At 39.1% G+C, this 70,379-nt stretch overlaps 2 protein-coding genes across 4 annotated transcripts; one reads left to right on the top strand and one right to left on the bottom strand.

Moving 5' to 3' along the window:
• Positions 1-30,138: 30,138 nt before the first annotated feature.
• On the bottom strand, positions 30,139-45,656 carry dnajc12 (DnaJ (Hsp40) homolog, subfamily C, member 12). Of its 3 annotated transcripts, none has more exons than XM_062058736.1 (5): positions 45,356-45,656; positions 38,377-38,455; positions 38,009-38,148; positions 37,867-37,920; positions 30,143-30,839 (listed from the first exon to the last, which is right to left on the bottom strand). In XM_062058736.1, exons 1-5 carry the CDS (start codon positions 45,431-45,433, stop codon positions 30,738-30,740), a joined length of 453 nt encoding a protein of 150 aa, XP_061914720.1. In that variant the 5' UTR covers positions 45,434-45,656; the 3' UTR covers positions 30,143-30,737. The 3 variants fall into 3 exon arrangements, with proteins under 3 accessions (XP_061914721.1, XP_061914720.1, XP_061914719.1); XM_062058735.1 differs by having other exon boundaries at positions 30,153-30,839; positions 37,785-37,920; XM_062058737.1 differs by lacking the exon at positions 38,009-38,148 and having other exon boundaries at positions 30,139-30,839.
• Positions 45,478-69,898, top strand: sirt1 (sirtuin 1). Its single transcript, XM_062057871.1, has 10 exons — positions 45,478-45,548; positions 45,873-46,330; positions 46,682-46,804; positions 54,896-55,131; positions 58,502-58,654; positions 58,755-58,902; positions 58,992-59,071; positions 67,718-67,901; positions 67,987-68,505; positions 68,659-69,898. Exons 1-10 carry the CDS (start codon positions 45,478-45,480, stop codon positions 68,946-68,948), a joined length of 2,262 nt encoding a protein of 753 aa, XP_061913855.1. The 3' UTR covers positions 68,949-69,898.
• The last annotated feature ends 481 nt before the right edge of the window (positions 69,899-70,379 follow it).

Raw genomic sequence — 70,379 nt, 5'->3', positions numbered from 1 at the left:
CAAATCATTGTATTCCGTTTATATTTACATCTAACACAATTTCCCAACTCATATGGAAACGGGGTTTGTATATACATATTTTATTATAGTTTATTTCATCAGAAAAAGTAATGTCAAAACGACAGCAATTGCATCCATCCATGCACAGCCACACATGTCGTTGGTAGCCGTCATGGCACCTGTTGTTTAGTTGGCCATACTCTCTTTATACACGACTCTGGACAAAAGCAGTGTTTAGTGATATACAATAGATGTATGAATGTGTTAGTGTGATGTAAATATGTAGTATAAAAGATTGTGTCACGCTGTATTACTCAGGCTGCACTACAGCGTCTATTCACAGGCGCGATCCCACTACTACTACTACATCTGCGGTCTCTTTCAAGGTTTCTCTTTGTTCCCATTGAGTTGAGTTTTTTCTTGCCCTGATGTGGGATCTGAGCCGATGTCGTTGTGGCTTGTGCAGCCCTTTGAGACATTTGTGATTAAAGACTATATAAGCAAACTTTGATTGATTGATTGATCATAACATTTGAGAAATGTAAAAAATACATCTTGTTTTAACATAAAAGAGCAATCTGCACCTTATTGCTCTTTTATCCTGCACTTACTACAACGAGCTAATGCAACAAAATGTCGTTCTTATCTGTACTGTAAATTCAGATTTGAATGACAATAAAAAGGAAGTCTAAGTCTAAGTTTAAGTCTAATAAAAAATACTATGAATATTTTATTTTGCACAGGACAGTCGGAATCATTTTGTTGTCACCATAACATAAAGAACTACAGAAAGAAGTTTGGTGGGGAAAAAATTACTGTGAGCTGCTATCTTTCTCAGTATGCAAAACTTTGGCTCAGTGTACTAAGATATTCTTTTTGTTTTATCATGTATCTATCTATGGTGAAATTGTTAGTGCGCAATATGTATTATTATTTATTGATACTTCATTGTTTTTCATTAGATTTTACTTGTATTACTGTACGTAAAAATCTGCACTACAACCACATCATTTCCCCATCGTGAGATTAATAAAAGTCTATCCTATCCTCAGTGTTGGGTTAGTTACTGAAAACCAGTAACTAGTTATAGTTACTAGTTACTTCATTTCAAAAGTAACTCAGTTACTAACTCAGTTACTTACACCAAAAAGTAATGCGTTACTTTGAAAAGTAACTATTTAGTTACTTCTTTTTTTCTTCTTCTTTTTTAAAGCTCCCATTAATGCCCTTTAGCCTTAATGTCAGTACTGTTATTGCACTGGAGAATAATACAATGTGTTGATCAACTTGACATGCATTTGCATCACTGAACTCTGCTAAGCAATGTGGTCTACATACAACACACAAAGACAAAGATATGTTACAAAGGCCAATTTGTTTCTGGCCAGAACAAATTGACAAAACTATTTTAAATAGCTGCAACATAACATACATAAGTAACAAACAGCATAATAACAACATAGCTGTAAAGCAAGGAAGGCACACACTACATACACAAAGCCTAACCAGGCGTATTTTCCTCAAAGAATTCTGACACAAAATCATGTCTGAAGCTCAGAACACTCTACACATTTCCCCAGTTTTAGTTTAGAGATAAGGAAAGATTGGCCTGGCCCACTAGCATCCTTCTTTATGTTTGTGAACTTTATAGTCTATACATTTAGAGTGATGTGATAGTCAAACACTCTAGAAGTCTAGGATGAAAGAGTATATAAGAGAATTGACAGCAACGTTCCCTCTAAGGTGCGCCGCGCCTGTGCAATTGCACACTGCTCAAGCATCCTCTGCGCACGGCAAATCTATGCCACGCACAAAATCAAATAAAAAAAATAAGCGCATAACAATTTTCGACACACGGACACGACAGAGAAAACAGTTTTCGTCATCATTGTTCAAATATTGTAACGTCTGTCGAGACGCTTTGAGGACATGAATTCCATCCATCACTTTACTGAGCAAAACTTTTTATTGTCGGCCATAAACACATCACCAAAACATTATTTTAAAAAATTATATCTAGCAAAAGTGGTCATTTTCTGCAGTACAAACCAGACCAAAAGCAACTTTGTTATATCAACAGCAGCCGCTCGCTCTTTCTCACTTGCGCCAACACATGCACATATGGCACTTAGCCAGTGATGCGTTTACAGCCACACAAAAAGTCGGACAACTCCAACACCACACATAAAGTGTCATTCCAGGTCGTTACACTATGATTTACCAATCAAATGTGTGCTTATTCTAGTGTCATTTATTAGAAATCTTAATTTATAAATATTAACCATGAAATGCTGTTAGTATATTAAATAAATACTCATAAAAAGACATGTTTTACAAACAGGAAGTTGCAGGAATGTACACATGATCCCCTGCTTACATCTCATTGTGCAACATGTGAATGTTTTAATGGGAACTAAATGCAATGTCTGAAAAGGGTACAAATTATTTCCAAAGCAGGACCTCCACCCAGACAAACAATACAAGTACACAGTTCATAAAAAACAATATTTGTTGTTATTGTCATTGTAATTGGGCCTAAACACTTATATTAGAAAAGGAAATGACTGCTGTCATTTGATTATAATAAGAGAATGTTGTCTGTCTATCTGTGTTGGCCCTAGCTGCGATGGGTGGGGACTTGTCCAGGGTGTACCCCGCCTTCCGCCCGAATGCAGCTGAGATAGGCTCCAGCACCCCGAAAGGGACAAGCGGTAAAAAATGGATCTATGGATGGAGATGTAAGTTGTTATTTAGTCAGGTTTGGGACAGGTGTGCTGCTGGTGTAGCCACAGTGTGCACGTCTGATGTTGCTCACATGGCCTCCACTGAATGCTCAGGGACTTTTTGCGTTTGCTCACACATGAACAATTAGAGCGAACATTGATTGACAGAGTGTGTACCTTCAGTGCTGAATGATGAGCAGAGGCAGAGTTAATCCTTAAGTGGTGGAGGTGAAGTAGCATTGGAGTTGTCTCTGTCTCTCTTTACTAGCTACGTCGAAGCATGTTGCTTATGTAGCTTGTTAAAGCAGATTTAAATTGCTGTTTTGGGCAGTAGATGGGATCTTTGATCCAAAGCACAATTTACATTTTACTAAAAGGTTATTTTCTTTGTGCTCGACAAAAGAAAAGTAGTGAAAATATCTCTAACAAACTCGACTGCAGCTCCGCCATGATCAGACACGCCCCCCTCCTCTCTCTCTTTACTCCCCACACTCACTCACACACGCACAGAGCGCACGTCTCTCTTCTCCGGTTTGTGACACAAGAAGAATCAGCGCTCCGATAAAACACACTTTATACTACATTAAAAGTAACGTCAAATAACGCAGTAACGCATCATGTAGTAACGGTAACTGAGTTACTGAATATAAAAAATAACGCGTTAGATTACTAGTTACCGCCGAAACTAACGGCGTTACAGTAACTCGTTACTTTGTAACGCGTTAGTCTCAACACTGGTCAAGAGTACCATAGTGGGAAATGTAATAATAGAAGATGATTAAAGCCTCCACTTAAGAACTTTCAGTTTTGGTTAATTTTGTCGGCGCCAGTGGACCAAAGCAGTAGTGTTTTGCCAGAAGATGACCACATTTCCCATGAGCACTTGCACATATAGCGTCATACTTACATGATGTCCGCTGTAATATTGGCACAAATATTACGTCTCTAATGGCGGCACGCAGGCGTTCGCATCGACTTCTGTCTTTGTAACAAATGGGGAAAGGGTGAGTGACATATGCCGTAAAGCAAGTCATCACATTTGTAGTTTTTTGTGTGGCAGGGTTCCTGCCACCCTCCTCATTGCTGCTAAGGGCCAGTAAAAGTGATACAGACTCCCTCAGGCCATGACAGAGGTGTCATTCATTGAGTTGTAAGTGGATGTATCTTCCCAAAAGTTATGAAAATATTTTATGAAGGTTGAAAAGTTACTTAGTGCTGCTTTAAGGGATTAACTATCATATTCTTTGTTATGTTTTTTATTTGGCCTGGTCACACTTGTTAACTGTTATGTGTTTTGTTGTGTGTTAGGTCAGCTGACTACTTGAATAGATTTAACCAGCATGTTTTTTCTCAATTATTTTTCTTTTCTTTTCTGATATATGTATTCCAAAATGACATCGCTACATTTCATGTTAGTTCGTTAGTGAAAGATAATTTTTTTCCGACATGGATTGGCCAATGAAACACCAATAAGTCCAAAACTTTATCAGTTTTTAAATTTTTGGAATGTGCTTAAGACTTTACTCATTGTTTAATTTTGTGTTGGAATGAATACTGATACAAATATTGTAAGATTAAACACTATCATTTATCATACAAACAATCTATCCATCCATTCTCCTATGCTTATCAATAACTTGTGGATTTCTCGACACTTTGTGTGTTAGAGTGCCTGCTGGTCACGAAACACTGCAAGAATGTAGCAGCATAGTATGTCAAATACAGCCACAAAATTATACTTCACGGAATAAAAGCATGTTTTATCATAAGTTTATGAGCTGGAGTATGTTTATATATATATATATATATACAAACCCCGTTTCCATATGAGTTGGGAAATTGTGTTAGATGTAAATATAAACGGAATACAATGATTTGCAAATCCTTTTCAACCCATATTCAATTGAATGCACTACAAAGACAAGATATTTGATGTTCAAACTCGTAACCTTTATTTTTTTTTTGCAAATAATAATTAACTTAGAATTTCATGGCTGCAACACGTGCCAAAGTAGTTGGGAAAGGGCATGTTCACCACTGTGTTACATGGCCTTTCCTTTCAACAACACTCAGTAAACGTTTGGGAACTGAGGAGACACATTTTTTAAGATTCTCAGGTGGAATTCTTTCCCATTCTTGCTTGATGTACAGCTTAAGTTGTTCAACAGTCCGGGGGTCTCCGTTGTGGTATTTTAGGCTTCATAATGCACCACACATTTTCAATGGGAGACAGGTCTGGACTACAGGCAGGCCAGTCTAGTACCCACACTCTTTTACTATGAAGCCACGTTGATGTAACACGTGGCTTGGAATTGTCTTGCTGAAATAAGCAGGGGTGTCCATGGTAACGTTGCTTGGATGGCAACATATGTTGCTCCAAAACCTGTATGTATCTTTCAGCATTAATGGCGCCTTCACAGATGTGTAAATTACCCATGTCTCGGGCACTAATACACCCCCATATAGCCGAGATAGCTGGTCAAGAAAGGTTTTTCTTAAACTGTTCAACAATTTGCTCACGCATTTGTTGACAAAGTGGTGACCCTCGCCCTATCCTTGTTTGTGAATGACTGAGCATTTCATGGAATCTACTTTTATACCCAATCATGGCACCCACCTGTTCCCAATTTGCCTGTTCACCTGTGGGATGTTCCAAATAAGTGTTTGATGAGCATAGCTCAACTTTATCAGTATTTATTGCCACCTTTCCCAACTTCTTTGTCACGTGTTACTGGCATCAAATTCTAAAGTTAATGATTATTTGCAAAAAAAAAAAAAGTTTATCAGTTTGAACATCAAATATGTTGCCTTTGTAGCATATTCAACTGAATATGGGTTGAAAATGATTTGCAAATCATTGTATTCCGTTTATATTTACATCTAACACAATTTCCCAACTCATATGGAAAGGGGGTTTGTATATACATATTTTATTATAGTTTATTTCATCAGAAAAAGTAATGTGAAAACGACAGCAATTGCATCCATCCATGCACAGCCACACATGTCGTTGGTAGCAGTCATGGCACCTGTTGTTTAGTTGGCCATACTCTCTTTATACACGACTCTGGACAAAAGCAGTGTTTAGTGATATACAATAGATGTATGAATGTGTTAGTGTGATGTAAATATGTAGTATAAAAGATTGTGTCACGCTGTATTACTCAGGCTGCACTACAGCGTCTATTCACAGGCGCGATCCCACTACTACTACATCTGCGGTCTCTTTCAAGGTTTCTCTTTGTTCCCATTGAGTTGAGTTTTTTCTTGCCCTGATGTGGGATCTGAGCCGATGTCGTTGTGGCTTGTGCAGCCCTTTGAGACATTTGTGATTAAAGACTATATAAGCAAACTTTGATTGATTGATTGATCATAACATTTGAGAAATGTAAAAAATACATCTTGTTTTAACATAAAAGAGCAATCTGCACCTTATTGCTCTTTTATCCTGCACTTACTACAACGAGCTAATGCAACAAAATGTCGTTCTTATCTGTACTGTAAATTCAGATTTGAATGACAATAAAAAGGAAGTCTAAGTCTAAGTTTAAGTCTAATAAAAAATATTATGAATATTTTATTTTGCACAGGACGGTCGGAATCATTTTGTTGTCACCATAACATAAAGAACTACAGAAAGAAGTTTGGTGGGGAAAAAATTACTGTTATCTGCTATCTTTCTCAGTATGCAAAACTTTGGCTCAGTGTACTAAGATATTCTTTTTGTTTTATCATTTATCTATCTATGGTGAAATTGTTAGTGCGCAATATGTATTATTTATTAACACTTCATTGTTTTTCATTAGATTTTACTTGTATTACTGTACGTAAAAATCCGCACTGAAACAACATAATTTCCCCATTGTGAGATAAACAAAAGTCTATCCTATCCTACAAGTCGCCACATACCTCCCGATGACGTCACTAAAGTGCAAGTAAAAAAGCACCATTAGTGAGGGGCGTCCTCGCCGGGTGCGGTGGCGCACGCCTGTAATCCAAGCTACTGGGAGGCTGAGGTTGGAGGATCGTTTGAGCCCAGGTCGGAAACGGAGCAGGTCAAAGCCCCCGTACCGCTCAGTAGTGGGATCGCGCCTGTGAATAGACACTGTAGTGCAGCCTGAGTAATACAGCGTGACACAATCTTTTATACATATTTACATCCCACAACACTTATATTGACAATCTATAATGTATTTACATCACACTGATACATTCATACATTTGCTTTCATTCACGAAACATAAACACTGCTTTGTGTCTGTCCTGCACTGCCTCCTGCTGGAAGAAGTCGGCAACTTCATCATTGGACACAAAATACTTACAAAATATGTTTAATTTAAGATATTGAACACAACAAATATACAGGTGAAGGCAACATAGGAGAGATGAATATGAAGGTTTAAATGTGTAATGGGGCATTAAGTTCATTCTATGTGGCAAAGTTCAAAGGTCATGTGAGTGAACATCATGTCTAGGGTATACTATACAGGCCTTGTTATGTTTGGAACTTGGTGCACGTGGTCCAACTTCTTTAATGAGCTGATGACTACCTGAATAAATTCAACCAGCATAAAGGCCAAATATGATAATTCAAGACTTAATCATCTTCTTTTACTGTATTTACAACTATGGTACTCTTATCACATGACTTTAGAACTTTGCAACAAAGAATATGTATACTGTATGTATACAATATTTCACTATTAAACATGTTTATGTGATACTGTGTTTTGTGACCAGTGATGAAGTTTCTACCTTTCTCCGGGAAGAGAGTGTATAGTATGATGTAGATACATAATAGATTGTCAAAATAAGTGTTGTATGATGTATTTTTTATTTTTTTTATTCAGCCTTTATTTAACCAGGTAAAATCCCATTGAGATCAAAGATCTCTTTTCCAAGGGAGACCTGGCCAAGAGGGCAGCAGCAAGGTTACATTAAAAACAGTAAACAGTAAACAACACATAAAACATCAAATGTACAACATTAAAACTTGCTCACATAACACATGTGCATACAGACAAGGTAGACTGCAATCCTTTCACAGAAGCTTTAAACTCATTTAATGTAACAAGGGTTGGAAGTTGAAGATTTGATTGTAGGTTATTCCAAGCTTTCGGTGCTAAAAACCTAAATGCTTTCTTGCCCAGTTCAGTTCTTACTTTGGAGACGACAAATTGCAGAACATTCATTGAACAAAGATTATGACTTCCTTGTTTCTTTGTTAAAATACAAGACCATACCATACCATACCAACTTTATTTATAAAGCCCTTTAAAAACAACCACAGTTGAAAAACAAAGGGCTGTACACCACAAAGAAATAAAGGCAAAGGACAGACTAAAAAATAAAATTTAAAACAGAAGTAAAATACACATTAAAAAAGCAAATACAAAATTACCCTAAGAACAATTTTGTTAGATAAAAAGCAGTTAAAAAAGTTAAAAGTTAAAAACAGTTTAAAGTCTCATGCTGGGTTAAAAGCCAGTGAATAAAAATGGGTTTTAAGAAGGGTCTTAAAAATAGCCAAAGAAGGGGCCTGTCTCACATGAAGTGGAAGATCATTCCAGCGTTTGGGGCCCGCAACAGAGAAGGCTCTGTCCCCCCTGAGCTTACGCTTGGATTTGGGTACCTCCAGGATCAGCTGATCAGCTGACCTGAGGGACCGGGTGGGGGCATAGAGGTGGAGCAGCTCAGAGAGGTAAGGTGGGGCAAGACCATGTAAGGATTTAAAAACAAGTAAGATAATTTTAAAATGGACTCTAAAAGACACAGGCAGCCAGTGGAGGGAGGCTAAAACAGGAGTAATGTGCTCTCTTTTTCTTGTGTTTGTTAAAAGTCGGGCAGCTGCATTTTGGACCAGCTGCAGACGTGAGAGGGAGGACTGACTAATTCCAAAATATAAAGCGTTACAGTAATCCAGCCGAGATGTAATAAAGGCATGGATTACTGTCTCAAACTGTTGCCTAGAAAGAAGGTTTTTAACCTTAGCCAGCTGACGTAAATAAAAAAAGCTGGCTTTCACCACTGTGCCAATCTGACGGTCCAATTTAAAATCACTGTCAATACGAAAACCCAGGTTGGTGATCAGGGGCTTAACACACAAAGCCAAGGGGCCAAAGTCAACAGGGGGAAGCTCACAGATACCACTAGGTCCAAACACTATTACTTCTGTCTTCTTTTCATTGAAGTTTAAGAAGTTTAGGGCCATCCAGGCCTTGATGTCATCAAGACAAGCAAGTAATGGCTGTATTGAAGAGGCATGATTTTTCTTTAACGGAAAATAAATTTGTGTGTCATCAGCGTAGCAATGAAAACAAATACCATGCTTTCTTAGGATTGAGCCCAGGGGAAGTAAATAAATAGAAAAGAGCAGTGGTCCTAAAACTGAGCCCTGTGGGACCCCACATGTTAAGGGAGCAACAGAAGATTCAGAACCAGCAACATTTACAGAGAAGGTCCTGTTAGTCAAATATGACTTCAGCCAACTCAGGGCAGTACCACAGATGCCCACTTGATGTTGTAGGCGGCTAATTAAAATATTATGGTCCACCGTATCAAATGCTGCTGTTAGATCGAGTAAAACTAAAATCACATGATCACCTAAGTCTGTTGCTCGAAAGATGTCATTAAAAACCCTTACTAATGCTGACTCGGTACTATGGAGGGGTTTAAACCCAGACTGAAAGACTTCTAAAATATCAGAGTCCTCTAAAAAAGTGTTTAACTGGGTAAAAACAATCTTCTCCAAGATTTTTGAGAGAAAAGGCAGCTTAGAAATGGGTCTAAAATGGGCTAAAACTGAACTGTCCAGACCAGGTTTCTTTAAAAGTGGTTGAACCACAGCGTGTTTAAAACTGGTAGGAACCACACCAGAAAACAAACTGCTATTTAAAATGTTAAGAACAGGCTGCCCTATACAAGAAAACACTTCTTTAAAAAATGTAGGAGGGACAGCATCATGGGGGGAACCTGAGGGCTTCATATGATTAGTTAACTCTTGTAACTGCCGCAGAGTCACTTGCTCAAACTGATTAAAAACAGCAGAGTAGTTAAACGGGACAGAAGGGTCAGAGGTCGGAACAGAGATGAGAGCCCTTGTTGTGGCAATCTTATCAATAAAATACTTTAAAAAGGCATTGCACAATTCAGAGGAGGGTTCCAAACATGTAGGCTGAGGGGCATTAAGAACAGAGTCAATGGTTTTGAATAAAACACGAGGGTCAAGACTATTTGAGGCAATAATGTTTGCCAAATGTTCTCTTTTTGCCTCTTTTACTGTGCTCTGATATCGATGCCAACAGTCCTTTAAAATCTGGAGTGACACCTGAAGCTTGTCCTTCTTCCACCTGCGTTCAGCTTTGCGGCACTCACGTCTGATCGCACGGCTTCTCTCATTAAACCAGGGTTCTGATTTAGTTTTGGCCTTTTTGATTTTTAAAGGAGCCACTGAGTTCAAGACTGTGTCACAGGTGGAGTCAAACAATACATTGAGTTTCTCAGTGTCAGAAAAAACAGACTCTGTGCTAGAAAAAACAGAGTCAGAGGGTAAAAAAACCTGGTTAAAAGCAGTAATAAACTGACCAGCAGTGGAAGGGTTAAAAACTCGACAGAGACGCGCAGGAGCGCGCGCTCCAGCTGTCAAGCGGTTAAAACTGGCCTCAAATATGACAGGCATATGGTCTGAAAGCACATTGTCACAAATGTCCAAGTTAGACACAGGTAGACCATATGAAAGTACAAGATCAAGCGTGTGACCACGTCCGTGTGTGGGGCCAGACACAAACTGTGTCAAATTAAAAGAGTCAATAAGGTTTAAAAAATCCTTCACCAGTGGTTTGTCGGGACAGCATACATGGATATTAAAATCTCCAACAATGAGGACACGATCATAGCGGGGCATAATTCCTGCTAAAAAGTCCGAAAAGTCATCGATGAAGTCCTTATTGTATTTGGGCGGGCGGTAAATGACAGCGCACATCACCGCGTCAGCGCGACACACCTCAAATAAAGTCAATTCAAAGCTGGCAAAAAATGACGAAGGAAAGCATTGCTTACATTTATAGTCATTTTTATAAAGTGTCGCCGTTCCTCCTCCACGGCCTGATGCACGAGGAGAGTTAAAATAGCAACAGTCTGCCGGCAGAAGTTCGGAGAAAACGCTGGACTCGCCGGTACCGAGCCACGTCTCCGTTATGCACATGAAGTCCAGACAGCGTGACTCGAAGAAATCCCTGAGTGGAAACGTTTTGTTCGCCACTGATCTGGCGTTTACCAGACCAATTCTGGCAGGAGATGAGACCGGCGTCGCAGCATACCGTGAATCCCGGCACAACAACTTTAAATTGGAGGGATTCACCCCACGTTGGCGGCACCGGGCTGAGCAGGTGCGGGTGCGGCGCGTCCCGGGTCTCTCAACGGGGCCGATTTTCGGTACAGGGTAACCCGTTGGATCCACGGAGGTCCAGCAAGCAACAAGGGAACCGCTTAATCCATTTCCCGTCCGGGCAGCGCTGGAAGAGCACGCCAACAGCACTCTCTGCTTTACCCGGCGGCCACTACGGGTGCCGCGGCGACGCTTCCGCGGAAAGCTCAGGGGCTGGAACCCGGAAGAGGTGAGCTGGTATTCCTGACAGCAACGGGGGCAAAACATTTGGACCACCAAGATCAAAAGAACAATTATTTTTGATAGGTGGTCGAAAAAACAACAATTCTTGGCGATCATATACCAGCAGAGACTCGAACTGTTTAGTGCAGTAGGATAAAATCAACAAAAACTGAAACCAGACTGAGAGCGGTAGACGGCCAGCCACACACGACGGCGCCATCTTGAAAAAAAAAAAAAAAAAAAAAAAAAAAAAAAAAAGACAGATAAGATGGGGTTATACCCAGAATAGTTTTGTAGATGAACACATACCAATGATTGAGGCGTCGAGCACATAAAGACGTCCAGTTAATCGTTGAATATAACACACAAAGGTGAGTAAGGGGAGCGCAGTTGGTGATGAATCTCAGTGTCCTGTGGTACACACTATCCAGCTTGTGGAGACAACCAGCAGTAGTATTCATGTACAACACATCTCCATAGTCAATAACAGGTAAGAAGGTTGTTTCCACCAATTTCTGTTTCACAGTAAAAGAAAAGCAAGACTTGTTTCTGTAATACAATCCCAGTAAAAGTTTCAGGGTTTTTTTTACAACATACTGAATGTGCTCCTTAAAACTCAAGTGGTCATCAATTAAAAATCCTAAATATTTAAAAGAAGATACTATGACAATTTGTTGCCCATTTCTTGTTAAAATGTTCTCACACAGTGCTGATCTTACAGTTTTTGATGTGGTCAAGAACATACACTTTGTTTTCTCTGCATTTAAAAGCAGTTGAAGATAGCAAAGTTGTTCTTGTACTCTGTCAAATGCATGTTGTGAATATTTAAAGGCCTAAGCAGGAGTGGGTGCTGTGCAGAATATGACTGCATCATCAGCATAGAAATGGAAAGTTGAGTTCGGAATATTGTGTCCAAGATTATTTATGTAAATAGTGAATAATAATGGGCCCTACACAGAACTGTGAGGAACACCCTTTTTCACTTGCAGTACGTCCAGGGAGGAACCCTCTATCTGAACAGCCTGAGTTCTACTTGTGAGGTAATTTGCAAACCATCCAACTGCTTGCTGAGAAAAACCAATAGCTGAAAGACGTTTGATTAAAATTACATGATCAACAGTATCAAATGCCTTTGAAAAGTCAATAAAGAGGGTCAGACAGCACTGCTTCTTGTCAAGAGCATCAGTTACATCATTTATAAACTTCAAAGCAGCAGTAACAGCACTGTGATTTTTGCGAAAACCTGACGGAAATGGTGACAGAATAAAGTTGGTGTCCAAAAAATATTTTATCTGTTCACTGATAAGGGATTCAAGCACTTTTGCCAGAACAGAGAGTTTGGAGATCGGTCTGTAATTATTTAGATTACTAAAGTCACCTCCTTTTAATAGGGAGATTACAAGGGCAGATTTCCAATCCAAGGGGATTTCATTTGATATTAGAGTAAGGTTAAAATGTGAGTCAGTGGTCCAGCTATAATTTCTGCTGCCAACAATAGGAAGAGCAACTCCAACTTATCTGAGCCAGCTGGCTTTCTAGGTTTAAGTTGTTTTAGAGCCCTCATGACCTCTGTTGTGGTAAAGGGCGTAAAGTTAAAAACCTGGGTATTTTCAACGGTTCTTTCCGGAGTTAGCGGAACTTCAGTAGAGTTGTCAGAATTATAGAAAAAACCAGAGGAAATAAAATTATTATTAAAATGATTACCCATTTGTCTTCTGTCATTTACTCTGACACCTTCAACAAGTATACTAGGTGGGAGATTAATTGAATTACAGCAAGCGGACAAGATTTGATGATTTTCCAAAACTTCTTTGGGTGTTTGAGGTTTTCATTTGTTGTGGAGAAATAAAATTCTGATTTGACTTTCCAAAGGAGAGAGGTAAATTGATTTCTTATTGTCTAAAATTCAGTCAATCTGCTTCTAACCCTGACTTGCGTGCCCTGGCCCAAGCAGCATTACGCTCATGCAATAAAACTGACAGGTCCGTTATTGTAAACCACTGATTGTCACGTCCTTTAACCGTAAATTTTCGAAAAGGGGCATGTATTATTTTTGGGTCTCCCTATGTCTAGCATTAAAAGATTACAGTTGGTACAAAATGCGGCTGCTAGACTTTTGAGAAAAACAAGAAAGTTTGATCGTATTACGCCTATACTGACTCACCTGCACAGGCTTCCTGTGCACTTAAGATGCAACTTTAAGGTTTTACTACTTACGTATAAAATACAACACGGTCTAGCTCCATCTTGCCGATTGTATTGTACCATAAGTCCCGGCAAGAAATCTGCGTTCAAAGAACTCCGGCTTATTAGTGATTCCCAGAGCCCAAAAAAAGTCTGTGGGCTATAGAGCGTTTTCTATTCGGACTCCAGTACTCTGGAATGCCCTCCCGGTAACAGTTAGAGATGCTACCTCAGTAGAAGCATTTAAGTCCCATCGTAAAACTCATTTGTATACTCTAGCTTTTAAATAGACCCCCTTTTTAGACCAGTTGATCTGCCGTTTCTTTTCTTTTCTGCTCTTCCCCCCGCTCCCTTGTGGAAGTGGGGGGCACAGGTCCGTTGGCCATGGATGAAATGCTGGCTGTCCAGAGTCGGGACCCAGGGTGGACCACTCGCCTGTGCATCAGTTGGGGACATGTCTGCGCTGCTGACCCGTCCCCGCTCAGGAAGGTCTCCTGCTGGCCCCACTATGGACTGGACTCTCACTATTGTGTTAGATCCACTATGGACTGGACTTTCACAATATTATACTAGACCCACTCGACGTCCATTGCACTGGTCTCCCTTAGAAGGGGGGGGTGGGGGTGGGGGTGGCGGGGGGGGGGGGGGTCACCCACATCTGCGGTCCTCTCCAAGGTTTCTCATAGTCATTCTCATTGACATCCCACTTGGTTGTGAGTTTTTTCTTGCCCTTATGTGGGATCTGAACCGAGGATTTTCGTTGTGGCTTGTGCAGCCCTTTGAGACACTTGTGATTTAGGGCTATATAAATAAACATTGATTGATTGATTGATGTTTGTTCACTATACTCAAGAAGTTTTCGTGAAAATATTTCCAAGGCAGTTCAACATTATCAAAAAGAGCAATTCTATCCCAATTAAAAAGATGCAAGTCATGTAAAAATGCTTGCGTCTCAAATAATTTCATATTACGTTTTTCAACAAGACGAGGCTTGCTTTTAGGACTCCTCGTTTTCTCGCACTACTGCAATCACACAATGATCACTCACATCATTGGGGAAAACACCAGATGCAACAAATTTAAAGGGCATATTTGTTACAATTAAGTCAATGAGTGTAGATTTTTGAGGGCATTTAGGATTAGGTCTTGCAGGTGAGTTAATTAATTGTGTTAAATTTAGAGATTCACACTGTGCTTTCAAATAGTGATATGACCCAGTCCCAGTTCAAATCACCGACCATCACTATTTCATTGTATTTCAGTTGAGACAGAAGCTTCACAAGAGTAGATAGGGAATTACTAGGGGCAGATGGAGGCCTATAACACCCCATAAATATGTATGAAAAGATTGTGTCACGCTTTTATTACTCAGGCTGCACTACGGTGTCTATTCACAGGCGCAATCCCACTACTGAGCGGTACAGGGGCTTCGACCTGCTCCGTTTCCGACCTGGGCCGGTGCACCCCTCCTTAGACGACCTGGTAGTTCCAGAACTCCTGAGCTCAAACGACCTCAGCCTCCAAGTAGCTTGGATTACAGACGCGCGCCACCACACCCAGTGAAGATCAATAGTGCTTTTTACTTATATCATAGTTGGTGAAAGATTTAAACGTCTCTGCGCTACTGACCTGTCTCCGCTCGGGATGGTCTCCTGCTGGCCCCACTATGGACTGGACTCTCACTGTTATGTGGATCCACTAGGGACTGTACTTAGAGGGGGGGTTACCCACATATGCGGTCCTCTCCAAGGTTTCTCATAGTCATTCACATCGACGTCCCTTGTGTGGGCTCTGTGCTGAGGACGTCGTTGTGGCTTGTGCAGCCCTTTGAGACTTTTGTGATTTAGGGCTGTATAAATAAACATTGATTGATTGATTGATTGATTGATTGATTGAAACTTGGCAAACATGTGGCAACAAAGAAGACCTTTGACCTTAACTATGTTCTTATACCTGGGAGTTGACTAGGACCACATACTTTATGTAGTTGTATCACTTTACAGATAGTAGAAATGTAAGAATCTTAAACTATTTCTTGAAACTTCCCTGTCATGTGGTCATGTTGACTACTTATATGTGTTTTAATTTGTCTGTTTTTAACATGATATTGTCCGTCCGTTTTCCTTTTTCTCTGTTTTGGGACAACAGATGTAATTTAGCTAATATGCTATAATCTGCCTCATTTGCAATTTGTAAATCACATTGTTCATCGATGTGCATTGTCCTGGAGAAGTAAATACGTTTTAAAATTTGAGATCAGTAAAATACATCTTGTTTTAATTTAAAAAAAATAAACAATGAATATTTTATTCTGCACGAGCAATCAGAATAATTTTCTTGTCATCACAACATAAAGAACTTCAGAAAAAAGTTTGGTGGGAAATATTTACTGTGATCTGGTTTTTTTTCTCGCTGTGCAAAAACTTTCGCTCAACCACATAATTTCCCCATCGTGAAATTAATAAAAGTCTATCCTATCCTACAAGTCACCACATACCTCCCAGTGACGTCACCATTGCGCAAGTAAAATTCACCACGAGTGAGGATGTTCCTCGCCGGGTGCGGTGGCGCGCGCCTGTAATCCAAGCTACTGGGAGGCTGAGGTTGGAGGATCGTTTGAGCTCAGGAGTTCTGAGCTGCAGTGGACTATGTCGATCGGGTGTCCGCACTAAGTTCGGTACCGATATGGTGCTCCTGGGGGAGCTCGGGACTACCAGGTCGTCTAAGGAGGGGTGCACCGGCCCAGGTCGGAAACGGAGCAGGTCAAAGCCCCCGTACCGCTCAGTAGTGGGATCGCGCCTGTGAATAGACACTGTAGTGCAGCCTGAGTAATACAGCGGGACACAATCTTTTATACATATTTACATCATACAACACTTATATTGACAATCTATAATGTATTTACATCACACTGATACATTCATACATTTACTTTCATTCACGAAACATAAACACTGATTGTTGTATGTCCTGCACTGCCTCCTGCTGGAAGAAGTCGGCAACTTCATCACTGGACACAAAATAGAAAAAAAAATATGTTTAATTTCAAATATTGAACACAACAAATATACAGGTGAAGGCAACATAGGAGAGATGAATAATAAATACAACATCTTCTGATGAAGCCAAAATGTCCGAAGGTTTAAATGTGTTATGGGGCATAAAGTTCATTCTATGTGGCAAAGTTCAAAGGTCATGTGAATGAACATCATGTCTAGTGTATACTATACAGGCCTTGTTATGTTTGGAACTTGGTGCATGTGGTCCCACTTCTTTAATGAGCTGATGACTACCTGAATAAATTCAACCAGCATGTTTTTTTCTAAATGATCTTTTAATTCCTGATGAGCATATTCTAAAATGACAGTTCTATATTTCATATCATTTAGTTAGTGCAAGTCAACTCTGTTTTTTTCAAACTTTGTCTTACAATCAGTCCGAAAGTCGATTTGTTTGGAATGTTCGTATCAAAACTTTATGACACATGTTTTCAACTTTTTCAACTGTAAAATATTAAATGTGTAGATCAAATAAGGATATCAAATAAGGATATCAGTATGTTCTCATGCTTTTGATATAATATTGTAAACATAATATTTAAATTAACTAATTAGAAGAGGTTTTATGGCCTATTGAAACCCACTACTACCGACCACGCAGTCTGATAGTTTATATATCAATGATGAAATCTTAACATTGCAACACATGCCAATACGGCCGGGTTAACTTATAAAGTGCAATTTTAAATTTCCTGCTAAACTTCCGGTTGAAAAAGCCTTCGGAGGATGACGTATGCGTGTGACGTAGCCCGGGGAACAGAGGTATGCCTTCCCCATTGAATACAATACAAAAAAGCTCTGTTTTCATTTCATAATTCCACAGTATTCTGGACATCTGTGTTGGTGAATCTTTTGCAATTTGTTTAATGAACAATGGAGGCTGCAAAGAAGAACGTTGTAGGAGGGATCGGTGTATTAGCGGCTGGCTGTAGCAACACAACAAGGACTACTTACTTGGATAGCAGACGCCTAGCTGATGCTAGCAGACCCACCGCACGGATGATCGGGTGAAGTCCTTCGTCGCGCCGTCGATCGCTGGAATGCAGGTGAGCACGGGTGTTGATGAGCAGAGCAGATGAGGGCTGGCTGGCGTAGGTGGAGCGCTAATGTTTTTATCATAGCTCTTTGAGGTCCGGTTGCTAAGTTAGTCTTAGCGTCGTTAGCAACAGCATTGTTAAGCTTTGCCAGGCTGAGATCTAATAACCGTGTAGTTACATGTAGATGGTTAAATAGTATTGTTGATCTTCTGTCTATCCTTCCAGTCAGGGATTTATTTATTTTGTTTCTATCTGCATTTGAGACAGATGCTATCACGTTAGCTCATGCTAAAGAGCTTCGTCGATGTATTGTCGTGGAGATAAAAGTCACTGTGAATGTCCAGTTCGCGTTCTCGACTCTCATTTTCAAGAGGATATAGTATCCGAGGTGGTTTAAAATACAAATCTGTGATCCACAATAGAAAAAGGAGAGAGTGTGGAATCCAATGAGCCAGCTTGTACCTAAGTTACGGTCAGAGCGAAAAAAAATATGTATTTCACTGCATTCTAGTCCGTCACTCTAACGTTCCTCATCCACGAATCTTTCATCCTCGCTCAAATTAATGGGGTAATCGTCGCTTTCTCGGTCCGAATAGCTCTAGCTGTGTTGAAAACAATAGGAAAATATGAGGGAGTGAACAACTGACAATGTCACGCTACTTCCGGTAGGGGCAAGGTTTTTTTTTATCAGAGACCAAAAGTTGCGAACTTTATCAACGTTGTTCTATACTAAATCCTTTCAGCAAAAATATGGCAATATCGCAAAATGATCAAGTATGACACATAGAATGGATCTGCTATCCCCATCCATCCATCCATCCATTTTCTACCGCTTATTCCCTTTGGGGTCGCAGGGGGCGCTGGAGCCTATCTCAGCTACAATCGGGCGGAAGGCGGGGTACACCCTGGACAAGTCGCCACCTCATCGCAGGGCCAACACAGATAGACAGACAACATTCACACTCACATTCACACACTAGGGCCAATTTAGTGTTGCCAATCAACCTATCCCCAGGTGCATGTCTTTCTATCCCCGTTTAAATTTAAAAAATTCATTTCAGTAGGCCTTTAACAGGGTGGTTTTGAACTGAGCGGACTTTTTCTAGACAAACAGAAAACAATTAGTGAAGCTGAGAGAACTCACATCATCATTATTAGTTATAGTGTACACCTGTAAGGTGTTCCTCAGAGGTCTATACTGGGACCAAAATAGTTTAGTGTATATACATTTTAAATGACATCGGAATAGCTTCAAAAGATGTTATATTCAAAGAACTATTTTAAAAATAGTAATTTAATCAAACGTGTTCTTAAGAAATTGCACATTGATACTGTTGTGTGTGCAGAACGGCTGTGATGATTAAAAGCTGTTACATAAACTTGAAAAAGACAACTACAGTGTCCGTTTGTTTGTGTAAGTGAAAAACACAACAAAAGCCCAGGTTAATGCTATTTGCATATGACACTACTGCATTTTGCTCAGGAGCTAATGGATTTTTTCAATATTATTTTGCTATTGTCAAAAAAGATATGGAAACAACAATGCAAATTGAGGTTGTATCAACACACATTTATAGCTGCTATAATAGATGATAAAATGAGGTGGAGATCTCAAACAAAAATATTCAACACAAAGTGTCAACAAATCCACAAATTAAGATTAAGCATTACAAAATAAATGGATAGATTGTTTATCTGATTAATCATATAAATGCATCTTACAGTATTTGTATCAGTAAACAATGTGTAAAACTTTGGAAAGCACATTTCAAAACATTTTTAAATGCAGTTTTTGACTTATTGGGGTTTCATTGGCCTATCCAAGTTGGGGAAAAAAAAAAACTTTCACTCAGTAAGTAACATGAAATGTAGCAATGTCATTTTGGAATATATACATCCATCCATTTTCTACCGCTTTTCCTTTTTCAGAAATTAAAATAAACATCATTGGGGTTGGGGTTGGGGGGTCATGTTGTTTTTTTCTATTCAGGTAGTCAGCCAACCTAATTTTTTAAACACATAACAGTAAACAAGCACGACCAGACCAAATGAAAAAAACATAAAAAAGGCAGAATATGACAATTCATCATTTAATCATATTCTCTTACTGTATTTACAACCATGGTACTCTTATCACATGACCTTAGAACTTTGCAACAAAGAATATGTATACTGCTCCATAAAAAAAATAAACCTTCATACCTCTTAGCCTTCATTAGAAAAGGTTGTATATCTTAGGTCACTCAGCAATTGTTTGTTTCTTTCTTCTGTATGTGTATGTTCAATATTTCACTATTAAACATAGTTATGTGATACTGTGTTTTGTGACCGGTGTATATTCACAGGCGCGATCCCACTACTGAGCGGTACGGGGGCTTTGACCTGCTCCGTTACCGACCTGGGCCGGTGCACCCTGACTTAAATGACCTTGTAGTCCCAGAACTCCTGAGCTCAAACAACCTCAGGCTCCAAGTAGCTTGGATTACAGACGCGCGCCACCACACCCGGTGAAGATCAATAGTGCTTTTTACTTATATCATAGTGATGTCACCAGGGGTTGTGGCAACACATGGTGGTGGTGTGTGAAAATAAAAGGCCTTCCTTTTTATCAACAACAAAATGGTGAAAGATTTCAACTTGGCAAACATGTGGCAACAAAGAAGATATTTGACCTTAACTATGTTCTTATACCTGGGAGTTGACTAGGACCAAATACTTTATGTTGTTATGTCACTTTGCAGGTAGTAGAAATGTAAGAATCTTAAACTATTTCTTAAAAGTTCCCTGTCATGTGGTCATGTTGACTACTTATATGTGTTTTAATTTGTCTGTTTTTAACATGATATTGTCCTTCTGTGTTCCTTTTTCTCTGTTTTGGGACCACAGATGTAATTTAGCTAATGTGCTATAATCTGCCTCATTTGCAATTTGTAAATCACATTGTTCATCAATGTGCATTGTCCTGGAAAAGTAAATACGTTTTAAAATTTGAGATACGTAAAATACATCTTGTTTTAATAAAAAACAAAACAATTAATATTTTATTCTGCACAAGAAATCAGAATAATGTTGTTGTCATCACAACATAAAGAACTTCAGAAAGAGGTTTGGTGGGAAATATTTACTGAAGTCTGTTTTTTTCTTGCTGTGCAAAAACTTTCGCTCAGTGTACTAAGATACTCTTTTTGTTTTATCATTTATTTATACATGGTGAAATTGTTAGTGCACATTATGTATTATTCATACCCTTTTGTTTTTCATTACATTTTACTTGTGTTACTGTAAGTAAAAATCTGCACTGCACCATATCCTTTCCCCATCGTGAGATAAGTAAAAGTCTATCCTATCCTACAAGTCGCCATACCTCCCAATGACGTCACTAAAGTGCAAGTTAAAAAAAGCACCATTAGTGAGGGTCTTCCTCGCCGGGTTCGGTGGCGCGCGCCTGTAATCCAAGCTACTGGGAGGCTGAGGTTGGAGGATCGTTTGAGCTCAGGAGTTCTGAGCTGCAGTGGACTATGTCGATCGGGTGTCCGCACTAAGTTCAGTACCGATATGGTGCTCCTGGGGGAGCTCGGGACTACCAGGTCGTCAAAGGAGGGGTGCACCGGCCCAGGTCGGAAACGGAGCAGGTCAAAGCCCCCGTACCGCTCAGTAGTGGGATCGCGTCTGTAAATAGACACTGTAGTGCAGCCTGAGTAATACAGCGTGACACAATCTTTTATACATATTTACATCATACAACACTTATATTGACAATCTATAATGTATTTACATCAAAGTAACACATACTTTCATTCACGAAACACATACACTGATTGTTGTCTGTCCTGCACTGCCTCCTGCTGGAAGAAGTCGGCAACTTCATCACTGGACACAAAATATTTAAAAAATATGTTTAATTTCAAATATTGAACACAACAAACATACAGGTGAAGGCAACATAGGAGAGATGAATAAGAAATTCAACAACGTTTTCAATTGTAAAATGTTAAATGTGTAGATCAAATAAGGATATCAATATGTTCTCATGCTTTTAATATTATATTATAGTGTAAACATCCATCCATCCATTTTCTACCACTTGTCCATTTTGGTGTTGTGGAGGGTGCTGTAGCCTATATCAGCTGCATTCGGGCGGATATTGTAAACATAATATTTAAATTAATTAGAAGAGGATTAACAGGGTGGTTTTGAACTGAGTGGAAATTTGCTTGACAAACAGAAAACAATTAGTGAAGCTGAGAGAACACACATCATCATTATTAGTTATAGTGTACGTCTATAAGGTGTTCCTCAGAGGTCTATACTGGGACCAAAATAGTTTACTGTATTTACATTTTAAATGACATCGGAATAGCTTCAAAAGATGTTGTATTCAAATATCTATTTTAAGAATAGTAATTTAATCAAACGTGTTCTTAAGAAATTGCACATTGGGGTGGGGGCATGTTGTTTTTTTCTATTCAGGTAGTCAGACGAAATATTTTCTAAACACATAACAGTAAACAAGCGCGACCAAACCAAATAAAAAAAAACATAACAAAGGCCAAATATGATAATTCATCACTTAATCATTTTCTCTTACGGTATTTACAACTATGGTACTCTTATCACATGACCTTAGAACTTTGCAACAAAGAATATGTGTACTGCTCCATAAAAAATTAAACCTTCATACCTCTTAGCCTTCATCAGAAAATGTTGTATATCTTATGTCACCCAGCTATTTTATGTTCCTTTCTTTTGTATGTGTATGTTCAATATTTCACTATTACCGGTAAACATATTTATGTGATACTGTGTTTTGTGACCAGTGATGAAGTTTCTACCTTTCTCCAGGAAGAGTATGTAGTGCGATGTAAATACATTATAGATTGTCAATATAAGTGTTTGGCCCTGTGAGGAGGTGGCGAATTGTCCAGGGTGTACCCCGCCTTCCGCCCGATTGTAGCTGGGATAGGCTCCAGCGCCCCCCGCGACCCCAAAGGGAATAAGCAGTAGAAAATGGATGGATGGATGGAATATAAGTGTTATATGATGTAAATATGTATAAAAGATTGTCTTGCTGTATCTCACAGACTGCACTACAGTGTCTATTCACAGGCACGATCCCACTACTAAGCGGTACGGGGGCTTTGATCTGCTCCGTTTCCGACCAGGGCCGGTGCACCCCTCCTTAGCCAATCTGGTAGTCCCAGAACTCCTGAGCTCAAACGACCTCAGCCTCCAAGTAGCTTGGATTACAGACGCGCGCCACCACACCCGGTGAAGATCAATAGTGCTTTTTACTTATATCATAGTGTTGTCACCAGGGGTTATGGCAACACATGGTGGTGGTGTGTGAAAATAAAAGGCCTTCCTTTTTATCAACAACAAAATGGTGAAAGATTTCAACTTGGCAAACATGTGGCAACAAAGAAGATCTTTGACCTTAACTATGTTCTTATACCTGGGAGTTGACTAGGACCAAATACTTTATGTAGTTATATCACTTTACAGGTAGTAGAAATGTAAGAATCTTAAACTATTTCTTAAAAGTTCTCTGTCATGTGGTCATGTTGACTACTTATATGTGTTTTAATTTGTCTGTTTTTAACATGATATTGTCCTTCTGTGTTTCTTTTTCTCTGTTTTGGGACAACAGATGTAATTTAGCTAATATGCTATAATTTGCCTCATTTGCAATTTGTAAATCACATTGTTCACATTTCTTGCTGTGCAAAAACTTTCGCTCAGTGTACTAAGATACTCTTTTTGTTTTATCATTTATTTATACATGGTAAAATTGTTAGTGCGCATTGTGTATTATTCATACCCTTTTGTTTTTCATTACATTTTACTTGTATTACTGTAAGTAAAAATCTGCACTGAAACCACAGAATTTCCCCATCGTGAGATAAGTAAAAGTCTATCCTATCCTACAAGTCGCAATTTCTCCCGGTGACGTCACTATGGTGCAAGTAAAAAAGCACCATTAGTGAGGGTCTTCCTCGCCGGGTGCGGTGGCGCGCGCCTGTAATCCAAGCTACTGGGAGGCTGAGGTTGGAGGATCGTTTGAGTTCAGGAGTTCTGAGCTGCAGTGGACTATGTCGATCGGGTGTCCGCACTAAGTTCGGTACCGATATGGTGCTCCTGGGGGAGCTTGGGACTACCAGGTCGTCTAAGGAGGGGTGCACCGGCCCAGGTCGGTAACGGAGCAGGTCAAAGCCCCCGTACCGCTCAGTAGTGGGATCGCACATCTCGACAATACATTTCGCCGATGTATTGTCGTGGAGATAAAAGGCACTGAATGTCCATTTCGCGTTCTCGACTCTCATTTTCAAGAGGATATAGTATCCGAGGTGGTTTAAAATACAAATCCGTGATCCAAAATAGAAAAAGGAGAGTGTGGAATCCAATGAGCCAGCTTGTACCTAAGTTACGGTCAGAGCGAAAAAAGATACGTCCATCACTGCCTCTCAAGTCCTTCACTGTAACGTTCCTCATCTACGAATCTTTCATCCTCGCTCAAATTAATGGGGTAATCATCACTTTCTCGGTCCGAATTTCTCTCGCTCCATTGTAAACAATGGGGAATTGTGAGGAATCCTAGCTCCTGTGACGTCACGCTACTTCCGGTACAGGCAAGGCTTTTTTTTATCAGCGAGCAAAAGTTGCGAACTTTATCGTCGATTTTCTCTACTAAATCCTTTCAGCAAAAATATGGCAATTTTGCGAAATGATCAAGTATGACACATAAAATGGATCTGCTATTCCCGTTTAAATAAAAAAAAATCATTTCAGTAGGCCCCTGGAAAGCAAGCGTAAGTTACGGTCAGAGCGAGGATGAAAGATTCGTAGATGAGGAACGTTACAGTGAAGGACTTGAGAGGCAGTGATGGACGTATCTTTTTCGCTCTGACCGTAACTTAGGTACAAGCTGGCTCATTGGATTCCACACTCTCCTTTTTCTATTGTAGATCACGGATTTGTATTTTAAACCACCTCGGATACAATATCCTCTTGAAAATGAGAGTCGAGAACGCGAAATGGACATTCAGTGCCTTTTATCTCCACGACAATACATCGGCGAAATGCTTTAGCTACGAGCTAACATGATAGCATCGTGCTTTAACTGCATATAGAAACAAAAAAATAAACCCCTGACTGGAAGGATAGATAGAAAATCAACAATACTATTAAACCGTGGACATGTAAATACACGGTTAATGCTTTCCAGGCTGGCGAAGGTTAACAATGCTGTGCTAACGACGCCATTGAAGCTAACTTAGCAACCGGACCGCACAGAGCTATGCTAAAAACATTAGCTCTCCACCTACGCCAGCCAGCCCTCATTTGCTCATCAACACCCGTGCTCACCTGCGTTCCAGCGATCGGCAGAAGGACGAAGGACTTCACCCGATGCGTTTGGCGGCCCGGAGACGTAGGAAGTCAAGGTGAGGTCGGCGGCTAGCGCGGCTAGCGCGGCTAGCGCGGCTAGCGCGGCTAGCGCGGCTAGCGCTCCAACAAAGTCCTCCTGGTTGTGTTGCTGTAGTCCGCTGCTAATACACCGATCCCACCTACAACTGTCTTCTTTGCAGCCTTTATTGTTCGTTAAACAAATTGAAAAAGATGTCCAGAATACTGTGGAATTATGAAATGAAAACAGAGCTTTTTGTATAGGATTCTACGGGGTACCATAACTTCCGTTACTCTGACTTCGTCACGCGCATACGTCATCATACCGCGACGTTTCAGCCGGATATTTCCCGGGAAATTTTAAATGTCACTTTATAAGTTAACCCGGCCGTATTGGCATGTGTTGCAATGTTAAGATTTCATCATTGATATATAAACTATCAGACTGCGTGGTCGGTAGTAGTGGGTTTCAGTAGGCCTTTAAACCTTCATACATTTTGGCTTCATCAGAAGATGTTGTATTTATTATTACCAACTTTCTCCAGGAGGAGGCAGTGTAAGATAGAAAGAAACAGTGTTTAGGGAATGAAGTAGATGTATGAATATTTTAGTGTGATATAAATACATTATAGATTGTCAATATAAGTGTTGTATGATGTAAATATGTATAAAAGATTGTGTCCCGCTGTATTACTCAGGCTGCACTACAATGTCTATTCACAGGCGCGATCCCACTACTGAGCGGTACGGAGGCTTTGACCTGCTCCGTTTCCGACCTGGGCCGGTGCACCCCTCCTAAGACGACCTGGTAGTCCCGAGCTCCCCCAGGAGCACCATATCGGTACCGAACTTAGTGCGGACACCCGATCGACATAGTCCACTGCAGCTCAGAACTCCTGAGCTCAAACGATCCTCCAACCTCAGCCTCCCAGTAGCTTGGATTACAGGCGCGCGCCACCGCACCCGGCGGGAAAAACACTCACTAATGGTGCTTTTTTCACTTGCACTTTAGTGACGTCATCGGGAGGTATGGCAACTTGTAGGATAGGATAGACTTTTATTAGTTTCACGATGCGGAAATTATCTGGTTTTAGTGCAGATTTTTACTTACAGTAACACAAGTAAAATGTAATGAAAAAAAAAAGGGTATGAATAATACATAATGTGCACTAACAATTTTACCATGTATAAATAAATTATAAAACAAAAAGAGTATCTTAGTACATGAGCGAAAGTTTTTGCACAGCAAGAAAAAAAACAGATCACAGCAAATATTTCCCACCAAACCTCTTTCTGAAGTTCTTTATGTTGTGATGACAAGAAAATGATTCTGATTTATTGTGCAGAATAAAATATTCATTGTTTTTTTTGTATTTATTAAAACGAGATGTATTTTTACGTATCTCAAATTTTAAAACTTATTTACTTCTCCAGGACAATGCACATTGATGAACAATGTGATTTACAAGTTGCAAATGAGGCAGATTATAGCATATTTGCTAAATTACATCTGTTGTCTCAAAACAGACAAAAAAGGAACACAGAAGGACAATATCATGTTAAAAACAGACAAATTAAAACACATATAAGTAGTCAACATGACCACATGACAGGGAACGTTTAAGAAATAGTTTAAGATTCTGACATATATCTACTACCTAAAGAACACGTTTGATTAAATTACTACTCTTAAAATAGATATTTGAATACAACATCTTTTGAAGCTATTCCGATGTCATTTAAAATATATATACAGTAAACTATTTTGGTCCCAGTATAGACCCCTGAGGAACACCTTACAGGCGTACACTATAACTAATAATGATGATGTGTGTTCTCTCAGCTGCACTAATTGTTTTCTGTTTGTCAAGCAAATTTCCACTCAGTTCAAAACCACCCTGTTAATCCTCTTGTAATTAATTTAAATATTATGTTTACAATATCCGCCCGAATGCAGCTGAGTGGTAGAAAATGGATGGATGGATGTTTACAATATAATATAATATCAAAAGCATGAGAACATATAGATATTCTTATTTGATCTACACATTTAACATTTTACAATTGAAAACGTTGTTGAATTTCTTATTCATCTCTCCTATGTTGCCTTCACCTGTATGTTTGTTGTGTTCAATATTTGAAATTAAACATATTTTTTAAATATTGTGTCCAGTGATGAAGTTGCCGACTTCTTCCAGCAAGAGGCAGTGCAGGACAGACAAAAGTCAGTGTTTATGTTTCGTGAATGAAAGTAAATGTATGAATGTGTTAGTGTGATGTAAATACATTATAGATTGTCAATATAAGTGTTGTATGATGTAAATATGTATAAAAGATTGTGTCCCGCTGTATTACTCAGGCTGCACTACAGTGTCTATTCACAGACGCGATCCCACTACTGAGCGGTACGGGGGCTTTGACCTGCTCCGTTTCCGACCTGGGCCGGTGCACCCCTCCTTAGACGACCTGGTAGTCCCGAGCTCCCCCAGGAGCACCATATCGGTACCGAACTTAGTGCGGACACCCGATCGACATAGTCCACTGCAGCTCAGAACTCCTGAGCTCAAACGATCCTCCAACCTCAGCCTCCCAGTAGCTTGGATTACAGGCGCGCGCCACCGCACCCGGCGGGAAAAACACTCACTAATGGTGCTTTTTTCACTTGCACTTTAGTGACGTCATCGGGAGGTATGGCAACTTGTAGGATAGGATAGACTTTTATTAGTTTCACGATGCGGAAATTATCTGGTTTTAGTGCAGATTTTTACTTACAGTAACACAAGTAAAATGTAATGAAAAAAAAAAGGGTATGAATAATACATAATGTGCACTAACAATTTTACCATGTATAAATAAATTATAAAACAAAAAGAGTATCTTAGTACATGAGCGAAAGTTTTTGCACAGCAAGAAAAAAAACAGATCACAGCAAATATTTCCCACCAAACCTCTTTCTGAAGTTCTTTATGTTGTGATGACAAGAAAATGATTCTGATTTATTGTGCAGAATAAAATATTCATTGTTTTTTTTGTATTTATTAAAACGAGATGTATTTTTACGTATCTCAAATTTTAAAACTTATTTACTTCTCCAGGACAATGCACATTGATGAACAATGTGATTTACAAGTTGCAAATGAGGCAGATTATAGCATATTTGCTAAATTACATCTGTTGTCTCAAAACAGACAAAAAAGGAACACAGAAGGACAATATCATGTTAAAAACAGACAAATTAAAACACATATAAGTAGTCAACATGACCACATGACAGGGAACGTTTAAGAAATAGTTTAAGATTCTGACATATATCTACTACCTAAAGAACACGTTTGATTAAATTACTACTCTTAAAATAGATATTTGAATACAACATCTTTTGAAGCTATTCCGATGTCATTTAAAATATATATACAGTAAACTATTTTGGTCCCAGTATAGACCCCTGAGGAACACCTTACAGGCGTACACTATAACTAATAATGATGATGTGTGTTCTCTCAGCTGCACTAATTGTTTTCTGTTTGTCAAGCAAATTTCCACTCAGTTCAAAACCACCCTGTTAATCCTCTTGTAATTAATTTAAATATTATGTTTACAATATCCGCCCGAATGCAGCTGAGTGGTAGAAAATGGATGGATGGATGTTTACAATATAATATAATATCAAAAGCATGAGAACATATAGATATTCTTATTTGATCTACACATTTAACATTTTACAATTGAAAACGTTGTTGAATTTCTTATTCATCTCTCCTATGTTGCCTTCACCTGTATGTTTGTTGTGTTCAATATTTGAAATTAAACATATTTTTTAAATATTGTGTCCAGTGATGAAGTTGCCGACTTCTTCCAGCAAGAGGCAGTGCAGGACAGACAAAAGTCAGTGTTTATGTTTCGTGAATGAAAGTAAATGTATGAATGTGTTAGTGTGATGTAAATACATTATAGATTGTCAATATAAGTGTTGTATGATGTAAATATGTATAAAAGATTGTGTCCCGCTGTATTACTCAGGCTGCACTACAGTGTCTATTCACAGACGCGATCCCACTACTGAGCGGTACGGGGGCTTTGACCTGCTCCGTTTCCGACCTGGGCCGGTGCACCCCTCCTTAGACGACCTGGTAGTCCCGAGCTCCCCCAGGAGCACCATATCGGTACCGAACTTAGTGCGGACACCCGATCGACATAGTCCACTGCAGCTCAGAACTCCTGAGCTCAAACGATCCTCCAACCTCAGCCTCCCATTAGCTTGGATTACAGGCGCGCGCCACCGCACCCGGCGAGGAAGATCCTCACTAGTGGTGAATTTTACTTGCGCAATGGTGACGTCACCGGGAGGTATGGGGACCTCTCGTGGTTACCATAATTCAGTCCTGGCGTCAGAGTAAGCCGTGGCCGCCCTGGGCTGAAAGCTGTTTATTTTATTTATGTATTTATTTTTTACATTGCAGCAGGTAAAAATAAGATGATCAGTAATCAAAACAAAGGCACGTTAAATAAGACAATACAACAAGTCACATGTTAGTTATTTATGAAAACTATAATTAGTAAAGCATTAAATGTTCCTGGTTTAAAATGAGATTTTGTGAATACATACAATTCTGAAAAGCACAGAGGTTTTCAGACAACACCTTTAGAGGTTAACATAGCAGCTGGATAAAACACAGGACACATACTGTATGCTCCTCTCAGCTACATGTAGTGTTGAGTTTGAGTTTATTTCGAACATGCAAGCATACAAAATGATACATCACAATTTCCAGTTTCTCTTTTCAACCTGTTCGAAAAGGAGTAGGAAGAAGCATGCAGAGCTTATTTAATCCTACCCCTTTTCTTTTACATAACAGTTGCTAAAACGTTTGTTCACTTCCTGTTCTCAATTTATTCACAATATACTCCATAAGTAATCACAATAAAAATAAATAAATAAATAATAATTGGTGAAGTAAGTTACATTTCATATGATGAGATAAGTAAGATTATTTTGAGAGTGAAAGGATGAAATAAATAAATTCAGAATGTTTATCATGGTTCTTCTTCTTTGTACTTTGTAAACACTTTAAGTTTGAAGAGTTTCTTGAAGTGGACCATATTAGTACATTGTTTGATTGCTTTACTTAATCCATCCCATAATTTAATTCCACATACTGATATACTGAAGGTCTTAAGTGTTGTACGTGCGTACAAATGTTTTAAATTACATTTCTCTCTAAGATTATATTTCTCCTCTTTTTTTGAGAAGAATTGTTGTATATTCTTGGGTAGCAGGTTATAGTTTGCTTTGTGTATAATTTTAGCTGTTTGCAAATTCACTATGTCGTGGAATTTCAGTATCTTTGATTCAATAAATAAAGGATTTGTATGTTCTCTATATCCAACATTATGTATTATTCTAACTGATCTATTTTGTAACACCGTTAATGAATGAAGTGTACTTTTGTAATTATTTCCCCCAATGTAACAAGGTGAAAAATAATGCACGTCAACGGTTTTATTGAACATACATCGAGTCATTTACAGCAAAAACTAAATAGGACAAGAAAAGGGTCCCCGCATTTTGATAATGATGCAGACGGAAATGAATACATTTTAAAAGACCACAAAACCACAGCAAAACAGTCAACATATATTCATAACATCTGGTAAGATTCCACACCTAACATCTCCACTTTACATGTCGAATTACATTACAGCCAGACCACTCATGTACACAATATCAAAAAGATGTGAAATATTCAAATTTCATAGTTTCTGAACTTCTGCAGCAGACTTGATGGTGAATCAGCAGCCCAGCGGAAACGGCGATGGCAGTAATCAGCTAGAGAATAATGGCAAAAGTTAGTATAAACAATTTAAATGTATGAACAGATCACTTGTGACAGGAGGCCTTGCCAAACATTGTCAATTAAAAAATAGGAACTAAATGGTCATTTTTGTACCGTGCAGCATTAGCTCAATATTTATCAGTGATCCCTTCCAAGTTATACAAAGACCAAATCAAATGTTCCCATAAGAATTTAATCCATCCATCCCAGACACCCAAAAATATTACAATAAAAATGTCACGACTCACGACTTGGCATGACTGAGCTTGCGGTGTATTCCCAGGATGTAGAGATGGGAGGCAACATATACAGAATGAGGATGTAACGATATGACATTTTTTTTATATGATGGTTGTTGTGACCAACATTAGCACGGCTATCATTAATATCGCAGTATTCTTGAATGTGCACTAAAAGTACATATGCACATACTGAAATATGTTGACCAAGTTGTTTTTGTTTTTGAAAAAACTAAAATACATGGACACGCTCTTGGAAAGGCAACTATTTGGCAATTTCTGTGTTTCTTGAGCAATCTGGTTTCATACTTTGTTCTGCTGTCCTTGAATTCAACGTAAAAAACCTCCATCCTGTATTCCTCTGAGTATTCCTCTGAGTAGAGAACGATCACTCCGTACTAAGAGGGCACCGCTTGTAAGCTCAATGTACACAATTGATTATCAGTTGCTTTAAATTGGAGTGTCATTTCTAAATGGGGAAAGACGTTGTCTCTTGTTTTGACCTGAGTTTATCAAAGTGCAGTTACCAGTCACATTTTTTCCATAGTTTTAATTTAAAACGGTATTACTAACTGTCCAGAGTTTTACGGTGGTTATCATTAATACCATTTATTGTGCTTCTTCGGGGGGGACTGCACGTACGGCGCCCAGCTGGAGAAGCGCGGGCCGCAAGGTAAAAAAGGAACACTCCAAACACAAGCACAGACGAAGCAGAAACAGACTTTGCTTTTTCAAACTGTTAATCATGCTAAAGTGATTTGGGATCCTGCAGTGAAACCCAAAGGTATTTTAGGAGGTCACTTAAACATCCGAAGCCTAGTTCCCAGTGTGATGAAATCAGATTATTACTGTCGGAGTCTAATCTTGATTTTCTATGCATTAGTGAAACGTGGCTGCATGATAGCATTTTAACCAGCATAATCAGTGTTCCGGGATATAAATGTTTTAGAAGGGACCGAACTGTGGGAAGGGGAGGGGATGTACTGATATATGTCAAGGACTCACTTGATGCAAAGGAAATTCCCCTGACTGCTGATATATCTACTGAATGTTTATGTATTAATGTCACACTATCACAAAATATGCAATTCAATGTATTGGTGGTATACAGCCCTCCATCTGCATGCATTGGAACGCTATGCGAAGACTTAGATGTACTGTTTGAGAATTTTAAGAATAACAGTGAAGTACTTGTCTTCGGAGACTTTAACTTAAAATGGCTAGACAAACACTGCAGAAAAAAACAAAAAGACCTCACATCTAAACATGACTTTAGTCAGAAGATAGAAACCCCCACACGTATCACTAAAAACACTCAGACACTAATTGATTTAATCTTCACAAACAAGCCTGACAGAATCGTAAAAACGTACAATCTAGTCACCGGCTTGTCAGACCATAATCTGACATTAGCTGCAAGAAAACTCACAAAGACATGTCTGACAAGGTTTAAAAATCAAGATCAGAAAACTTTTAAACTTGAGATCCCTCGCCAATCAACAACTGCTTTTGAAAACGAATTAAAGGGTATTAATTGGGACGAGCTCCAACAACATGACCAAGTACACGCCTGTTGTAATCAGCTAATGTCTACTATCGGACGAATTATTGATACATTTATTAGAAAGCGAAAAAAATCCCACAAAAATTTTCAATTACCATGGATTAATGATGATATCCGGAAATTAATGAAAAAGAGAGATTATGCCTTAAAAACTTTTGTCAAAACTCGTAGTGACACTGATTTGAAAATATTTAAAGGCTTGCGTAATCAAGTAGTTAAACAGCTCAGAATGTCCCAATCAAACTACTACATCCACATGCTATCAGAGGCCAAAGGAAATGGCAAAATGATCTGGAAACTACTACACAGCCTATTAAACCCAGAGGGTAACACCACCCAAACCCAAAAGAAACTTAAAGTAGGAGACAAAATCATTACTGATTGTACACAAGTCTCAAATGAGTTCAATAAATTCTTTATAGAATCTGTCAAAAACCTTTCCTCGGGTTTCTCTTGTAGGACTAATGATGATCAAACAACAGACATACCTAATGAACAAGACAGCTCATTTCAGCTCAAGGAGGTTAGTCAGACAACTGTCCTAAATGTCATACATGACCTAAACACCACATACTCAAAGGATATTTATAACCTAGACACAGCTTTTCTTAAAAAATATAGCGGCATCCTTATACAGCCTCTTACCCATCTTATTAATATTTCCATTAAAACTGGGCAATTCCCAGATGGATGGAAAACTGCACAGGTAATACCACTTTTAAAATCTGGTGATGCTGGAATGACATCTAACTATAGACCTATCAGCCTTCTTCCAGTTTTATCTAAAATCCAGGAGAAGATTGTTTCGGAACAACTAATGCACCACCTTGAGACAAATCACTATTTGACTCCCCTACAATTCGGATTCAGACGTAACCATTCTACAGAATCTGCCACTTGTTTTTTAACTGAAAGGATCAAACATTCTCTTGACAAAGGACAGGTGGTCGGTGCAGTATTTCTAGACTTAAAAAAAGCATTTGATACAGTCAATCATGACATTTTAATTTCAAAACTAACTAAATTCAATTTATCCAAACAGTCATTGTCCTGGTTTGAGTCATATCTAAAGGGCCGTGAACAATGTGTCACCATTAATAATGTGAGATCTTCCTTCCGCAAAATAGAAACAGGGATACCTCAGGGTAGTGTCTTGGGACCTATACTATTCAGTCTATACATCAATGACCTACCAGATGTATGCACAGATATAGATTTACAGATGTATGCAGATGACACAGTGGTATATACATCAGGTAAGACCTGTACTCTAGTTGCTGAGAAGTTAAATGCTCAATTAGACAAAATAGCATCTTGGCTGGAGTCATCCTGTTTAACCCTAAACACTAAAAAGACTAACTCTGTCTGCTTCTCCATAAAAAAAGCTACCTCAAACAAACCTGAATATAAAAATTAATGAGGAGGTCATTGAACAAGTACCTGAAGTCAAATATTTGGGCATAATCATAGACTATCAGCTGAATTTTAAAAGTCACATTAAGAAGATGTGTAAAACCCTGAAGGCAAACCTAGGCTGTTTTAAGATTATAAGACACTGCTTAACTCTTAGCTGTGCTTTTACTTTTATGAATGTAATGATTCTGTCACACATATCTTATGGCTTAACCACATGGTCCCAGGCACACCAGTCATCAATCAAGACCATTGAGTGTCTTTATAACCGCACCTTGAAAGTTCTAGACAAGAAGAGTATACGATATCATCATTGCCAAATTTTAACCAAATACAATATTTTAAGTTTTACCAATTTTATTTTGTTACACACAGTCAAACTGGTTTTTAAATGCTTGCATAACTCTGCTCCCCAATTGCTCTGCAAGGCAATTACAAGACTGCAAAGTGGTACCAGATCTACCACCCGAGCAGTGTCAAAAGGCAACTGTTGTGTTCCATTCCGTAGAACATCTTTTGCCCAGACTGCCTTTTCAATAAAAGGACCACAAGTATGGAACTCTTTACCGGACACTTTGAAAAGTATACCTGCACTTGTCACTTTCAAAAAACAAACAAAATTATGGCTAGTTGAGCAACAATCGTGTTCCCATGTTTAGTTTTTACTCATTTTTACTAATTGGTTTTTATCTAGTCTGCACTTTGTCTGTGTTATTATTATTATTATTGGCTTTTATCTAGTTTGCACTTTGTCTGTGTTATTACTATTATCATTATTATCAACTCATTCTATTTTTTATTTTCCTATTTTAATGATGTTGGATCTGTGTTGTTGTTGTTGTTGTTGGGGACAAGTGTTGTAAATTACCTTTGGCTACAAACACTGTGATGCATGCATCGGATAACTGTTTCAGATGTCTATGTTTTTGTATCTGTCCCTATTTCAAATAAACCTCTATAATAATAATAACATTCCTATTGCAGAATAAAACCATTTAATGAGGCAGGTTTCACCAACTTGGATGACAGGAGTGGATCACAGGAGAGAGGAAAAGCTTACAAGCATAACTATGCAAAGCATAGAGGAGCTCAAAACACCAATTAACAGCAGCAACAAAACAGAAGCCAACACTGGTTTAAGTGCACTCCTGATTGGTAAACAGGCACAGGTGTGTGTCCTGATGTCTAATCAGAAGCAGGTGGTGACTAAGCGCTCAGACCAGATGTAAAATGTAAAAAGGCTAAACGGGAAGAGTCACTAACAAAATAAGAGCATTTGGACAGGAAATATAGAAACCTAAAGGCCTACTGAAATGAATTTGTTTTATTTAAACAGGGGTAGCAGATCCATTCTATGTGTCATACTTGATCATTTCGAGATATTGCCATATTTTTGCTGAAAGGATTTAGTAGAGAACATCGACGATAAAGTTCGCAACTTTTGGTCGCTGATAAAAAAAGCCTTGCCTGTACCGGAAGTAGCGTGACGTCACAGGTTGAAGGGCTCCTCACATTTCCCCATTGTTTACAATGCAGCCAGAGCGATTCGGACCGAGAAAGTGACGATTACCCCATTAATTTGAGCGAGGATGAAAGATTTGTGGATGAGGAACGTGAGAGTGAAGGACTAGAGTGTAGTGCAGGACGTATCTTTTTTCGCTCTGACCGTAACTTAGGTACAAGGGTTCATTGGATTCTACACTTTCTCCTTTTTCTATTGTGGATCACGGATTTGTATTTTAAACCACCTCGGATACTATATCCTCTTGAAAATGAGAGTCAAGAACGCGAAATGGACATTCACAGTGACTTTTATCTCCACGACAATACATCGGTGAAGCTCTTTAGCTACGGAGCTAATGTGATAGCACATCGGGCTTAAATGCAGATAGAAACAAAATAAATAAACCCCTGACTGGAAGGATAGACAGAAAATCAACAATACTATTAAACCATGGACATGTAAATACACGGTTAATGCTTTCCAGGCTGGCGAAGCTTAACAATGCTGTTGCTAACGACGCCATTGAAGCTAACTTAGCAATGGGACCTCTACAGAGCTATGCTAAAAACATTAGCTATCCACCTACGCCAGCCAGCCCTCATCTGTTCATCAACACCCGTGCTCACCTGCGTTCCAGCGATCGACGGAGCGACGATCATAGATGCGGTCGGCGGCCCGGAGACGGAGGAAGTCAAGGTGAGGTCGACGGCTAGCGCGTCTGCTATCCATCTCAAAGTCCTCCTGGTTGTGTTGCTGTAGTCCGCCGCTAATACTCCGATCCCACCTACAACTTTCTTCTTTGCCGTCTTCATTGTTCATTAAACAAATTGCAAAAGATTCACCAACACAGATGTTCAGAATACTGTGGAATTTTGAGATGAAAACAGAGCTTTTTGTATTGGATTCAATGGTGTACCAATACTTCCGGTTCAACGATTGACGTCACACGCATACGTCATCATACATAGACGTTTTCAACCGGAAGTTTAGCGGGAAATTTAAAATTGCACTTTACAAGTTAACCCGGCCGTATTGGCATGTGTTGCAATGTTAAGATTTCATCATTGATATGCGTGGTCGGTAGTAGTGGGTTTCAGTAGGCCTTAAGGAAAACAAATACCCAAAACGTTCACACAGACCGTGACATAAAACACAATTTATCGAGAATTTTTGTATACTTTTACATGCAAAAAAACATGTGAAATACATATAAATTACGAATAAAATAGGGTAAATGAACATTTAACATCACTGTTCTTCTTTTACACAAGCATTACGCACACTGGCAGGTCTCACTCCCTGAACTGTGTGTTCCTTCAACCGTAACCCCTGCAACCTGCGATAAGGTTCGAGGTTTATTACTATTGTCATTATCCATATGTTACATACAGTGAGTGCACAAAATTAGGTTTGCGCGTTTAGGGCAAAAACAACAAGTGCAAAGTGACATGCCAACAGTGATATAACAGCACATATAATTATGAATAAATTAATACAATTAGTATAAAAAACAATTGGAATAGTTTTTATCGTCCTGTAGTCTGGAGCACTAAGAGTTAATTAAGTAGGAATCTTTACATTATGATCCTATTGTAACAGATGCTACATGTTCCTTTTGTAAGTCAATAGTATTTCTCACCTTCTAATGTATGGCATTTGCAAATTCTTAAAAAAAAAAGAAAAAGCACAGGCTGTATGAAAGCCTATTCGCTCAACCCTCAGAGTTATGCAGTAACGCAGTGCACTTGAACGCATCTTATATTACAGTAAAGGGCCAAGAAACACACTGCTGGACTTAACTTGCTCTGACACAAAGAAAGGAGACAGACAGAGTTTTTCATATTTCTGTGTGTGTTCAATGAACAAAATAAACCACGCACACACATAATGAAGATACTTAAACAAATCTTTCTATAGTGTCCCAAATCTAAAAGAACCACCATCCATTGTTCAAAGAGATTGAGTTAACATCGCATAGGATTTTTTGTTTGGGTACTTGATGCCGCGTAATGAACGTGTGCACTGCAATGTTTGGCCGTATGATAACTGTGTGAGACGACATATGAAAACCAAAACATACAAAAAGTGGGATTACGAAAATCGAGGTACCACTGTATAATTTAGCATTACATCCGTAAGGGTCAAACGGTAGAAAATGGATGTATGGATGGATCATTATCACACATAACATGCTGTAAAGAGGTGGAATGGTTATTACTTGATAGCATTGCTTCACACATCTTTGGTGCTTCCTGCTCACAATGAAGGTCATCTTCATGAGTTGTCATTTGTGTTTCTACCTTGGCAGCCTCCAACATTGGTTCTTCTTTTTTTCTCACAGCCCAGTGCATTGACTGCAAACATAAAATATAACCATTTCATATCATACAATGATGTTGAATTCTCCTCTTTTCAATGAAATTGAAGTAAAACATTACACACAGTCTTAACAGAGTCATTTAGAGCTTGCCAGTCATGGAATGGGATAGCAACTCCGCTTCTTTTCCAAAAATCATAGTTTGTTCTTTTGGCATCATTGCATAAAACCTCTTTGGCTTCCTGCAGCTTTTGAAATTCAGCCACTGGTCACAAAGACAATAAAGACATCTGGTATAACAATAAGGGCAGAGATATTGTTATGTGCATCAGCTTCACGTTGCCCAATAAAGCATTCACTTCACATACTGCATTTACACTAACGCAAGTTTCAAATCACACATCTGGAAACACAGAAGTCCAATAAAATAAATCTATAACTGGTATGTTATTAAATATTACACAAATAAGCTACTGCGGTCCAACAAAAGTACCTGCTTTGGGGTTGTCTAGGTGTTTGTCTGGGTGGCATGCCAAGGCTCTGATTTTGTATTCATTGAGAATTTGGCCAGTCTGTAAGAAAAAAGCATACATTTTTCCAACATTACCATATTGTTAATGGTATGAATGAAATTTAAGAATATTCCTCTAACTATGTGCAAACCCAAATGACAGTTCTTCGTAATTCAGTTCCTTTGAGGATTTTGCGGGCTTTTTTGTGATTGTTGCAGCCATAATGCCTGAATTTGCGGCAGCCTTTTCAGAAAATTGCAATGTTTTGAGGCTTCTTTTTGACATTGAATGGATTCGTAATTTAATGAATTTGTTATAAATGTTTAAAGTGTTATTCATATAAACATCAAAAAGCACAGGATTTCAAAAAAAATTGGAAAACAAATACTATATTGGTTTTAACTTGTTTTATGCCCCACAGACTTAAAATCACACACTAAATGGCAGTAAAAGCACATAATCATTGTCGAAAAATTACTGTACAGTTTTTAATTAAGTGTTGTTAATATTAATAATTTACTATAATTATAGAAAGAAACAACACCAAAAATGTCCTTATTTTCCACTGTCTGCTTTGTCATCACAAGTTGCGGACATTCTCTTTGTATGGGTTGAGCTTGAAAAGTTGTTGTTTGTTGGTAAATGAGAGACGATGAGAGATTATCATCACACTCCAACATCTCTAACATGTAGATAGATGCTGCCTCTTTGCTAGGTCGGCATAGCAAATTATTTTTTTTAGTAACTTCACCCTGCATAAATAAAGATTAAATATATTTAAAAATACATGTAAAGTAGGAAATGAGGATGCAGGTGTTTTGCTAAATGTTTGTATTCTACATCACCCAGGAGAGGGTTGTAGAGGGGAACTAAAGTAGGTCTGGATGACAATTATGTCATTTGAGCAATACAGAGTTAATATATGTTTACAAGTTGCTGCTCTTGCTTTGTCTACACAAAAAAGAAAATATACTTTTTGATCAGACGATTGGCGTGCGCGTTTGAGCACCGCTCAGACACCAATTAGATTGGGGAAAATTACGCTGATTGCCCAAAATGTGTGAGGAAGTTGCGAGCTTTGAACAAAGCGTATAAGTTGTTGTCACAATATCTGAATTATTGTGTGGAGATTTCGTTACACACAAAGTCTTTATTCCGAAAACCACAAATAATGAAATACACTGATCTGGTGTGTTTTCAAGCAGCTAAAATCATGCACAAATGCTACAGTGGTCCTCCTCCACAGTCCACATTGGCGCATGCAAAAAGTCGCATTGATAGAGTTAGGTGTAGCAGTGCTAGCCAATGATCCAAAAGCCATGGGATGTCAACTAATTGTCCAGCACAGTTTTTGAGGCGTTGAAAAGAGAGGTTTACCCAACATACGCAGCGGGAATTCAATACACTAGAGGTGCGCGAACACATACAGTATGTACTGCAGTGAGGTCGTGAAATGTTTAGTTGATTTTACTTTTTTTTTTAAACTTCAAACTTGCCCTGTGATTTTTCCGTGTTTGTAAATATACATCCAAAACACTTATGTACAGATAAATGGAGGCAGAAGACATCTTTCAGTCGGCAATGCACAAATTATTACTGAACTAGAGTGTGAATGATACAATACTGAAGCTGAACTGAAATACTGCTGGAATGTAGAATAAATGTAAGAATAGTTTGAATGTAGAAATGGTTTGAATATTGAAATGATTTAAATGGAGAAGTGGTTTAATTGAAGGAATGGTTTGAATGTTGACGAGCTAACGCTGAACTGATATGCTAGTGCATTGGTCCCCAAACACCGGGCCACGGCCCGGTACCGGTCCGTGGATCGATTGGTACCGGGCCGCACAATAAAATTTTTAAACATAATTAAAAATAGTTTTTTTTTGTTTTTTTTGTTAAATCAACATAAAAAACACAAGATACACTTACAATTAGTGCACCAACCCAAAAAAACTCCCTCCCCCATTTACACTTATTCACACTCATTCGCACAAAAGGGTTGTTTCTTTCTGTTATTAATATTTCTGGTTCCTACATTATATATCAATATAGATCAATACAGTCTGCAGGGATACAGTCCGTAAGCACACATGATTGTATTATTTTAAGACAAAAAAATAAAAAATAAAAATTACCATATCATAAATAATTCAATGTATATACTCTGATGATTAACTTGTGTAATGACTGTATTATGCTGATAGTATATATTTGTACCATGAATTGATTAACGGCAGCACGGTGGAACAGGGGTTAGTGCATGTGCCTCACAATACGAAGGTCCTAAGTAGTCCTGAGTTCAATCCCGGGCTTTGGATCTTTCTGTGAGGAGTTTGCATGTTCTCCCCGTGACTGCGTGGGTTCCCTCCGGGCACTCCGGCTTCCTCCCACCTCCAAAAACATGCACCTGGGGATAGGTTGATTGCCAACACTAAATTGGCCCTAGTGTGTGAATGTTGTCTGTCTGTGTTGGCCCTGCGATGAGGTGGCGACTTGTCCAGGGTATACCCCGCCTTCCGACCGAATGCAGCTGAGATAACCTCCAGCACCCCCTGCGACCACCAAAAAAAGGGACAAGCGGTAGAAAAATGGATGGATGGAATTGATTACAGAGGACCCCGACTTCAACAAGTTGAAAAACTTATTCGGGTGTTACCATTTAGTGGTCAATTGTACGGAATATGTACTGTACTGTGCAATGTACTAATAAAAGTTTCAATCAATCAATCAAACAAGCACAATAATGTTTCAATGCTAACATTACCATGCTAACAGGTGAAGGGCTACAAACCTTTAAGATGGCGCGAAATAACGGAATCCATGAATACAAGGTTAAAAAGTACGAAATAAACTGGGATACTAGCATAAAATGTTAGTATGCTAACATTAGCATGGTAACAGGGGAACAGCTGGCATACTTCTAAGGTGGAATCAAGTGACGAAATCTATGATTATTAAGTTGAAAAGTATGAAATTATTTAAAATGCTAACATAAAACATTAGCATTCTAATGTTCACATGCCAAATATACAGTGACGTGCAGTCAGGGGAGGCAGGTGAGGCGGGGCCTCACGTGCCATCATGGAAAGAAAAAAAATGTAAAAAGAAAAAAAAATTATTAAATTGTTATATGTATCCAGTGATTATACTATAAAGTTATTTTCCATTTAACTTCACCAGTTTTTGATTATTTTTTATTCAAAATCGCTGAATTTTCACATTTGCCGTTCAAATACTGAGAAGAGACTTGCGGTGAGTCACCAGCCAGTTGAGCCTCACCATGGATTGCGCAATGACTCGGTTAACTGCTGGCCTGCTGTGCAGTGAGACCGTATTGCTATATGAATTATATTATACATTTCCATAGTTTAATTAGCTGAGGTATTAATGTACAGTGTATTTTGTCAACAACTGTATGTGTGTAACATATTTCTTGTGCTGAGCAATCATAAAACGGCTGCGAAGACGCACTGGGTGAGGCTCGCAGTAATCCCACCTCCTGGTGGTAGAGGGCGCTAGTGATCCCAGGGATTATTCTTGCGACTACTCGGCTGCAGAATAAGTGACAACAAGCAGCAACAGTTAGCGATCGTTTATTTTTTCCTCTCGCCTGGACTTTTAACATGGAGGATTACATATAATAAATGATAAATGGGTTATACTTGTATAGCGCTTTTCTACCTTCAAGGTACTCAAAGCGCTTTGACAGTATTTCCACATTCACACATTCACACACTGATGGCGGGAGCTGCCATGCAAGGCGCTAACCCGCAGCCATCAGGAGCAAGGGTGAAGTGTCTTGCCCAAGGACACAACGGACGTGACTAGGATGGTAGAAGGTGGCTAAATTAAAACAGTTTTCTAAACTGGACTTTCAATCGAAGCAGGAGGTAATAATTAAAGGAAGATCTCCATCGAGACAGAGAGACTTTTAAAACTGAAGAAAGGTAAGGATGACTTCTATAAACAAGTTATCGATGCTTTTGTTCAGAAGGACTTCATTTAGCATTCTAATGTTGCATGGACTTCATTTATAAGTAAAGGTAAGACCATAATAACGTTTTCTTTATTAAATTTGCTTTTTTGTGTGCTACAGTTTGTATGTGTAAAGTTAAAGTTAAGTTTAAGTACCAATGATTGTCACACACACTAGGTGTAATGGAATTTGTCCTCTGCATTTGACCCATCCCCTTGTTCACCCCCTGGGAGGTGAGGGGAGCAGTGGGGAGCAGTGGGGAGCAGTGGGGAGCAGTGGGGAGCAGTGGGCAGCAGCGGCGCCGCGCCCGGGAATCATTTTTGGTGATTTAACCCCCAATTCCAACCCTTGATGCTGAGTGCCAAGCAGGGAAGAATGCTGGTATGAACTTTTAAACATAACCCGTTAACTGCTGCCAATCAAATGGTGAATAAGATACTCTTTAGGGTTCATATGTTTGTAAATCTGACTGTGATGAAGTCAGTGCCTCACCAGCCATGAACCTCACCGCACGTCACTGCAAAAATAATATGGTAACAAACAGCTAGCATACTTTTAAGATTGCACCAAATAACAAAATCCACAAAAATTTGGTTAAAAATATGAAATTAGGTAAAAATCGGATGCTAGCATAAAGCGTTAGTATGCTAACGTTAGCATGCTAACATTAACGTGCTAACAGGGGAACAGCTAACATACTTCTTAGATGGCACCAAGTAAGAAAAATCCATGATTATTAGGATAAAACGTATAACATAAATAATAACATTTTGAGCATTTAGGGCATTATACAATTATTCATTTGAATGGAAATTCCCTGGAATTTTGGGAATTTCGAGAAAACCGGGAGTTTCTGAAAATATTAACTCTAGCACAATTGTCCTAGTTTATATGAATGGCTTGGTGTTGGAATTTTTTGAATCGGTTGAAAAATGTTGACGTGCTAAAAGTTTGAATTGAGAATGGGTATTCCTGGAATTTCGGGAATTTTTAGGAAAAATGTAATTGCTATTTTTGTTGTCCTGATTATGTGAAATGTTTTGATGGTGGAATGGTTTGAATTGGTTGAAAAATGTGGACTGTGAAAACATTCCAGCAAGAGGTGAAAATAGGACTTTGGAAAACCAGGAATTCTGGGATTTTTTTGTAACCTAAAAATTTGCTAGTTTCAATTACCAGAATGCGTGGAATGTTTTGAAGGTGGAAGGGTTTGAATTGGTTGAAAAATGTTGAAATTGCAGAAGGTTAAAAAAATTGCCCGTTCATTTTCCATGGGAAAAATGTACCTGGAAACTGGGAATTCTGGGAAATCTGGGAATTTTTTGGAAAAATGTTGAAGAAGTCCCAACGATTGAACATCTTGAAGTTGGAATGGTGTGAATCGGATGAACAGGGATGAAGTTATGCTGAGCCAAAAAGTGTCAAATAACAAAAATAATAAAAACTAGATGAGACAATTCCTGGAGGAATTGCGTGTGAATGTTCCGATGCTAAAGTTGAACTGAAATGCTGGTAAAATGTAGAATGACTGTAAGAATAGTTTGAATGTTGAAATGGTTTGAATGTTGAAGAGTTTGAATTTCCAGGAAAAACGGAATTTGGTTTGAAACTTGGGAATGTGTTTGTTGGATGAGTTGAATGTATTGATTTTGGAGTGGTTTCAATAGGTTGAAAAATGTGCGAATTGTGGAAGTTTAAAAAATGGACAATTAATTTTGAATGGGGAAAATATCCCGGAAAACTGGGAATTCTTGGAAATCCGTGAATTTGTTTAAATTGTTGAACATTTTTTAACAAGCTGAATATTTTGAAGTTGGAACGATTTGAATCGGATGAAAAATGTGGGAGTTGTGGAACTTTGAAAAATGTCCCATTCATTGCAATGGGAATTTCATGGAAACTTGGGAATTTCGGGAAAAGTGGGAATTTTTTGAAAAATGTTAAAAGACTTACATGTTCTGAAAGAGTTGGAATAGTTGGTGTTGGAACTTTTCAAAAGAGTCGAGAAATGTTGAAATAGTAACATTTGTAATTCAGAAATGATACTATGAAATTCCTGGAATTTCTGGAAAACCTTGAATTTTTCCAGTTCAAAAAACTAATTAGTTTTTTTGTCTTGATTAAGAGGAATGTTTGGACGGTGGAACGGTTGAAGTGGGTTGAAAAATGTGGTGGGTTGAAAAATTTGGACGGAGTAGTCGTCAAAAAAAAAAAGGGTCAAAAAAGGGTTTGAAAAACAGGAATTCTGGGAGTTACTGGAATTTTTTTGAACTTGTAAAAATGATAGTTTGAATGTCCAGGATGAGTGGAATATGTTGAAAGTGGAATGGTTTGAATCGGTTGAAAAATGTGGACATGTTGGAAGTTTGAAAAATGGCCAATTCATTTTGAATGGGAAAAATGTCCCAGAAAACCTGGAATTCTGGGAAATCTGGGAATTTTTAGAATTTGTCAAGGGAAAGCCCGCGATTCCAGTTTGAATCGGGCGAAAAATGTGGTAGGTAGAGCGCGCCAAAATCTGGAGAAGAAGAATAATAAGTTGAATAAATAGATGCATTTTAGTGGAGAAAACCATATGTGTGAATGCTTTGGAACATTCACACAATAATAATAAAGAATTTATGCAATAAAAGTGTAGAATCTTATATGTGTTCACACAATTATAAACTATACAAACCTATTACACATTGTTATATACTTGTTTTAACTATAATAAAGTGGTAAACTGGCTAAACACAGGCACACAGGATAACTAACTGTTGAGACAAGGACAATTAAGGGACTGGTATGGATTAAATACATTTAGCTTCTTCTTACTCCTTTTCGGACACACTGAACTGTGCAACTGCTAACAATAACTCAGGTACATCGTAGCCTTAATATTAAACTATCGCAGGGCATTCTATATTTACTGTTGAGTTCTACACCATTTCATCTTTGCATTAGTTTCTTTTAGATAAAGACATTCTCGGGCAACTTACCGATGACAATTCATTGCATCCCAATAGACCGTAATAATCTTCCAAATCTTCAGGTTTGCAGTTCAAAAGAGCCTCCATTTAACAAATGAGATTCCTTCTACTTGAACTGTGTGCAACGATGGATGACAGTTAACCGTCTCACTTGTTGCTGCCCCCTGGCCACAAAGCTCACGACTCAGGAATATTCTAGAATGTAGAATTATTACTTTCCTTAACGGAGAGAACTCCAATCTACCTAATACTAACAGCTAAAGGGTACATTAGTTGTATTTTTACATGTGACGTGTTATGCATTCAAGTGACAGACTCCTCCCCAGCGTGACGTCACAACATTTAAAGGGACATTCGTGTAAATAACAAACTACAAAAAAAATGGAACGTCTATGTGTGCATTTGTGCTGATAAAAATGAGATAACATTTGGGACAAAACATTCAACTACCATTGCGAAAACACACATTTTCCGACAGTACTCAAATATTGCAATTATTTGTTATGGTTTCATGTCGCTGACGTAGAAAGCAAGGGGCGTTCCTGCTCCACCACTGGAGGAGAGCACGTCACGTGATTTATGCAAATGATCCAGCTGTAGGAGAGGAAGGACCCGCTCAGCGGCTCTGCGGGCTGAAGATGGCGGACGAAGAGAACAGTCTTGGAATGGCCTGCTCGGGCGCTATTCGTATGGAAGAGCCTGCCGCCAAGAAGTCGAAAATTATCCCGGCGACCAACTGTGGCGTCAAAGCTACCGAAGCTAGTCAATCCGAATGTGGACCGGGACCCACAGAGAGCTGGGAGTCGGCGCAGAATTGCGCGCAGCCTGCGGAGAGGGAACCGAAGCCGGCGATGGCGGTCGAGCAGGCCCCGGGAGAGCTATGCGAAGACAACAATGGCATGGGACTTTTCCACTCTGGCTCTTTCAAGCCCGCCGTGACACCACACGACACAGCCATGCTCGGGACATTCGAGGAAAGTGCCGGTAGGAAAGCAGGCGGACTTTTAAAAGCATTTACGCGCCTTTCGTTAGCTTGCGCACGTTTTGCCAAAATGAGGACGTAATAGTTTTTAACCAGAAGTCGGTAATAACTTTTTAGAGCCGCAACGCTCAACTGTATGTGGTAATACAGTCGCCTGTTGCAGGCAACGAGTACAGGAAAAGCGTTTTTTATGAATGGACATGTTCCCGCGGGACACAAACTCTGATAGCAACTTAGCATTTGTTAGCCGGCGTCACTTAAGTCCTCACACCACTTCTGCTAGCATTTAGGTGAAGTTTATAGTCATGTTTTAGCTTTAAAGCTGTAGTTTGTGTGCTGCTTCTTCCGCTCAGGTATTCTTGGGTGTGTCGATCTCCCCTCGAATGGTATGGCTGTCACACCTGAGCACATCACCGAGGAGGATGACAGATCTTCTCACGCCAGCTCCAGTGACTGGACACCGCAACCACAGATAGGTGCCCGGGCTTAATTTCAGCAGTAGTTTTAGAGCTGGGTGATATACTCATATCTCAATATATTTAGGCTGAATATCAATATGTGTGATTTATATCCCGGTATTTTTCGACAGTGAGTTGACAAAGTCAAAGCCAAATATGTGTGTCAAGTTGTTTTATTAAAACAAATACTGTATTTTCCGGATTATAAGATGCTACTTTTGTTCCTACTCTTTGAACCCTGCGGCTTATAAAATGGTGCGGCTAATTTAGAGATGTTTCTCCGCTATTGGCCATAATGTTTTGTATTCAACCAATGGTTTTCATAAAACACAGACCGAGACACTGACAAGGTGTGTTATTGTTTGTGCTATGGCACCAATCTTTGGATGAGTTTTCTCACTGCAGGTGCCGTGGGTTGGACATCTACTTTATTTCCTTTTGTTTAGTGACTTGAACTGGAAGTAAAAGAGCCATTCTGTCCTCTAGTTGGCCATAGTGTTCCTACTCATATGGTTTCTTCATTCATCACCCCAAGCAACATTTGTAAGTTTTACAATATAACTAAAACAGTTCATACTTACTAAACCTTCACATGTGTGATAGTAGTGTTTTCATGCATATTTGTACATGCTAAGGTGATGTAATCAAGCTAGCAACATTAGCTAATATGCTAACAAGATTACTAGTTTCTGTGTTAGTTTTAACTTACCATTCTTTTTGTATTGTTTCAGTTTCACAAATTCCTCAGTAAATTCACCAAAACATCCCCGTGGAGTTTTTCAGTCTGTTTAGCTGATTAGAGAGCTAGCTTCCGCAGCTAGTCTTGTCTATGACGATGACTTCTGTTATGTTTGATCAGCCGTTTTACTGCCGTGTTACAGGCACCGTATGGAAACAATTAAGGTATGTAAATAAACATTTACAAAATATTCTTCTGTAAACAACTAATTTCACAATGTATATTTCTGCTGCTTATTGTCCGGTGCAGCTAATATATGGAAAAACATGTTTTTCTTCTCAAATTTAGTGGGTATAGCCTATATGCCGGTGAGCTCTATGGTCCGGAAAATACGGTACTTAACAACATTAGTAGTTTAAAGTTCCATGTGTGGATGTACATAAATAATCAGTGCTGTCAAGTAATTTGAAAAAAATGAGCGATTAATTATGATCTTTCATTAATTAATGTAATTAATCTCTTTTAATTTCACCTTTTTAAGATTCTCAAAAAAGCCACCAACTTGAGATCATTTAATTTAATTTGTTTTACATTAATATTAAGATAGGTATTTAAACACAAAATAAGTTTTATAAACTTACTAAAATAAAACCTTGGTTCTACTTAAAGTGCTATGGTTGATGCTTAAAAAACAGTATGAACATTTTTCTGAGCTATAAGTATTGAATGTTGAACTTGTTGCTTTTCATCTGCTTTAGATAAACTCATAAATACCAGGGAAGATGATATGAAAATTTCATATCATGGTTATTGCAACCAAAATTACCAAGGTTGTCATTATCATGGTATTGTTGAATGCGCTCAAGAAGTACTTGCACATACACACTGAAATCTTTTTTTTTAATAACTACCGGTAAATTAAATAGACCTACTTAAAACTGCAGCTATCGAATATTTTAGTAATCGAGTATTCTATTGAATATACCAGGGGTCACCAACCTTTTTGAAACCAAGGGCTACTTCTTGGGTACTGATTAATGCGAAGGGCTACCAGTTAGATACACACTTAAATAAATTGCCAGAAGTAGCCAATTTGCTCAATTTACCTTTAACTCTGTTATTATTAATAATTAATGATATTTATCTCTGTGGAAACACTGATCATCTTAATTATTTCTCACAATAAATATATATAGAAACAGATAAATATCAATATGCAACACTTTATTTTTATATTTTCTCTAAGTGCACATTTTTCAAATTGAACATTTTCAAATGATCACTTCTAAGACAGTCTTGTGAAATCACAATATCCCATTTTAACTAGCTAGCCACTAACATTTTTTATCAAATCATGAATTACTTTGCACCATGTTTGTACAAATAATAACTCATGTAAAATACAAAAGTAAACTCTCAAATTTTTAAATCATGTCACACTTTGAACTGGACACCAAATCTGTTATCTGTTTCTTTGTCAGTTAGTGGGAAGCCTGGCATTGCATGCTGTTAACTAGTGTGTTGTACTCTGGTGTGTAACTTGACACTGCAACTCTGAGTGAGTCTTGCAGATGTGCATCAGTGAGGCGTGTTCTGTGTTTGTTCTTGATGAAGTTCATGTCAGAAAAGGCTGATTCACAAAGATAAGATTTTTCCTCATTGTTTGCGGAACCTTCTTAATCTTTTGGACATATTTTCACAGCAATCTGGCCTTAAGCTTAATTATGATAAATGTAAAATGTTAAGGATCGGAAATCTAAAGGGAACGTCCTTTCGAATGTAATGCAAAGTGCCTGTTTTGTGGACAGATGGACCAGTTAACATACTTGGTGTTGTTGTCCCAGAAAATCTGGAAGATCTAGGCTCAGTAAATTATGATAATCGACTAAGAAAGCTGGACAAAATTATGCAATTATGGAAAGGGAAATCCCTAACCTTGTATGGTAAAATGTCTATTGCCAACTCGTTAATTATTCCTCAATTTATTTATTTGTTTTTGTCATTACCAGCTCCATCACAAAACTTTTTTAAGATTTATGAGCGGAGGGTCTTCGATTTTGTCTGGAACGGCAAACCAGAAAAGATTAAAAGAAAGGTTTTGTACAAAGAGTATGAATATGGGGGCCTGAAACTTCTCAACCTTGAAGCTATGTGTCTGTCTTTAAAAGCATCAATTGTTCCAAAGATGTATTTAAACATTGAGTGGTACACAAATGTCCTGTTGGACAAAAAACATGTACTGTATCAAAAGAAATGGTATCCTTTTTTACAAGTGATCCCCTCCCAGAGAGTCTGCTGGGAAACATGGCGGGGTTCATAAAGGAAACAATCCACTCATAGTGGTGTTTTCAATTTTATGTGCCAGAAAAAAGAGACGATATTTTGCAGCAGTTAATATGGATGAACTCTAATATTGTAATAGATGGAACGCCTTTCTTTTGGAAAAATATGTTTGAAAGAGGAATCATTTTTGTCAATGATATTATCAATGAGAATGGTAAAATTATGAAGTATGATGAATTTAGAGCTATGTATGGTGATGCTTGCTCAAGCTTTTCATTTGATCAACTAACTGGAGTAATTGGGAAAAGATGGAAACAAATAATTAATTATGGAACTACTAAATTATTAGTTTGTAAACCTCTAATAAGAAATTCTAGTTGGCAAAAAGGAACTAAAATAAATAGAAAAAAATATAATTTTTATTTAATAAAGAAATCTTTGAAGGCTGCCTCATACAACACAAATGGAAAATGGGAGGACTTTTTTGACTGCCCGTTGCCATGGGATGCCATATTCAAACTAATCTATAAAACCACTATCGATGTGCAAAATCGTTATTTTCAAATTAAAATTATTTATAACTTCTTACCCACAGGGAAAATGTTAAAATTATGGAATATAACAGAGTCAGATGATTGCCGATTTTGTTGTCAGGAGCCTGAATCACCCTGCATTTGTTTTGGTATTGTCATATTGTGTCTTTGTTTTGGGTGGAAGTTGAAAAAATGTGTTTAAGGATTGGTTTGTTTATGAAGCTTAATGTGGTTTCTGTTATTTTAGGAGAGTTTATTGACAATCATGATTTAGTCAATTTAATTATAGTACTCGGTAAAATGTTTATTTTTAAGGCCAAAAACAGATATTCACTTAGTATTACTTTCTTTAAAACATTTATTCAGTATTTTCTAACTTTAGAAAGTTACATGGTTGAAAACGATAATGATGCCAAAAAACATTTAAAAAAAGATGAGAAGTCCTCAAAGGCTTATTTTGAAAGTATAATTATGTTTATAGATTATATGATATCTGTTGTTGTGTTCCCTAATTTGAGTGACCTGGACATAATCTGGACTGTACATAAATGCTTATTTTGAAAATGTAATTGTGTTTATAAATTATATGCAATCTGTTGTGTTCCCTAATTTTTTTCTGTGTACATGAATGAAGGTGTGTGTTGCTGAGTCCGACTTGGACATTATCTGGACTGGGCCTGGTTTAAAAAACCCTTTAAACAAATCTAATTTCATTGACAACCTGGTCTGTTGAAGATAAGGCCCTTTTTTAAAAAATAAAATAAGATAAATAAATAAAAAACATTTTCTTGGATAAAAATGAAAGTAAAACAATATAAAAATAATTACATAAAAAATAGTAATTAATGAAAATGTTAGTGGACCAGCAGCCTATACAATCATGTGTGCTTCAGGAACTGTCCCTTGCAGATGTGTTGTCTATGTTGTGGGAACCAGAATATTGGTAGCAGAAAGAAATAACCTCTTTTGTGTGAGTGGGTGTGGATGAGTGTGCATGGTGGAGGTTGTTTGGGTTGATGCACTGATTGAAAGTGTATATTGTGTTTTTTCTATGTAGATTTAATTTAATAAATTTTTTTTTTTTTTAAATTAAATTTAAAAAAAAAAAAATTTTTTAAATTTTTTTAGAACAGGCCCGCGGGCGACTCATCTGGTCCTTACGGGCGACCTGGCGCCCGCGGGCACCGCGTTGGTGACCCCTGGAATATACCGATCGAGTAATTGAATAAATCATATTTTTGCTTAATTAAGGTTTAATTATACATGTTAAAATGTGCCCTCAATTTTAGCGTTTGGCCTAATTGTCTTTTATTTCCTAAACGCCTGCTTTCATTATTGAAGGCTGACACGCACAGCTGAAATGCGTCCGGGGTTTGTGTGTGCTAATAAAAACAGGTGCGCTCACAGCCCTATGTGCAGACAGTTCTTGTCTCTCGTGCGTTTTTGATGACGACCCCAAAAGGGACAAGCGGTAGAGGATGGATGGATTATTATACGGTGCCGTTTAAATGTTGGTTTCTCCACGCAAATCCGCTGAGCTGTTTTCAACCTGCCAACAATACATAAACAATATAAAAAGACAAACCACTTAATGACAACAACAGTTTTAAATTTTAAGAATGCAATACAGTTCATTGCATGCAAAATAGTAATCAATGTTCATTTTGCCATCATAACATGTTTGAAATGAAAACACAAATATATAAAAGATAGTTTAAAATTAATATTCCCTGAGAAAGTTAAAATAAAAATATATTCTTAGTATCAAAAATAAAAAGAGAACAGTTTTCATTACATCAAACATAAAAAGTGGATTAGGTAGTGCCTTTTAATACTGCATTTGAAATGTGCAACTTCATATTCAGAACCAATATGGCTGACAGGAACTTGGCACATAAGTGCTACCACTGTGAACAAGGACTTGGCACTCTTACATTCTACAGAGACTATAGTGGGTACAAGTGCAAGCTATCCAAGTAGCATGTGGTGGCATGACTTGAATACCCCGAATAACTTTGCACGACTATTTTCGCGTGGTTACTAATGAAAGGCTAATTGAACACGACAGCTCGGATAGCATTGTTAGTTTTCAACACTTTTGGCGGCATTTGATGACTTCACGGGAGTGAAAGAACACATCCTGGTTATCATAATAAATAACATTTATTTTACTAACACAACTTTTGCCTTTACATTTGATAATAGATGACTTACCTCGCCTGTGGACGTCCCTCAATCGGATGCTTTCTCGACGAGTGCTACAGCATCGAACTTGTGCTATTGTGGTATGCGAGCTCCACTTTGCAATGTTTGCATACTACTGCATTTTCCTTCGATTTCAGTGTGAAGTGTTCCCCCACCTTAGACAACTTTTGTCGCTTCTTAATTCCCTCGTTTTGCTATGGCTCTTGTCCACTGCTTTCCGCGGCGTCTGCCATTGCGAGTTATGTTGGCGAAAAAGTTTTCTAAACTCAAGCGTATTTAAAATAGCGGTGTTGTGCAGTGCAGGGGGCATATAATCTGTGACGTAAACACACTGTGCAATACCTAAACAGTCCGTGCGAAACGTGAGCTTTGACTACTGTTTGCTAAACAAGGCAAAATGCCATAAAAAAAACTTAACGGCCCCTCGTGGCAGCAACATGTCTTCGAATATATTTTGTAATCGAATTACTCGAGTTACTCAAGGAATCGTTTCAGCTCTAGACCTACTATTAGCAAGCCAATTATTTTGCATGTTTTCCATTTCTTACGCTTCAGTGATAAGTGTTCTGGCAGGCGTTGTGGCGTCCTACTCTGTTCAGCAGTCCTTAAACACACTGTAAAAACACCGGAGCTAAGATAGCACAGCTTGTAGGTTGAATGTTCACAGCTTAATTGCTCAGACAGCAATGGGTTTTTATATATTTAGATTAGGGTATGTCGTTTCTTAATGGGGGAAAGTCGTGTTAATGTCCCTTGTATTCATGTTAGCATTTAAGCCAACGTCAGTTTGTCCGTAAGTTTATCAAGGTGCAGTTATCAGCCACTATTTTTTGATCATTTTGATTTAAAACGGTAATACTAGTTGTCGACTTTTACCGCTTTGGCGACCCTACATGCCTTGTTTTGGTCTCTGGAGGTCTGTGAATGTTTTTTCTGTCAATTGAATGACACACTTGACTCAGTAGTGCATTTGAAGTGGGTTTAATTTTTTTACAAAATACAGAAGACGATAAATATGGACACAATGACTGACGGAAGTGATAAACAAGATGAAATATAATAGTAAAGTAAAGCGGTAAACAAATGGTGTGGCACCCAAAATTATCCTCTCCTCTATCCTCAATCACAGGTGTGTGCTCTTCTTAAATGCCAATTATGTAGACACCCACTTGTGCACATACCCACCTATACCTATATGACCTACTACCACTCCAACCTAGAGACACACCCACACACACATTGCTCCTCAAGCCCCTTACTTGTCTCCATTACCATTAATACCGTTTGTTACATCCCTAATCACAATGCTAGCATATGTTGCCAATAGTGGTTTAAGAGAACACCAAAAAAAAAAATGTTTATATTTGTTACAATTCCATGTTAAACTTTTGATAACAGATCAGAGAATGTTTGGCTTTGGTTGGCTTGCTCTACTGTCAATCACTTATGTCTCATAGATGTCCATTAATGTGCAACATTATTTTAGGTTTCAAACCTTATATAACAAAAACACATTAAGTTATTTGCTTCCAATTACAATATTTAAACCTATACAAATAAACACTTCTGATATGTCTTCAAGTTTAGTATGAATATTTTAGTGTATTAGTCGGATGCAATGTATCCTATTCACACTTTCTAAAGTTTCCTGACATACTATCTATGTGGCGCTAGTGTTGTTGCTCTCAGTCAGGCACAGGAAGAGAGTGAGGCAACTCGCAAACATACAAAGACAGTAACGCTAGAGATTAAAAATTATTTCTGCGATTAAAAAATGTTATGAGATTAATATGACTGTAATCAATGCGATAATTTTACACCCCTAAAATATTAAATAAAAGAGCCTCTAAAAATCTGTTTTTGTAACAACAAGAAAGAAAAGAAAAGTAAAATATAATCCTCTATCAACAAACCTTTAGCAATGCTCAAATCGTCTGCGAATAACAAAAACACAAGAGAACAAAATATTTAAGTGCCTGGTTTAATAGGACGTTTTAAAACATCAGCAGCCACTTAAAAAATATTTGCCTTTTAACAGTAATTTTTTAGGTAAACATTTTTAGAAAACATAACCATGTCTTGTTCCCTCAAAGATGTTAGCCAGGAACACCAACCAGTCAACTGTTTCAACAATTCTCTGAGAAGGTGACAATATTGCCATTCCACCTTAACACCCTTTTAGATTGTTAACATTTGTGGCAGTGATTCTCATGCAAAGTATTTGCGATTGGTAACCTTGTATACCGAGTCAAATATTTTAACGATATGAATAATGTGTTTTTTAAAATTATTATATTATTTCTATCCTGCTTAAAATATAGTTTTATCGCCCAGCCCTGAATACCTTGCATTTTTTTGCCCCCATTACATGTTTTTGGGGTAATGCAGAGATGTTGTGTTCTGTACCAGGCTCCTACAGTTTCATCCAGCAACACATCAGAGAGACAGATCCAAGGACCATTTTACGGGAGTTGCTGCCTGAGACTGTACTGCCACCGGATTTAGATGACATGACGCTGTGGCAGATCATCATCAACATTTCAGAACCTCCCAAAAGAAAGAAGCGAAAAGACATCAACACATTGGAAGATGTGGTCCGGTTACTCCACGAAAGCAAAAAGATCCTGGTGCTGACTGGTGCTGGGGTGTGTGTCATGCAATGTATTCGTACTCTGTTATTGACCATGTGTATTCTCCTAAAGTATGTTATGGCCACACGCAGGTTTGCGCTATATAGATGATATACGATATAAATGATATCAATTTGGCTAACGAAAGAGCTTTTAATACTATCGTCATAATGTGATAATGCATGCTGACACATTGTAGCTACGTCCTGCAAATTTGACATTAACAAGTGAACAAACGCATCCTCAAAGCAATGTAGCATTCTAGCTAATGTCCCTCAACACTACAAAGCAACTTCCCAGTCACCAATCCTTGCTTTAATGGCAGCAAATAAACTGTGTTTATTACGGCTATTATCACTGGAGGACAAGGAGTAGTTTAACATTCTACACTACACGCTGTAGGAAGATATGCTAACCGTTAACGGCTAAGTTAGAGCTCTTGAATGTACTGTATTTTCCGCACTATAAGGCACACCGGATTATAAGGCGCACTTTCAATGAATGGCCTATTTTAAAACGTTGTTCATATATAAGGCGCACCGCATTATAAGGCGCATAGAATAGACGCTACAGTAGAGGCTGAGGTTACGTTATGCATCCATTAGATGGAGCTGCGCTAAAGGGAATGTCAACAAAACAAATAGTGATTGTACTGACACTTCTACTTGCTGCTCTCTGTTCAACAACTCACTGTTCGAGTTTGTCCTCCAACTGTAGCCATCTCGCTTTGTTCCCTCGGAAACTCTGTTTAGTCTTCTTTACTTGGCGCAAGTCATCATGTTGCTTCCTCCACTTCCGCACCATTGGTTCGTTAATGTTAAATTCTCTCACTGCTGCTCTATTTCCGTGTTCTACTGTGTGACTGATCGCCTTGAGTTTAAACTCTGTGTCGTAAGCGTGTCTCTTATTGGAGCCATTTTTGGGTCTTTACATAAAGTTTAGGTCTCGCAACTACGGTTAGCAGCCGCTGACTTCATTTTCCCCCGTAGAAGAAGAAGCGCTTCTTCTACGGTAAGCAGCCGTAGAAGGGGGAAAATGAAGTTGGCGTAGTTACCGTAGTTGCGAGACCTGTTGTGGCTCAATATTGGTCCATATATAAAGCGCACCGGATTAAAAGGCGCACTGTCAGCTTTTGAGGAAATTGGAGGTTTTTAGATGCGCCTTATAGTGAGGAAAATACGGTAATCAAAAGTGGGCGGATCGATACAAATATTGACTTTAACGATACCAAGTATAGTATCATAGTTGGTACTACAGTGGTTAGATCGATACTTTTACTATAAAAAAAATATTTTGACGTTTTTGTTATTGTTTACAAATTCAGGAAATAAGGCCTCAGACAGAAGAGGGCTTAAGGGCAAAGACCGAACAATTAAATTAGAACCAATAGTTGGAAACAATTTAAACATTTAATTGATATTGTTACGCTGTCATTCTGTGTTTTTGTCTTATTATAATTTTGATCAAATATTTAATCTTTGAATGGTCTAGAAAATGTGAAGTATGAGTATCAGCATTGGTATGACCAATACTTCTTCTGTAATTACTTGGTATTGGATTGATACCCACATTTGTAGTATTGCCCAAATCTGATGTAAAGTATCCAAACAACATAAGAATAAGTGCTTATTACATTTTAACTGAAATGTAGATGGAACCATGTTACAACAGAAAGTAACCAGATATTGACAGTAAATTAGCAAGTACATTAGTAATGGCTTTGAGGAAATGACGCAGTGTTACTGCATCCGTCAGCAACTAAATTAGGAGCCTGTATAACCTGTTTTGAAAAGGTTCCATACCAAATAATATATCGTGAAATATATCTTTATCGCAAAAGGCTACAATTTATATTGTGACACAGATTTCAGGCCATATCGTTATCTATATTAAGGCTCTGTACCCCACAAACACAGATACTTTCATGAACGCCCCCTTTTGAGATCAGATTTCTGTCCACATGAAAAATGCATTCACAGTCTGTTGTACACATTTTGTGGAAATATTACGCCTATGTTCATCAATATAGAAAAATATCACAGGTCAAGGGAAAACCAACATTTTGGGGACGGGACACATTTCCAGAAAGCTAAGAACCGGGGGGGCGAACTTTTCCCTTCAATATTAGTCTTATTTTGTATATTCCGGAGAACCAGCGTCCTCTATAGTAGACATTTGAATTTTGTCAGATTTACAAGAGCGCTTTGCTGTTTTTAAGAACGTTCTGCAAAAAGCTACTCAAAGACCTTCTGTATGACAACACTCTAGTATAGTGTTTTTGAGAAACTTCTGCAAAAATGTGAGTCTCAAGTCTTTTAAACTAAACTCACGGGACACCAGTTAAATAGTCCAAATAATGGAAAAAAGAGGACCTAAAATGGAACCTTGAGAAACACTACCAGTATAACTAAAGACGATAAACAAATGACTGACTGTATCTGAAACAAGCTCCAGCAACACCTTAAATACATAAATCAAATTGTGTTAAAAAAATTGTAACTAAAAAAAGGGGGAGGACTTACCCTTGAGAAACACCTTAGTTTTGAACTGAATTGAATGGATTTGGCCCTTAGGCTGCAAGTTGAATAGCCTGAATAGTTGTAGGTTAATAACTTCATGTTCTGTTGTTAAATACCATAATTTCCGGACTATAAGCCGCACCTGACTATAAGCCGCACCAGCTAAATTTAGGGGAAAATACAGATTGCTCCATATATAAGCCGCACCCGACTATAAGCCGCAGGGTTTTGATGTGTAATTACCGTAGTATATAGGGGTTCCTGCTACCACGGAGGGGATTGTCGGGACAGAGATGACTGTTTGGGAACGCAAAGCGTCCCATTTATTAACAATAAATCTTTCAATCAAACTTTCACATCTTTGACATGGCGAACAGCATTCGTGCAGAGTACAAATAATACAACGGTGCAAAGTAATACAAAGTGCTCGCCTGTACGTTATAAAAATAACCAGCCTACCGGTATATGAAAAGTCAGTCTTTAATCATTGTGTCATCGTCTTCCTCCTGCGTACTAAAACCACCGAAATCCTCTTCGTCGGTGTCGGAGAAGAACAGGCCGTAAATAAGCCGCACCGTTGTATAAGCCGCAGGGACCAGAACGAGGGGGAAAAGTAGCGGCTTATAGTCCGGAAATTACTGTACCTATACGTTTTAATAACATGAAATAATGTCACAAACTGTTTTAACCAAAGATTCTGTTTTGCTCGTTCACACATGCTGTAGCCGGATTTTCTGAGAACAAAAAAACTCAGCTTTTTAGTACAAAAATCCCCATTTGCGAGTGGACGGGCCAAAATACACAGAAACACATTTTTAAATGTTCATGTGGACGTGGCTTAAATTACACTTCCTCTATTCTTTCAGGTGTCAGTATCATGTGGAATACCAGATTTTCGCTCCAGAGATGGAATTTATGCCCGACTTGCTGTCGATTTTCCCGATCTTCCAGACCCCCAAGCTATGTTTGACATTGAATACTTCCAAAGAGATCCACGGCCATTTTTCAAGTTTGCTAAGGTTTGCTGAATGTATGTTTATTCTTGCAAAGCTAGTGTAGGTGTAACGCTGCCTATGTCCATTTTTCTGCTAAGTGCTCAATGCATCGTCTTTGCCACAGGAGATCTACCCAGGTCAGTTTCAGCCTTCACCCTGTCACAAATTCATATATATGCTGGACAAGCAGGGCAAGTTGCTGCGCAACTACACACAGAATATTGATACGTTAGAACAAGTGGCTGGAGTTCAGCGAATCATCCAGTGTCATGGTAAGTGACAACCCTAACTCATCAACAATCTTTTTTTGGGAGGCGGGGGATCTTCATTATGTCAAAATGTAATCAGAACTTACTTTCAGGGTCATTTGCAACTGCTTCTTGCCTCATCTGCAAATACCAAGTGGATTGTGAAGTTGTAAGGGAAGACATCTTTAATCAGGTATGTGTATAAGCATTTGGTAAAATATCAATAAGACTAACATTTAGCCCTGGGTTTTAAGTTTAAATTTAAACCCGTAACCACACGGTGACTTAGAATTCAACTTCTGTTATATTTTCAAAGTTCTTGCCATCACGTAATTTCTTTGGGTGCAGCAGTCACATAGATCCTATCACCTAGCATTGGTCATTTGTCACCCCATAGCACCAATGCATTTGATAGGCTTACTTGTTTTGCTGTTTAAAAAAATTAAGTGTGTGCGCGCATGTGCCATTCGGTTCCATAATGGCACCGGTGACAAAATAAACGGTACTAACGAGACGGAAAAAAGAAGTAGCACTCTGTTCTTCATGGTGCCAAAAGAATACAGACTCCGCCATCTGCAACATGTGCTTTACAGTGATACAGTATTATGAAAGTAATGTCTTATTTTTTCTACCGCTTGCCCCTCATAATTATGACAAAATAAAATAATTGGAAATGGCACAACATGTTGGTGCCAAATTTGTTTTTGTAATCTGTTTGCTTTTTTACTACTCAGAGAGAAGTTGTCTAGTATATTCATTGTTATTTAATGCCAAAATTGTTCTTTGATTGCCATGAGAAACCTATGTTTAATGTATGATAACATTTGTTAAAATGAAGCCAATTAATGGCATTTTTGTGGTCAAGTTTACATTTTGAGATGTATCAAAATAAATTTTGGTACTGGTATCAAAATACATGTTGGTACTGGTACCAAAATACATTTTGGTTCCAGGACCACACTACATCAGATATAAAAACGGAAAATAACAAAAGTCAAAACTTAATTTTTGCATTTGATACGCTCAACTTACCCAAAAGTGGTTTTAGGTGAATTTGTGTTTGCAGGTTAACAAGAAGAAGACAGAGAAGAACTACACTACAATATAAATTGAAGTTACACTAGAATTATTTTTTGTTTTCTGACTTATACATTACTACAAAGCTGGAAAACCGCTATAGAAAAAAATAAGATATCCTGGATTACTTAAACTTAAATTGTAATACAGTCATTTGTCTTCTTCTATGTTTGTTTACTGTAGATGCAAGCCCAAGTCCACGTAAAACTACTTACAGGTAAACTCTGGGCATTCCATACATTTGCAAAATTAGTTTTATACACTTATTATCGATCTTCTTCATATTGGATGTAATTGATGGGACTAAGGTCTAATTAAAAAACAGTAAACTTTATTCATTTTTTGATTTATTTGAATTATTAATTATGAATAATTTCTATCAGCAATACCATGCTTATGTGTTAGTCTTCAAAAGTGTCCAAAAACACCAGAAATAAGTTTTTTATTTTTAAAACAGAACCTACAATGCATCCAAAAAGTTGTCACAGCGCTTCAGTTTTTCTAAATTTTGTTATGCTACAGCTGTATTTCAAAATACAAAAAAAATATTTTGTCCTCAAAATTCTGAGGACAATACCCCATAATGACAATGTGAAAAGTTATTAAAATGTATCCATCCATTTTCTACCGCTTGTCCTTAACGGGGTCGCAGGTTGTGCTGGAGCCTATCTCAGCTGCATTCGGGCGGAAGGTGCAGTACACCCTGGACAAGTCGTCATCTCATCGCAGGGCCAACACAGATAGACAGACAACATTCACACACTAGGTCAATTTTGCTAATATATTAAAACAAAAAGAATTTCAAAAAATTCCGCAGGCATTAAAAATCAATAAATGGATTTGGCAAAAATTAAGGCCTTAAATTTTATTAGAAAACATTCAATTTGATGTCCACAGGCATTAAAAAGTTTCATACAATTGTGGGCCCGGACCATCAATAGGTCAAGTAATGTAACGATAAATGAAAATAAACTTAACTTTTCCGTCACCAATAAATTGTTACTTCTGTGTGTTTTTTTCTTTGGATGTTGCTTTCAAACTGGATACAAGATGTCTCACTCTGCATTGCTCTCAGCACCTGAGCACGTTTATTCAACAGTAGAATTACATGAACGGAGTTAGCCTCTGTCAGTCATCCGGAATCTTTGTTTTGATACGCACTTGTGGAAACTACTTGCAAATACTCTTTCAAACATTTTCCTGTGTGTAAGAATGGTTGTATTAAACAATGGTATCCAAAGCAACACTCACTTTAATGTTGGAGCTAAAACTAATGATTTTAATACAACGCTCACTTTTAATGTGCACATTGCTTTAAAACCGTTTGAGAAGACGTTCGTGAAGGTGGGCCCTGCCAATCCAAATTATGTTTTAACAAGCTGACCAATCAAAGCTCTTTTTTCCCCTGACTTTATTTTAACAACAATATCCCTCCATCCATCCATCTTCTTCCGCTTATCCGAGGTCGGGTCGTGGGGGCAGCAGCCTAAGCAGGGAAACCCAGACTTTCCTCTCCCCAGCCACTTCGTCCAGCTCTTCCCGGGGTATCCCGAGGCGTTCCCAGGCCAGCCGGGAGACAGTCTTCCCAACGTGTCCTGGGTCTTCCCCGTGGCCTCCTACCGGTCGGACGTGCCCTAAACACCTCCCTAGGGAGGCGTTTGGGTGGCATTCTGACCAGATGCCCGAACCACCTCATCTGGCTCTTCTCGATGTGGAGGAGCAGCGGCTTTATTTTGAGCTCCCCCCAGATGGCAGAGCTTCTCACCCTATCTCTAAGGGAGAGAGCCCCGCCACCCGGCGGAGGACACTCATTTCGTCCACTTGTACCCGTGATGTTGTCCTTTCGGTCATAACCCAAAGCTCATGACCATAGATGAGGATGGGAACGTAGATCGACCGGTAAATTGAGGGCTTTGCCTTGCGGCTCAGCTCCTTCTTCACCACAACGGATCGATACAGCGTCCGCATTACTGAAGACGCCGCACCGATCCGCCTGTCCATCTCACGATCCACTCTTCCCCCACTCGTGAACAAGACTCCGAGGTACTTGAACTCCTCCTCTTGGGGCAGGGTCTCCTCCCCAACCCGGAGATGGCACTCCACCTTTTTCCTGGCGAGAACCATGGACTCGGACTTGGAGGTGCTGATTGTCATCCCAGTCGCTTCACACTCGACTGCGAACCGATCCAGTGAGAGCTGAAGATCCTGGCCAGATGAAGCCATCAGGACCACATCATCTGCAAAAAAAAAAGCAGAGATCTAATCCTGCAGCCACCAAACCGGATCCCCTTAACACCCTGACTGCGCCTAGAAATTCTGTCCATAAAAGTTATTAACTGAATCGGTGACAAAGGGCAGCCTTGGTGGAGTCCAACCCTCACTGGAAACGTGTCCGACTTACTGCCGGCAATGCGGACCAAGCTCTGACACTGATCGTACAGGGAGCGGACCGCCACAATTAGATAGTCCGATACCCCATACTCTCTGAGCACTCCCCACAGGACTTCCCGAGGGACACGGTCAAATTCCTTCTCAAAGTCCACAAGGTACATGTGGACTGGGCAAACTCCCATGCACCCTCAAGGACTCTGCCGAGAGTATAGAGCTAGTCCACAGTTCCACGACCAGGACAAAAACCACACTGTTCCTCCTGAATCCGAGGTTCGACTATCCGGCATAGCCTCCTCTCCAGTACACCTGAATCAAATCAAATCAAATCAACTTTATTTATAAAGCACATTTAAAATTTACCACAGGGGTAGCCAAAGTGCTGTACAATGGGCAGGTTAAAAGATAACACAAGAGAAACGAGCAAACACAACACAATACAAACAGAGCACAATAAAAAATAAATAACTAAAATAGAACATAGCTCTTGGGACGTGGAATGTCCTTACCGGGAAGGCTGAGTAGTGTGATTCCACGATAGTTGGAACACACCTTCCGAATCCCCTTCTTAAAGAGAGGAACCACCACCCCGGTCTGCCAATCCAGAGGTACCGCCCCCGATGTCCACGCGATGCTGTAGAGTCTTGTCAAACAAGACAGCCCCACAGCATCCAGAGCCATAAGGAACTCCGGGCGGATCTCATCCACCATCGGGGCCTTGCCACCGAGGAGCTTTTTAACTACCTCAGCAACCTCAGCCCCAGAAATAGGAGAGCCCACCACAGATTCCCCAGGCACTGCTTCCTCATAGGAAGACGTGTTGGTGGGATTGAGGAGGTCTCCTAAGTATTCCCTCCATCGATCCACAACATCCGCAGTCGAGGTCAGCAGAACACCATCCTCACCATACACCAGACCTCTAGGTATTCTGCGGCCCACGGGCCGCATCCGGCCCTTTTGTACGTCCCTGTACAGCCCGCGTGAAGCCATCAAAAATTACAAAATAAATTTTAAAAAGTATCTATTTCGAGTGCAATACAACGGTGCTGCTTTTGTTTTGAAAAGCGTTATTCGTATTACTTCCGTGTGGACGTATGCTCGTGCGCGCAGCGGCAATCACAAATTACAAAATAAATTTAAAAAAACATCTATGTCGTGCGTGCAATACAACTGTGCTGCTTTTATTTTGAAAAGTGTTATTTATGGGCATATGTCCTGTGGGTGAAGGCGCACAGCGACAAGTGATGCCCGGTTATCCCCGAGACGCTAAAAAAAGAAAAGTTGATGACGAATGGCGTGTTTTCAACAAGACATGGACTGCACAGGTTGCAGTGTTTAAAGAATATAGTATAACGACCTGCTGAAGTTGATGTTGTGTTTTTGAGTTGCGTAAATGAGGAGTGAGGATAGACGTGCGTGTGGAAGGAACGAGTAACGTTGAGCTGTGTTAGTATAGGTTGCTCAATAAAAGTTTGAAAAGAGCGTCAGACTTGGTGTGCACTTCTGGACGCTACAATTGGTGTCAGAAGTAAAACTTTGTGCGCATACTGCGCTGCTTGTGTGCTCAGCCTGCTACGTCATCGGGAGGTACGTGCCACGATGTTTCCTGGCGACTTTGTCAAGATTGAACGGGAGGGAAAGGACATTGAGTGGGGACTTATGGTGCCGGCAGCACTGCAGATGTCTGTGTGTATGCCGGACGTGAGGAGCTCGTCGCAAAGAGAGAGAGAAAGGGAGGAAGGAGAGAGGCAGCATCTACAGGTGCAGCGCACGCTGCTTGGCATGGGGGAATTCCGCCCTCAATGAAGACTCCCAGGTTTGATGGCAAGGTGAACTGGGAGGCATTTCATCCCACTTCTGCCACCAATTGTAGTGTCCAGAAGAAGTGCACACCAAGTTTGACGCTCTTTTTAAACTTTTATTGAGCAACCTATACTAACACAGCTCAACTTATCTCGTTCTTTCCACACGCACGTCTATCCTCACTCCTCATTTCCGCAACAGCAATGCTTCCTCCTTCTTCGCCAATCACCTTACAGGCGTGCTACATTCACAACAAAGAGGATGCAGGATAAAGTGACAGAAATTGAAATTTTTGCATTGTATTATACATCAGGAAGTGGTGCAAGAAAGTGTTAAAAAATAAAACAATCAAAAGCCACCTGCTTTTGTATAAAGATAAGTTAGGTTAAATGAAAATATTATTATTATTATTTATCTTACGGTATATCAAAAATAATTTGAGCAAAATTTAATTGAAATATTGTCGGTGTGGCCCTCCAGCAGTGCTCGGGTTGCTCATGCGGCACCCGGTAAAAATTAATTGCCCACCCCTGCCATACACGGTGTTGACAGTGCACTGCTTCCCCTTCCTGAGGCGGCGGATGGTGGTCCAGAATCGCTTCGAAGCGTCCCAAAGTCGTTTTTCATGGCTTCCCCAAACTCCTCCCATGTCCGAGTTTTTGCCTCCGCGACCGCTGAAGCCGCACACCGCTTGGCCTGTCGGGACCTGTTCGCTACCTCCGGAGTCCTATGAGCCAAAAGAACCCGATAGGACTCTTTCTTCTGCTTGACGGCATCCCTCACCGCCGGTGTCCACCAACGAGTTCTAGGATGACCCTGCCAGGTCTGTCAGGCATCCTCCCCCACCATCACAGCCAACTCACCACCACAAGGAGGCAGTAGTGGGGTCAGTAGAAAAGGACTACTACATTCTAACCAAAAATGGCACTATCGACACTGAAAGAAATTTAAATACATTGCGAAAATTTGACTTTTACAGTAGCTAGAATACAAAGTATGAATGTTCTGCCCTTAGCCAGTGCTCGAGTCAGTTTCTTGTCAACCTTTTAATGGACGGACACACCATTTCAGACAAGCAGTAACAAAGGTAGAAATTCACACAAGTAAGCTTCATCACGAAACTTGGTCAGATCGTTCAAAGTAAATACTGTGCAGAAAGATATTTAGTTTGTTTTCTATTGAAATTGATGTCTTGTGGACATGTTTTTTTCTGAGTAACTCTGGCAATCAAAGCACGTTTATTACATGTAGTGCTAAAATGTTCCAGTATAGGGCAATAACGTGACACCACAGGTTTAATTGTGTTGAAACTTACTAGAATTTAAGCCATGTTTACTTCCATAAACACTGCAGCACGTGTGACTTCATGTCTGCATGCATTTTATTTTCTAATGTGAACGACTACATTAAAAGATTGGGTTTTAAAAATTCAGAATTGGACAGTCAAGTATGTTTAACACACAAGGATTGGCAACACTCAATTCTGTTGGCCCTGCGATGAGGTGGCGACTTGTCCAGGGTGTACCCCGCATTCCGCCCGAATGTAGCTGGGATAGGCTCCAGCCACCCCGTGGACACCGACACAAACAAGCGGTAGAAAAATGAATGGATGGATGGAATTTGACTTCGTAGATAACTGTGCTCTTTGTTCGGTTTAAAAAATAAAGAAAAATGCAACAACTACAGGAGAGCGCAGTACCGTGGTGGCCATCCGCGGCAACATCTTGGTATGAGAAACAAGGGAAATATTACAGAAAACAAAGGACAAAAAACATTTTAAAAGGAACGCAGCTCTGATGCAACCAGCTGCCACTTCAGCGGTGCCATTTCAGCTACATACAGCTACAAAGACAACGAAAAAAATTAAAAAAAAATTTGCTATAATAATACATATTGCACACATACAATTACGCAATGCATAGACAAACATCTCAAACAAAAACCCATTTCAATGTGACGGTGGCTTCTGCGGTGCTCAAAGCCATCGTCTGCTGGGGTGGGGGGCAGCACAGCCAGCGACAAGAACAGACCCAACAAAGTAACCAAATAAGCCGACTCCCTTGGCTAACGTCCAGTTCGAGCGGATGATCGAGAATCCATTCAGGGAGACCAAAGGGTTCAACAGATGTCCATCCAGCCAGGATTCAGTGAAGCCCCGTCCATCCCGATGCTGAATGCTAGCTCCACAATCCCGTCCGTCTCTTCCTCCACATCTCCTCCGTGGACTCCAGCGTGGCAGAGAACCAGTAGCTGATTTCCGGTGCAAACATGGCCACGGCTCCCCTTAAGGCAGATCCAAAAGTTCTCAAAAAAGCGCCTGAAAGCAGCGTAGATGTCACAAAGTGCCACTCCTTGTTGCGCAGTCCCACTGGGGCTCGATCCAAAAGGCAAAAAACGCAAAAACAAGAGGGGAAACATCAACAACACAAAGGAGGAACCACAGGAGGACAGAGCTCCTGCAACCAGCAATTATCCTATTTCTCAACATGTGTAGTGTTTTCAAATGTAAAATATGTGCCTTTGCTAAATAAAGATTGAGACTCAGCAAGTAGATACTATTACTCAAGTTAATAATTCTTAAAGGGGAACTTCACTTTTTTGTAATTTTGCCCATCATTTACAGTCCTTATGTAAGGCATAAACATTTGTTTAGTTTTTTTATGCATTCTAAATAGTAAATAAAAGAAATCAAGTCTGCTTACAATGGAGTCTATGGGAGTTGCTCTATTCTGCCTATAAAGCACTTCAAAACATACAAACACTTCCATTAAGGTTTTATATACATGTTGTAAGTACATATGTAATGTAGTAATAGGCACATTTATAATAGCATGTACTATTTACATATTTCTCTCATTTTAAGCATATGCGGCACAATGATTTTAAAAACACATCACAATGTTCACTTTTTTTTCCAATATCACTGATTTCTACTCACAGCAAACTTTATGAGAGCCAACAAACATAATAAAACATAATTTACTGTACAAGGTCTGCTGTCAATAGGATGCTGACTGTTATATTTCCTGAGGGAACTCTCCTGAAGGAATCAATAGTTATGCTGTAAATAGGATGCTGACTGTTATATTTCCTGAGGGAACTCTCCTGAAGGAATCAAAGTACTATCTATCTATATATTCCCATTATGATGAATAATTACTTTTTTGTTGTCCTGTCCAGCTACTCAGGCAAATCATATTGTTGATGTAGATGCCCATATTTGCTATACAGATTTAATTTTGCATTATTAGGATTTGACTTTATTAAACGGATTTCTATTCATGTTTGGCGCGACCGGAACAGGAGGGAATAGAAAAAGAAAAAAAGGAAGACGGGGAAATTGTGGGGAGAGGGGGATAAGATAGACAATATCAACAACCACAGAATACTTCCGTCTTTTTTTCATAATCAGTGAGCGATAGGCAAAATTCCGAAAAAAATGCAGCTCCCCTATAAATATCACACAATAAATTCTCCATAATGGCAAGATAATCTGTATTCTCTGCGGCCTATGCTAACTGACAAAGAAAAAAAAAATTGAAATCCTAATTATGTTGCATTCCTCCTGCAGCGGGTCCCCCATTGTCCTCAGTGTCCTGACATTCCCTTGGCAATAATGAAACCGGACATCGTCTTCTTTGGAGAGAATCTTCCAGAAATGTTCCACAGAGCTATGAAGCAAGACAAAGATGAGGTGGATCTATTGATAGTCATTGGGTCATCTCTGAAAGTCCGACCTGTTGCCCTCATCCCAAGTATGCGTCGCTCAGATGAGGGATTTTCTTTGTGCCTTTAGGAAGTGAAAATATTTACCACAGCTGTCCTTCTTATCCCACTCAGACTCTATTCCTCATGAAGTGCCTCAGGTCCTGATCAACAGAGAGCAGCTGCCACACCTCAACTTTGATGTGGAGCTGCTCGGCGACTGCGACGTCATCGTCAATGAGCTCTGTCATCGTCTTGGCGGGGACTTCGAGCAGCTATGCTACAACACCATAAGACTCTCTGAGATCACGGAGAAACCCCCCCGGTTACCAGAGCAGCCCCAAAGCGAGACATTGAATGCTGCGGCCGATGAAGGAGCACCAGAGGAATCAAAGCAACACAGCACAGACTCAATCCGTATGCCTTCAGAGGAGACGTCGAGTCCAAATGTCACAGCTAACATATCGCCTTCGCAGCCTTGTCCTGACACACATTGCCCCGGTGAGGAGAGAACCGAAGATTCTGAGTTACCAAACAAAGACGCGACAAAAGAAAAAGCCACAGAAAAAAAGAGCCAAACTTCCACCCTTGAGTTCCGGAGACGGTGTTGGATGAATCGAATCAGCAGGAGTCCACTCAGCAAACGCCTTGACAGTAAGCGAAAAGAACAGTAGAGATGTTTGTACACAATGTAGCCACTGCCTCCTAAACATGCCTCCCTCTGTCCAAAGTGTTTCTTTAAAAACTGACTTTATGAATATAATTTGCAGTTTTGGGAAGTAAACCTTGTTCTTGTTCTACCAACAGCGGGACAATACCTGTTCCAAGCACCAAATCACTACATCTTCCACGGAGCCGAGGTTTACTCCGACTCGGAGGGCGAGACGTCTAGCTCTTGTGGAAGTGACACCGAGGAGTCTGATTGCAGTGCCAACGAGGGAGAGGATTTCAGCGAGCTGGAGGAAGCCGACTCGCTAGCAGCCGACAGAGCAACCTGCCTCAGAGACACAACAAAAGACACTTTAGCCGATGACAAAGTGTCCTCTTTGCCCACAGACAGTATGGCTGAACAAACTCAGAGCACCACACACCTTTAAAGTACTCAGTCGACAAAGCACTAATTGTCTTTTTATATACATGTATACTGTATATGTTTTATATATTTTTTGATTCATCGAACTATAATTTTTCATGAAGTTTAAATTGTGTGACAACTTGTGTGAATATCGAGCAAGTTTTGTTCTCTTGTTTTTGTTTGCCCAGTTTACTAACACACATTGTGTCTGAAACACACCGGTATGCTGCTTACTTAATTGGATGCAGTAATCCTGTTTGTATTTTGTTCAATGTTGCCATCTCTTTGTATTCACTTTTTGGAAATGCATCAGTTCTTAAATGTCTGAGGTGAAAGTAGAACAAGCTTTAATTCAGAAATTGCTAGCATAAGTCCACAATGTGACATCTACTGTGATCTAATGTATTTTGCAGCTGGTTGCAGTAGCTTGAATATGTTTGTGAAATACCTAAAAGTATCCACTATGATCCCTCAACATTTTGACTCCAGCAGTCCTCTTAAGTTTAAGCCAAAGAACATTTCATCGACATGTTCTGATATTGATACAAACTGCATGCTCATATCAGTTGACTTAAGTGGGGAGAATTGTTGAAAGGTGGTTCTTTCAGACATGGCAGCTACTTTTTATGGTCAAGCTTCTTATTTTTATACTCTGAGGAGACATACTCTGCAAAGGGTAGATGACAGTCTTTCTGTACAAAGTTATACTTTTAAAGCCTTATGATTACATTCAATCAACATTGCTCCTCTCAAAACCGATTGTTGCTCTTATTTTTCATGGGCTATGTTATATTTGGTTTCATTCTTCAACCAAGAGTCTGCTGCATGTTAATGTGTTGCTCAGCAGAACAGATCTTTATGAGCCTGGTACTCACTTGACGTTTTGGTCTGTTGTTCAAGAGAGTACAATTTTCCACCCTTTTAAATTGTTACTTCTAGGGTTCTCAGTAAACAAATATTGAAAAACATGTGGTCTTCTGTTTGTATCTTTCAATGGATGCCCCAGAAGATGGTTCAGGCCCATTCCATCAGAAATGCACCTAATATTGTCTACACCAGTAGACGTTTTCCAGGCTGCATACGAGAAACATCTTTTAAAAAGGATGTCAAGGGCCACTTCCATGCTCAAAATATTTTTTAAATGTTGAATGACCATATATATATATTATTTTCTAAAAACAATTTTTTGTAAGAAACAGCTGTGTTATTTGTATCAACATGTATGCCCTTTCTCTTCACATTATGCCTGTTCCCTCTATTTTTCACACTTTGGACATTCCCAGTCTTTCTAGTTCCTCCTTGGTTTTACAGACTTCTGGCTAGCAAAATACCTATTAGGCATTTACAGTTTCAAATTATTCTGTTTTCATGTATTTCTTTAAACTATTCCATCCATCCATCTTCTTCCGCTTATCCGATGTCGGGTCGCCGGGGCAGCAGCCTAAGCAGGGAA

This window comes from Entelurus aequoreus, linkage group LG09, assembly GCF_033978785.1.
Source record: "Entelurus aequoreus isolate RoL-2023_Sb linkage group LG09, RoL_Eaeq_v1.1, whole genome shotgun sequence".
Taxonomy (NCBI): Eukaryota; Metazoa; Chordata; class Actinopteri; order Syngnathiformes; family Syngnathidae; genus Entelurus; species Entelurus aequoreus.
The sequence above is the reverse complement of the archived record's forward strand: the minus strand, read 5'-3'. Positions and strand labels throughout refer to the sequence as shown.

Excerpts from the sequence above, each read along its gene's own strand:
- dnajc12 (XM_062058735.1), bottom strand. The coding sequence starts at position 45,433 with ATGGAGGCTCTTTTGAACTGCAAACCTGAAGATTTGGAAGATTATTAC. Across the intron at positions 37,921-38,008 it reads TAAATGACTCTGTTAAGACT|TCAATGCACTGGGCTGTGAG; the intron begins GTGTGTAATGTT and ends TTATGTTTGCAG. Across the intron at positions 30,840-37,784 it reads GTGTGAAGCAATGCTATCAA|CTGATTACTGCCATCGCCGT; the intron begins GTAATAACCATT and ends ATTATTCTCTAG.
- sirt1 (XM_062057871.1), top strand. The coding sequence starts at position 45,478 with ATGACAGTTAACCGTCTCACTTGTTGCTGCCCCCTGGCCACAAAGCTC. Across the intron at positions 45,549-45,872 it reads ACTCAGGAATATTCTAGAAT|AAAGCAAGGGGCGTTCCTGC; the intron begins GTAGAATTATTA and ends TCGCTGACGTAG. Across the intron at positions 46,805-54,895 it reads GACACCGCAACCACAGATAG|GCTCCTACAGTTTCATCCAG; the intron begins GTGCCCGGGCTT and ends GTTCTGTACCAG.